Raw genomic sequence first — 72,089 nt, 5'->3', positions numbered from 1 at the left:
AGTGATTGATTTGATTTTTTCTTTTATGATTTGATATTTTACAGTTCAGCTTTGAATGATGTATTTTAAGTCCAGAAATAGCCCCCAGAATAAATATTCTTGGGTTTAATTTTGTTGTGTCTGTCTTCAGGAGGAATAGGCAGAAGTTAGATTCAGGGGGTGCCAGGCTGGTAATTTGGCTCAAAGTGCATGGGGAGAATAATCTCTCTCCTAAAATGAAGCACAAGGATAAGTAATAACTTTTTATGCATGATAAGCATCAAAAATATGAACCTGCTGGTCTTTGCTTTTCATTTTTCTTTACCTCTGTCTTTCAGTGAGAACCTCCTGCAGTGTGCACATGATGTGATCAATAACTCAATAACTTTTTTCATGCAGTAATTATCTCCATGTGATATCTGAACACTGTTTTTCTTTATTACTCAGAAGATGCAGGAGATATTTATATAACCAGCTGATCCCATTTTGGATAAAGGTGCTTTGTGACAGCAGGAAGAATAGTTTATTTTAAATAGCCGTTTTAAATAAATGCTCTATGAAAAGCTTTTCCAGTTAATTTTCACTTAGCATGAGAAGGTGATTACCAAACGATTTAGAACTTGTACTTTGAATATTTAACAGTATGATAGTCATTCTTTCTAACTTCTAATAATCACAATTTAAATTAAAATATCGAACTTTTTTTTTCAGATTTCATACATTCCTATTCGAACTTTTTTTTTTTTAATGAGGAATTCTTAATCTCAGGAAACAAACTGAGGGTTGCTGGAGTGGTGGGGGTTGGGAGGGATGGGGTGGCTGGGTGATATTCGAACTATTTTTAAAAAATATTGAACTACTTAACATACCTATAATTTTTTCCTGGTTCCTCTAACTCACTTCAGATATTTACAGAGGGGTGAGCTAAACACATTAAGTTCTACTATCTCTGCTTGTCTCACGGAGATTTTCATTATAGGCAGAGATCCTGCAAGAGTCCCGGATGATGATCCCAGATTGCCAGCGCAGGTTGGAAGCAGCGTATACCGATCTTCTGCAGTTATTAGTAAGTATATTCTTCTCTGTGTTCTGTTTAAATGTTCTTTCAGTCTAATACATGGAAGGCCAAAATCTTAAGTATTCAACGCTGTAAACTAGTTAGGGACATATTTTGTTCACTTGCCCTGTGTATCAGTATATTTTAAAATAATTAATAGAGATTAAATTGTGTTTTAATTAACCTCCAGTAGAAGTACTATAACCAGCATGTTTATTCTGTTTATTTAAACTTAGTTAATTAAATATATTTGAGTTATTATGGTAGATATTCAGAGCCCGGACATTGTCCAGCAGTATCTTGAAATATTTAGTATTTATACAGAAAGATCTTTTTTTGGCACATTAAAGATAAGTAGATTATTTAAAATGTTAAAAGATCCAAATGTTTCAAATGAATTTGGGCCCTTATGGAAAGGATCTGGAATTCTTTTAGAGTCAAACTTTACTCAGTTTGAGAGGGAAAAACACCTTGTAATATAGGCAGTCCTTTCATATTAACTTGGAGCTGGATCACACTGTTAACTGTACTTGCTAATAAAATGCCTTGTGATACAGTGGCAGAATCATTTTATAAAAGATTCTAAAAACAATTAAGTCCCCTTATTTCTTTCTTAATGGAGATAACTGCATAATACTATATTCAAGCCAGTTGTTTTTGCTGTTTGATGGTAATTTGATGGATTCCAACATTTCCTTTACTAATCTCATTTTATGTTTCTGTTTCTTGAGCTAATATTAACTAGCTACTAGCTGTCTCATGATTCATAGTTGTGCCTTCTATAACAAAAATCTTGTGAGGCTTTCTCAGGATGATTATATGTATTCTTTGAAAAAGAATGACATTTGTTTTCCCACCAAAATAATATTAGGACTGTATCTGTAGGAAAAAACAAATAGAGATATGTTCACATTTTACTTTAATTTTGACACAGAACTCCATATTTAGATATAGGAACCTTTTCAAGTCAGGATAACTCTCCTTAACAGCCAAAAATAAAGCTGTGGTTTTGAAATAAAAGATAGAAATAATTACTATATTAAAATACTGAGACAGAGCACCATTTTTATTTACTGACAGCTTAAACGCTTTTTTCTCTCATGAATCTAGTAGCTGAAAAGGTAATAGAAATTGCTTGAAAAAAGTAATACTGTCTTTGGATGATATATTTGTGTGTATGGATGTATTCAACAATATTTCTACCCTCAAAGAGCTTACACTTAGTAACAGAGAACAGAGACATGTTTAGGTAGAAATTTTTGCCTATAATCTGAGGTAAGCAAATTCTCACTCCTTTTGCTTTAAATTTTCATATTAAAGAAACAAACATACTTTATTCCCTCTGCTCTGTAACAGTATATCTCCAGCTTTTATTGACCTGACACGAATAACTGATCATAGCTTTATTATTTAAGTAAAGATCAAACAAAAGTTCATATGCAGAATAACTTAGATGATATTATTTCATTTATCTCTTAGCATAGTAGTATATTAGTAAGAGCTTTATGTATAAAGTATCAAGGAAAAACTCAGCCTTTAAATATAAAAAAATAAAAGATGTTAGCATTTTGTTTCCTTGTAGTATGATACATAATAATAAGCAGACAGTTCAGTTTTCTAATTCAGAGATTATACTTACCTCTGGTGTGATACCACTAGCCTTTTTTGTCATTGTGGGTAGTTGTAGGATCATTGTCGTCTGAATGTTATATATGTAACATTTTAGTAAAGCATCATTTTTAATTTTTAGTCCATTAATAATAGTCCTTTTTGTATGGTGACATGTTGACAAAATGAGAATAAATTTTTTTTCATTTTTCTGAGGTTTTAATTTAGTTACTTAATGCTAATAGCTTTAGATAACCCTGTTTTTCACTTATTCCATGAGAATGTTATACAGTGAAACAACAAAACCTGTTATTTCTTCTCTTACCTATAAGGAAAGAACAAAACTGTGTGAAATTATACACTGTTTAGATGAGGTTTAGAATCCTTTTTAATTTTTTGAGCTCTTTATATTGATGGTTTGTAATATTTGAGTAAGTAACAGCACTGAAGTTTGAGAAGGATAAATCTAATTTTTATTATATTTCATTTCAGGAGAGTGAAAAAGACTTGGAAGAAACTGAGGAATATAAGGAAGCACGTTTAGTATTGGATTCAGTAAAGTTAGAAGCCTGAAGTTTTTCTGTACAGGGTGTTTTTTGCATTAAATCTTGGCATCCATTCCACAATTCATTATTTTGACCACTGCTGTATGTTCAACTAGTATGAGAATGCGATTCTTTTTATGCAGTTGCATATACTTTTCTTTGCCTCATTTAATGTGTCAAATAAATAAGTTCATCTAATAAGATTGTTTATTTCATACTTTATAAAATATTTTTAATTAACCTCTTACCATTAAATCATAGACATTTTTGATAATTAAAATCTGTTAGGTTCTCTTTGAAGTCTAGGTATTTTGCTTTATAAGTCTGGATTGAGTTAAAAATAGGATACCTTTTATTTTTAGATAAAAATCCAAATTTTGAACAGTTTATTCTGAATAGGGTACAACTCCCTCAAAAGAAAGGAAGAACTTCTCTGTGAATAAGGCCTCACATATTTATCCCTTCACAGTGAAAGTCTAACATTTCCATTACTGTTAACCAATGGAAACATTTAAATCTTTTTCCAGAAAGATAGATTTATACAAAAAACATCAAGGATTTAGATCTTCAAATAAGATTCTTATGAACAAAGAATTGAACTGTATTTTAAAGGAATAATAATGGTGTACTGGGAAGTGTTTAACAGATCTTCAAAATGGAAAGGGAGCATCTTACTTCTGTGGTATAAATACTCCTGCTGTGACTAATTTCAAGCTACTAACATGACATCACTGAGCCCAAGGTTGGGAAGATATGAGCCAGCTCCAGCATACACTGTCCATAGCCAGACCTGGATAATCTTGATTGATTGGAAAAGATTATCATTTTATCACAAAGTATTTTTCCAGTACAGTTGTAAACCAATTAATTACCTAATCATTTGAGCTTATTTTCTTAAAAATACATGACGGCTCATTTAGTTTTCTTCTTTCTTGAAAATGTGTATAAGCCTTGTATCATCAGCCTACCATGAGCAGTGATCTAATGAACTAAAATACTAATAATAGCATTTAAACTTTAAAACTCATAATTGAAAAAATAACAAAATCTGAATTTTTGCTGCTATGAGATACATACTCGTAATTCATCTGATTTTGGAAGTCGCTAATGATCACTAGAAACCATAACATTTATTGAATCTGTCAAAAAGAGCAGAGAAGAGAAAAATAATACTATTCTTTCCTGCTGTTATTTCTAAAGGATACTCTGTTGTTTTAAAGCACAGAATCCATCATTTTTAAAATCTTTATACATGCAGAAAATTACTTCATCATAGCCTAACATACACCAGAAGCACTTCTAAGTTGAAATGTCATCATCTTAAAACATATTACATGCCTTTTTTAAAGTATATGAGGTGGGGGGGGCAGAGTGAGAAAATAAGACCATAATTACAATGTAAAACTTTTACTAAGGCTTGCTTAATTAGAGATTTGAGTAGCAGGAGAATTAAAACTCTATAGATTATTTTGTGGTTGGTATTAAGCACCAGAATAGGTTGGCTTCTTGGGGTGGGAGTGGCATATTTAGTTTTCCAAGTAAGATACCATTTAAAGAAAGTATTTAACCATTTTTTTAATGTAAAAAATCTCATTTCAGCCTTCTGCCAAATACATAAATATCATATATATTCAAAGCAAAAAATATTGGTCCCTCCAGAAAAAATTCTGAAAGGGAATTTTTATAGCCAGGACCCAAATCTTGGTTGCTAAAAAAAAAATTATTTTCTTGCCAAAAAGCCTAGGAAAGAAAAAATTAACAAGGTAGATGAAAATAAATGTACCTTCAGAGAATTGCTATCTCAATTTTAGATTTCATACTGGATATCTCTCCAGACATTGATGAGAAGCAGCAAGAAGCTTCACAGGCTTATTCCTGGAAGTTTTTGACATATTCCACTTCTGTTTTCATGGCCAGCAAGAGGCACAGGAAGTTAAGAACAGTTGTAATTCATTCAGTGTTAGCTTGTTTTTAAGCTTTTAGTTAAAACCTTACATCTGTAGGATAATAAGTAGAATTTTCCAAAAGTAACGTTGCCTTTTTCCCTCTCCAGTATCTGACCCCCAACCAACATGTAGCAGTTGCTCAGTAAATATTTGTAGAATAAGTGAAAAGCAAGAGGTAAAAACCTCTGGAGTCAGAGAAAGAATGCTGTGAAGGACACCATCACATCACAAACACACTTAATAATATTTTTACTGCAAACCTCAATAAGAAACATGTTTTCCGTTGTGACCCAGTACCTACTTTTGGAGGTCTCTGTATACATAAAACAGTAAGTATCTTTAATATGTACAATTCTCAGTTGTTTTTTATTCTGTTTTTTTTAACAATGATTATGACCACCTGCTATTGGATTGTGAATAACACTACCCTAATACAATTATATAAAGTGCTTCTACTTAAAAGAATCGTCTCTTTGTGTCTCTCTCTATTTATGATAAGCAGTAATTGTTTATCCTATATATAAATAATAGTTTATAATACATATAAACTTGGGTCTCAGAGCAGTTGTCTCTGAATGTGTGCAGTTATACACGTAGCAGGTATAAAGTGTCATTGTAACATGTAATCATTTAATATTTGTTTGTTAGGTGCCCTTAGTCCTTGCACAGACTAATAATGGCTTTCATCGAGTAAATAGGCAAAACAAAGACAAGTGACAGAATCAAGCTGTAAACCTAACTTTTCTGTATTTTTCTGCATAGCAAAGGGCACATAATTTCTAAGGAAGTAAGAATGTGCATAGGATAAAGAAGTAGAAACATAACCTGTGGAATGAATTAAAGTAACCAAATCCAATGAATGTCATTGAGAGCATTTCCAAGTTCTAGCATTTTCCCTTGGACATTCTTGGCTAGTGAAGATTCAGTCCTAGTAAATGAAAGTACTCCACCAAAGTCCTGGACAGGAGCTTTGTGGCTGGGCTTCTGAGACATTTACATTTTGGGTGAGTGTTAACATTTCAAGAACGAGGCTGTCCTGTACCATAAGTTATGTAAACAGTTCCTTGGGAAGGAATGGAACTTGTATCAAGTTTAAAAAAAAGTGCTAAAAGTGCACTTATGAGAAATGAAAGCTAGTTAAAACAATATATTTTAACGTTCACTTAACATTTCTTGATTTTCTGGTCAGAAACATTCAAAGCCCAATATTTAAAAGTCGTCTCTATGCCTACACCTGTGCACTGAATCACCTCCAAATTGAGCAGTCAAACCTGGTTAATCTAAATTACTTTGCAAACTTCATTACATTACTTGGCTTTTTAAAAATCCTATCAAATTTAATAAGGACATATCCTACAGCTGGTTATCACTTAAATCTTACTATTTGGTCATTTAGATAAACCAAGGACAGATTAATCCTTTCTCTGCAAGTTAGGGCCTTTAAATGTCAGTGTAAACTTGACATGTATATGAGCAAGAGCTGTAGAGCATTTGGCATTAAAGGGTTAATCAGATCATTTAGTCCTTGAGACTCTTGAGTGCTTTTAGCTGGAAAGAAATTGAATGGTTGAGAAATGGTGCACTATGAAACAAGTTATAAGTATTAGTGTACTTGAAATTTTGAAGAGTGCTTCATAAAAATCTATATTGCACTCCACTGTCCATCTTACTGCTCTTATAATACGAGAGGCCTTTGTTCATGTATTGGACTGTTGCGCTGAAGGTATAATTAATTTACAAGACAGTAGATCAAAACTTTATATTTTGTTTCTTGCTTTGTGTTGACTGCTGGATAGTTGACAAGGTTCTTTTAAAGTCTTGGGAATATATGTCATAAGAGGTTAATATTTTTAATACACAAAGAGCCCTTTCAAATTAATAAAAAATCCCTACTATGAGAAATAAAGGATAGAAACACAAGTCATAAAAGAAGAAATACAAATGGATAGGTTTTTCAAAAATGTTTCACTTCAGTAATAATCAAATTCCGATCTTAAAAATAATGAATCAAATTTTAAAAAAATGAATACCTGTTGGCTTGATGTGATAAAATATTGGCCAATGAGACTAGATAAAAAGATGAAATGAGAAAGAGTGAAAAAGATGCATCATTCTCACTGTATGCAGTTGATAAGATAGGTACCAGGTAAATGCAAGAGTCACCTGTAAGATAACTAGAAAGAATGAGGTAATTAAAGTGGACAGCTGCAAAATTAATATATAGAATTGTTATGGATTGAATTATGTCTCCCCAAAAGGTATGTTGAAATCCTAACCCCCAGTACTCAGGATGTGACCTTATTTAGAAATAGGGTCCTCACTGATGTAATTAGTTAAGGTGAGGTCATACTAGAATAAGGTAGGCCCTTAATCTATGACTGGTGTCCTAAAACAGTGTGAAGACACAGAGAGAGATCGGAATGAATTATGCAAGCCAAGAAACCCAAAGTGACACTAGAAGCTACAAGACAGGCATGAAACAGATTTTCTTAGATCCGATTTCAGACTTAAAGCTTCCAGAACTGTGAGACAATAAATTCCTGTTGTTTTAAGTCACCCAGATTGTGACACTTTGTTACAGCAGTCCTAAAAGACTAATACACAGAACCCCAGCTTTTCTATATGCCAGCAATAACCAAATATAATGGAAAAATAAATCCCTGAGTCATAGAAGACAACATTTTAAAAAATGACTTGTATATATAATGGAAAGTTAGTGTCAAAACATGGTTTATTTTTATGTCAATTTGTAAAATCAGTGAAATAAACTACAACAGGGTTGGGTGGAGGAGAATCTTAGGAAATGACTATAAAATCCAATTAAACTGGGGTGGGGATATGAAAAGGAATAGTAATGAGGGAAAATTGGTTTTGCTCACTATTAAAACTTTGTCAAGTTGCAGTAATTAAATGTATGGTAAAAGAATAGAAGACCAAAGAGAATAGAACTCAGGAGTGAACTCAAATATATACTTATGGGAATTTAGTATATGATAAAGGATATTTTAGACCCTTGGGTGAAAGAGATTATTCAATAAATCATATTGGGATAACTGGCTAATCATTGGGGGGGGAATAAAGCTGGATCTCTTTCACCTCTCACACCAAAATAAATTTTAACTGAGTCAAAGATATCAATATAAAAAAAAAAACATTGAAAGGTAGAAGAAAACTGGTGAAACTAATAGATAAATGAATTTTAAATTGATAATATGCAGTGAGTGTATAGGGAAATAGAAACAATACACTTAGTGAAAATATTTTAAAGATAGAAATTCTCCACAAATTACATAAATGTAATACCACAATTATCAAAATTGTATATATAGGAAAAAATTATTCAAGAAAATCTTGAAAATGGGGAATTAGGAAGAGAGGATAAATGTAGGAGATAATGCAGTTGGATATTGAAACTTAAAATGCATTTAAAACAGTAAAACTGGCTAAGATTAAACTCAGTGGAGTAGACTAGAAAACCCAAACAAGCCCCAAGTATATATAAATACGTAAGTACCTGATAGATGTAAAGGATGGATAATAAATAAATGGAATTAGGAAAAGTCCATTATCGATTTTTTAAAAAAATTTTATTTACTCATTAGCACTAGCGAAGGGGCAGAGGGAAAAGCAGGCTCTCCGCTGAGCAGGGAGCCCAATGTGGGGCTCAATCCCAGGACTCTGAGATCATGACCTGAGTTGAAGGCAGATGCTTAACCAAGTGAGCCCCCCAGGCACCCAGAAAGTCTGTTACCTATTGAGAAAAATAGATTTCTATCTCATCCCACACAACACAAAACTTAAATGGATTAAAGAATTATAATTGACCCTTGAACAATATGGGCTTAAACAGTGTGGATCCACTTATACACAAATTTTTTTTTATAAATATAGTACAGTACTAGAATTGTATTTTTCTTACAATTTTCATATTTTCTCTAGCTTACACTGTTGTAAGGATATAGCATGTAATACATAAAACACAAAATAACTGTTAATCAACTCTTTATGTTCTGGGTAAGCCTTCCAGTCAACAGTCAGTTATTAGTAGTTAACTTTTGGAGGAATCAAAAGTTATATGCAGAATTTTTTACTGCGTGGGGGGATGGCCAGCACCCCTAACCCCCCCATATTGTTCAAGGGTCAACTGTAAATTTAAGCACCAAGTATTTCTTGAGCCTCTACTGTTATATTAGCCAGGCACTATAATGGAGCTGGGATGCAATAGTAAGCAAGACAAGCGAAGATCTCTACTCTTGAGGAGTATACAACTCGTGGAGACTGACAATAAATATTAGCTATGCAGCTAAGAGCAATCCCCGAATTATGTTGCAGAACAGATCCCGTAAGGACAATAAAGCCATTATATGGCTATCCCTGGACACTGCACACAGCCAGTTCCCTCTCTGCTATGGTTGTCCTAGGACCTCTGGCGACCACCAACACCATTACCACCAGAGAAAGTGCTACATCATCATCCTTGCTCTACAACACCAGTTCCCATTGCAAAGTCTACGGTGAGTGTTTCCGATTGGTGGAGCCAAGGTTTAGGCTCATACCCTCCCTTTGGCAAACAGGGCAAAGAAAACAAGCATTTGACCTTTTTCAGCATCTATCATGCAAGGTTCTGTCCCTGAAACACTTGTGGGTAGATGGAGGTGGTATTCAGATGCTGAAAATCAATAAAAGACATAGGTGATAAGAATTTTAAGGCCAGAGTAATTACCTGGGACACTTCACGGACGAGATGGAGGGTGAGACTTGAATGATGGTGGGATGCAAGGAGGGAAGAAAGGTGAGCAGTTGTAACTGTACTTCTTACTGCTGTGTATCTAAGAAGGAAGTTACCGGCCTCTGTGGAATGGAGTGGTGGGCTTGCTGGACTGAAGAGTCGTGGAGAAAGCTGAAGTGGACAGGTAGTCAGGCTAGGTTTTGAATGCTCTTGGAAGCCAAGCGGGAAGCTTGGGCTTTAATGACCCAAGCCATGTGGAGACTCGGAGGTTCTAGACCAGCAGAGTGACACGTTGTCCCTCATGTCTTAAGAGTGTTTCATTCATTTATGTATAAAATCTTTGTTGTGCAAGATAATAGGAATAGAATGGTGAACAAGAAGAGGTACACTCCCTACCCTCAGGTGACCTCCAGTGTGGCAGGAAGGACAAACAGAGGACAAGCAAATACAATATAGCAGAAGAGACAGAATAAGGAAGACAGAATAAGAAAGCTCTAGTGGCTGTAGGTACACAGGGGTGGGGGCACTCAGTGTAGCTATGAGTGATGGAGGAGGCTTCCTCTGGAAAGTGAGATTTAAATTGAGACCTGAAATATTCCAGCCAGAAGAAACAGCAAACCATGTAGATCCTCACACTTTTAAAGCTCGCCCCAAAAGTTCCATAAATGAGACACAAATTATTAGTGTCGTGTTTAAGAATATGCACCATGTAGAGAGAGACACCGCATGGGTTCTACAGAGCCCAACTCTATCCCTTGTGAGCTACACGAGCTCGGGAGCATCAGCTTAATCTGAACTGTAATTTCCACAGGTGTAGACACAGGGTGATGGCAGCACCAGCCTCAGAAGATGATGCATATTGGCACCTTCTCTAGATCCTCACACACAGGAAGTGCTTCCATCGGTCAGGAACCTACCAGGGAAACAGAAACCAAGTAATTCAAAGGGATTTTAAGAGAAATTCCAAAAAGAATTGAATGTAGGAATTGCTTTGTAAATGATGGAAGAGCTGAAAATCAAATAGGAAATGGTAACAAAAAAGAAAGAAAGAAAGAAAGAAATGGTAAAGCAACCAGAGATCAACAACTGCAGGAAGGGGCTACCACCCCAGGCTGGAAGAATAAAGGGAAGAATAGTGGTGCTGAGCCGCAGGGCCTGGGGCTGCCTGCAGGGCACCTGCACGGTGGGGCCGGCCCGCGAGAACTAGAGCTAGCGCCCTCGCGCGGGGCCTGTTCCATGTGCGCTGGGAAAAGGGATGAGGGTCTGTCATGAAAGTGATCCGGCTGAGCTAGAGGACTTGACACTGCAGAATCGACATTTGTTAGGTTATCTCAGGGAGAAAGACAGCACTTGACATCCCTTCTGCTCCTTTTAAAGGCACATGATTTTCTGATGAGTTATCCAAGTCTCGAAGGTACAGTGGACACACAAGACAGAATTGAGGAAAGTAATCTATCATTGTCTTTGCCTGCTCCAAACATTCGCCCGGGAGAGCTTTTCCTGCTGTGGCATCTACTCCCCAACTTCCCAAGCATATAGATCCCCAAGCAGGTTGCTGACGGCACCCACCGCTGAGCAGACTCCCAGGAAGAAGAATGAAGCTCATGGTAGTGTTTGCGGCAACCCCCTGAGAAATACAGTTGTCAGTGCCACAGTCCCCCTTCCTGATCAGAAAGCCCCAAGGAGACGTAAAGCTGAGCCTTCTCTAAGTACTCTGATGGGCAACCTCCTTTTTAAAGATTTAGAGTGTAAGGATCCCAGTCATTGGCACTTAGCCTTGGCTTGGCTCTCGGATGTCTGTAGCCTACTTACCAGAGACTTTGCTCAGCCTTGCAGGACAGCTAACACCACTGTCCTGATTCTTCTAGTCTCCACTCCCTTCAACTCATTCCAGACCCTCCACTCCCTCCAGACCCCTGGCAGAACATAGTTTAGTTTGCAGGTTGATTCCGGTTGGGAGTTGTTCTATTCTGAACATCCACTTTTCACATCCACTTCCACAAAGACAGAGATATGGTCATCCCACTGGTGGTAGGAAAACTATGTTACAGAGGGAACGCTGTATGTTTCTGTTAGCAGAAAGGCTACATTGAAATGAAACTATTACATTGTTTATAAATATACAGGAAAGTTAGCAAACCCTTGGGTAAGGAAACAGCTGGGCCTAAAAACAAAAGAAGAGCAGTAGCCATACTGATTTGTAACAAGAACAGAGTTGGAGCCCATTCTTCATCCATTCATGACGGTACCTACTGTATGTCAGGCACTCTGCTAGGCTCTGGGAATCCACAGTTGAGAAGCTCACGATCCCATAACTTATACTGCAGTGGACCAAGTGCTGTGATAAAGGTCATCGTGATATTGTGATTTATAATAAGAAATAGAAATTTGGTCTTTGTCCTGTTTCTGGCACAGAGTTCCTGAAACCCTTGGACTCTCCTAAGTGATAAGAGTGATAAATGTGTCAGGGAAATACATATCAAAACCTCAATGAGATACCGCCTCATACCAGTCAGCATGGCTAAAATTAACAAGTTAGGAAAAGACAGATGTTGGCGAGGATGCGGAGAAAGGGGAACCCTCTTACACTGCTGCAGCCACTCTGGAAAACAGTATGGAGCTTCTTCAAAAAGTTAAAAATAGGGACACCTGGGTGGCTCAGTCGGTCAAGCATCTGCCTTCGGCTCAGGTCATGATCCCAGGGTCCTGGGATCGAGCCCTGCATCAGGCTCCCTGCTCAGGGGGGAGTCTGCTTTTCCCTCTGCCTCCCACACACTCTCTCTCTCTCTCTCTCTCTCTCTCTCTCCAAATAAATTAAATCTTAAAAAAAAGTTAAAAATAGAGCTATCCTACGACCCAGCAATGGCACTACTAGGTATTTATCCAAAGGATACAAACATTGTGATTCAAAGGGGCACATGCGCCCTAATGTTTATAGTAGCCTATCCACAATAGCCAAACTATGAATAGAGCCCTGATGTCCATCGACTGATGAATGAATAAAGAAGATGTGGTAGAAGATGTGGATAAAGATGTGGGGGGTGTGTGTGTGTATAATGGAATATTACTCAGCCATCCAAAAGAATGAAATCTTGCCATTTGCAATAACATGGATGGAACTAGAGTATATTATGCTAAGCAAAATAACTCAGTCAGAGAAAGACAAATACCATATGACTTTACTCATATGTGGAATTTAAGCAGTATGGCTACTGCTCTTAAATTCCACATATGAGTAAATTTATGAATTTAAATTCATAAGCCAGATGAATATAGGAGAAGGGAAGGAAAAATAAAATAAGATGAAAAGAGAGAGGAAGACAAACCATAAAGAGACTCTTAACTCTAGGGAAAAAACCGAAGGTTGCCAGAGGGGAGTTGGGTGGGGGGATGGGGTAACTGGGGGATGGGCATTAAGGAGGGCAGTTGATAAAATGAGCACTGGGTGTTACATATAACTGATGAATCATTAAATTCTACCCCTGGAGGTGGGGAAGAATTCTTTGGGGGAAAAAAAAGAGTGATGGAGGTGTCTTAATATTCATAACAAACCGCTTTCAACCACATCTGAGCTTATGCCAATTCAGTGGCTTTTTTTGGAAGCACTGAAGGATGAGGGCAGATCGCAGGAATCAACCCTGTGATTGGAGTCTTGGAAGTTTTAGTCCCACTCCCCGAATTCTGGGGAAGGGAGAGAGGCTGGAGGTTGAATCGATCACCAGCGTCCAGTGATTTAATCAATTATGCCAGTGAAATGAAGCCTCCATAAAAACTGAAAAGGAGGTGAATCAGAGAGCTTCTGTTTTGGTTGGTAAACCATGGAGTCTGTGGAGAGGGGCACTCCTGGAGAACCACGGAAGCTATGCTTCTCTTCCCCATGTCTTGACCTATGCATCTCTTCCACCTGGCTGCTCCTGAGTTAACCCCTTTTATAATGGACTAGTAATCCAGTAAGTAAATTGTTTCTCTGAGTTCTGTGAGCTGCTCTAGCAAATTAATCAAACCCAAGAAGGGGGCTCTTGGAACCTCCAATCTATAGCTGATCTGTCAGAAGCATAAGTGATAATCTGGGCCTGGTTGTGGTTGGGGGCAGTCTTGTAGGACTGAACCCTTGACTGAGGAATCCGATGCAATCTTCAGGTGTTTAGTTCTTATTGAGCCCAGAGGAAGGGACCAACAGAAACTTTCAGTTTGGATTTCATATAATATGCCAAAGCTGTCTAAGTCATCTCAGGTAGGAGATAAAGTGAAAAACTGCAGAGAGTTTTCAGAAGACCTCTGGATCACACAGAATGTGTTCAACTGTCGGTAGTACAAAACCTGACCAATGCTGATTTAAACAACGAAGATGATCAAGGGTCCCACACAACTGAAATCTGGGAGTAGATGGTTCTGAGTTCAGAACAGTGGTGCAGCGATGTGATTTAGGGCTCAGGCTGTCTCAACTTTTTTGGCTTTAGCATTTTCAACTTGTCGACACTGTCTTCCTTCTGGTACCAAGATGCTAATGCCGCTCTGGTGGGTGAGTCATTTAAATTTTCTGGTACTCCATTTCTCCTCTATAAAATGAGATGTGATTGGATGATGAGCTTTCTATTACACCAGCTGCAACCCTGATGTGATAGTTTAACCCATTATAGTTCTTTAACTTGAGTGTACATCAGAGTCACCTAAAGGGTTTATTAAAACAGTTTGTGATTCAATTGGTCTGGAATGGGGTCTGAAAATTCACAAGTTCTAACTTCTAACAAGTTCCCAGATATTGCAGCAAGTGCTGGTCCGGGGACCATGCTTTGAGAAACACCAGTTTAAGTTATCAGTATGTCAGTTTCCCTGACCTGTAAAATGAAGGAGTGGCTCTTAAAGAGGGTTCATATTACTCCTAGATAATTTCCAAATCCACTGGGGAGTTTTTTTAAAATACAGATAATGGAGGGGCGCCTGGGTGCCTCAGCTGGGTGAGCGTCTGCCTTCGACTCAGGTCATGATCTTGGGATCCCGGGATTGAGCCCCAAGTCGGGCTCCCTGCTCAGCAGGGAGTCTGCTCCTCACCCTCTCCCTCTGTCCTTCCTCCTTGCTTGTGCTCTCTCTCTCTCAAATAAATAAAATCTTTAAAAAAAAATAGCCTCTATCACCCTCCGTAAATAGATAAATAAATAAATAAACAAACAAACAGATAATTGAGCCTCACCCCTGAAGATTCCGGTACAGTGGATCTGAGGCTGGGCCCATGAATAGGTCTTTTACTAACAACCCGTTAGGTGATTATGACATTAGAGACTTAGATAATCTTTTAGATCTTTCTAGCTCCATATCTGAAAATCAAGATTGCTGGTTACAAGCAACCTGAGTATTCACAAAGGAAAAAAAACTACAAATGAATCAGCATTTTTACCATCTTTCCTTTCAAATTCATAGATATCTAGGAGTCTGGTTTTTTTTTTATTTAAAATAAACCTCTCTACCCGTGGGGGAGAAAAAGATATATTACTAGACTCTTTACTTTCTAGCTCCTCTAAGAAACTTTCCCCACTCTCCTTCTGGAGGTTTATCATTTCACTCTTAACTGTCTTAGCGTTTATCTATGTTAATATTATTACATTTTTGGTATGTATTTGTAATTATTTGGTTTTAATAATACATGGGTAGAGTTCTTAAAATCAGATAATATAAAATGTTCTAAGATGCAGCAAACTCCCACCACCCTCCCAGCCCCACTCTCCAGAAACAGTTTTAACTCTTTCATCTGCTCCTTCTGGTGTTTACCACCATCTTTCTAAGTCATCAACATATACCGCTTATTTCTTGATTTCCCAATTTCCAGCATCATTTACTGACTTCCCACCATGATAGCTGAGGGTTTAGTTCTCTTAGGCCAATTAATGTACTCTGATTATATGTTTGATTTCCCCTCAATTATTTATTTTTCTTGTAATTAAAAATGACCTCAATACTTTTGTTTGTTTAATTTTTATAAATCCATCCTTAATTTTTCCCAGATGCTTTGACACATCTGTCAAACAGCTGACAAATGAGTTTTCCCAAACTTTTAAACATACATTGGTTCTTTTTTACATGGAGCGTCTCCCTTCTGGAGCCTCCATCCTCCAGCCCCTCTAGGAACTGGTAGTTCTCAGCCACACACCTGTCCTCCTGGTGGTCCTCCTTTAGCCTCTGTCTTGTGTTGAGACATCTGTTGCCAGAATCCTATGTCTTCCTCCTTTTTGTTCTTTCTGGAACTCTCATTATTCAGATATCGGATCTTCTGAACTGATCCTCTGTATCTGTGCTTTCCAATATGGTAGCTTCTAGCCGCTTCTGGCTTTTGAGCACTTGAAGTGTGGACTGTCCAAACTGAGGTATGTCATAAGACTCAGGATGAAGAAAGATTATAAAATATTTCATTAATAATTTTATTTTGATTACATACTGAAATGACAGTATCTTGAATATATTAGGTTAAATAGAATATATTACTAAAATTAATTTTGGCTGTTCTTTTTTGATGTGACTAGTAAAAAAATCAAAATTAAAAATGTGGCTTGTATAATATATTCCTATTGGACAGTACTGCTTAGTATATATTATCTGCTCTGTTACATTTTCCATCTTTTTATTCGGTCTGTTTTCTGGGAAATGTCCTCAATTCCACCTTCTAATTTTTCTACTGAATTTTTTATTCCTTTTTTAAAAAAGATTTTATTTATATATTCATGAGAGAGAGAGATGCAGATGCAGGCTCCCTGCAGGGCAGGGAGCCCGGGGCAGGACTTGATCCCAGGACCCTGGGATCATGACCCAAGCCAAAGGCAGATGCTCAACCGACTGAGCCACCCAGCCATCCCTGAATTTTTTTATTTCAATTTTTTATTTCAACTGTCATTTTTAAAATTTCCAAAAGCATTTTGTTGACCTTTTAGTCTTTCTTTTACAAAGCATATTTCATTTGTTTTGTGAATGCACTAGTTTCTCATCTCTGATTTTGTAATTCTGGCTCTCTTGACATTTTATTCTGCTGTCTTCACTGTTCCATTTTCCTACAAGCTTTTTCATTCTCTTTGGTCTCCATTCATATTCAAGAGGTACTAAGAAAGCTGACTAGACATACTGTGTGCGTTGGCTTTTTGGCTTGTGGTCTTTACTGGGGACTGATGATGGGAAAGCCGAACTTTCTTTGAGAGACATCCCACACCACACCTACCACCAAGTGTTAGTTTGTGGAGGTTTTTCCTCTGGTACTTTTTTATTTCTCCAGAGAAGAATCTTCCAGGCTGCTGTCTTGATAAGGAGTTGGGGGAAGGGAGAGAGATATTGGAAGCGAAGCATTCACGTCTCAGTTAATTTCACTATTTTCAGTGCCTAGTCATCCCTGGCCTCTTGGATAGGTTTCCAAATCCAGATCTTCTCAGGTTCAATATCTCTAGAGAACAAACCCTCTGTTACTTAAGAAAGTAGAGGTAGTTACCTGGCCAGAGGTTGGAAAGGGAAAGAAGATGTGATTCATCCAACCTTCAGTTCCTTCATTACACTGTAGGGCCAAGGGCCTCACTTTTTTTTTAGTGCCTTTTGTGAATACTTAATGTTGTTTAACTTTCTCTCTTCTGTTAAGTCAGTTACCTTTGCTCTTGCTGCTTCTCATTTTTAGAAGCTATGTATAGGGGCACCTGGCTGGCTGTCTCTCTGGGCTACGGGAGATCTGAGTTAGAGCCTGGTCTCTAGATGATTTCTAAAGGCCCTATTTACCTTTAACATTCTAAGAATGCATGTACCCAGTTTCTCCAGTAGTTTTCACTATTTGCTAATGTATATCATATCATCACTAGGCAGCTAACATTGTAGAGACCTTTTACAAAGGAAAAAATTTAAATCCATCAAGAGAGGCAGTAATTACTCCTAGTTGAAGGGCTTATAATCCATGATCAACAACAGTGACCAAGTATAGTATTGAAGGTGGAATGGGCATAGCAAGTGCGGTAAAACCAGTACCTTCTTCCTGTCCTGCCTGCATAGATCTTGGAAGGACAAAAAAGGAAGGTTAAAGCTACTGGAAGTTATTTATTTTATTTCATTTTAAAGATTTTATTTTTAAGTAATCTCAGCACCCAACATGGGGTTTGAACTTACAACCCCAAACTCAAGAGTTGCATGCTCTACCAACTGAGCCAGCTAGGCGCCCCAGGAAGTTGTTTTAAAATGTACCTGGATGGGGAGTGGGGGGGCGGTGGCTCAGTAGGTTAAGCATCTGCCTTTGGCTCAGATCATGCTCCTAGGGTCCTGGGATTGAGCTCCATGGGCTTCCTGCTCAGCGGGGAGCCTGCTTCTCCCTCTCCCTCTGCCCCTCCCCACTGCTTGTGCACACGCTCTCTCTCTCTCTCTCTCTCTCTCTCTCTCAAATAAATAAGTAAAATCTTTGGTCTGGTGAGGTCAACAGATCAGGAGACAATGGTCACTTTTGAAAAGATAGTTTATTACTTAAAATTCCCAAGAAGGGACATGGTGTGATGTGTGACCATATAGGGAAGCACCAGGGTGAGTCAGGAAGCAGAAGGAATGTGAGGAAAGCATGGGCAAAAGACTTTATTGCAGTTTTTGCGGGAGGAAATGGGCAAAGGTAACAAGCAGCTGAGCAGACTTAGGATTGGACAGTTTGATAGTTTGAATAATTGATAACTGGCTCAGCTGAATAACTGACGGCTGCATACCCTAAGGACAACTTCCTAGTTTTCCCTTACCTGGGCCTGGGATGATTAGGGCAGAGGAATATTGCCTCCTGGAGTGTTAAAACCAGATACAGGAGGTGGTTCAGAGTAAGGGCTCTGGATTGGTTAGTTTGCATTTGAAAGGTACTCTTGCTGGTAAGTTGTCTGCTGTGCCTAAGAATTGAACTAAGAAAGAACTAAGCCCTTGGAGGGTCAGACTCTCCCTAGTCAGGGAGGCCCCAGGTACCAGAAGATCAAAAATACAGAAAATGAGAAAATATAGTTAATACAGAAGTGGTGAAACAAAGGCTGAGCTACAAAGGTAGAAAGTCATGATGAAGCAGGCAATGAGTCAGGAATATGAGTTGGAGTATGACTTTTGGTAGAAGGCGTGTGAGGAGACCAGAACTTATAAAAACAAAGGTCAGGAATGTTCCATGTTTAGGAAAACTAAGTAATGGTAGTATCATCATGGATGGAGTGTGGGCAAGGTAGAATACCTTAGGAGATTCAACTTTCTCACCTAACCAGAAGTATGGAGGTGTAGTGTTGGGCTGATGCAGCCACTCAAGAAATGCACCAAAGATCCAGGCTCCATATAACTTTTTGTTCTGCCAACCTTTATACTGTTGCTTTTGTTCACATGTTAACAAGATCCGTCCCAGGCAGGAAGTAAGAGCAGGTGGAATAATCAAAGCCAAATTCCTGCTGATATTTCTCCCCTTTCTCTCTGGGAGATAATAGCTTTCCTGGAAGTCCTGCCCAGTAGATTTCTTCTTACGTCTCACTGGCCAAAACTGAGCCACAGGGTTGGCCCTCAGAAGCAGGGATATCTGGGGGAGGTAACTGTTTCTAACATTTACATTGCAGCCTCCAGCAAAATTGAGGTTCTCCTGGTTGGGATGAATCCCAGCTATTTAGTAGGGTCTGCCACAGAAGGAAAAAGGAAATATGAGCTATGAGCTTGTCTCCCTCAACTAAATGAGACAAACTATATAAGGGAATTTAGCACAATGCCTAGCTTACAGTATGTGCTCAAAAAAAAAAAAAGTTTGCTGCTTCTGCTACGAAAAACACATTCCATCATTGTCTTGATGTTTAGTCCCATTAGTTCAACAAATGTTTATTGCACTTTTACAGTATTCAGTCCTAGGTGCTGGGGGTCAGAAAAGGGAATAAAATGTGATTCCTTCCTTCTAAGAGCTTACCCTTGTGCAGATAATTACACCATAACTTGAATGTGATAAAAACTTCAGCAGAGACAGTCTTGGAAGTTAGTAGAAGTAGATAGAACTTGAGAGCACCCAGTACAAACGATTCCCTCATCTTACAGATGAGGTAAGTGGGGGCCACCAGGGAAGTGAAGGGGCTGACTGCAGTCACCCAGTTCTCTGAGTATGGGGCCTGGATCCCCAGCCTCCTGATGCCCCCATCTGATGCTCCTTCTCTTAAATTGCCCTGTTGAAAGTGGTTTGAAAAATAAAAAGCTGGATGAGAAGACCAGAATGGCACCAGAAATATACCCTTGCCTTTTAGGGGAGGTGGGCGGGCCATCCCACAGAAGCATGAGGCTTGGCCCAGGAGGAAACATGACCAGTAATAGATCAACTGAACTCCCAATATTGGGTTGTGTTGAATTGTGTTGTAGGTGTGCCAGCATGAAAAGGAGGACCCCTCCATGTGGCGGGTAGAATTCCTCTGCGTCAAGACTTTTGTTCATGTTGTGTTTTTTAATTAGCAATCCTGATTTTTCCTTTTTTTTTTAAGATTTATTTATTTATTTGAGAGAGAGAGAGAGAGTGAACGCTGAGTGGGGGGAGGAGCAGAGGGAGAAGGAGACTCCCCACTGAGCAGGGAGCCCCATGCAGGGCTTGATCCCAAGACCCTGGGATCATGACTTGAGCCACCCAGGCTCCCCAGCAATCCTGATTTTTCTAAGGATTGCATTAAATCAGCAAATGCTTCTTGTATAATTCCCCACCCACTATTGGACAGCATGGGTCACTAAAATGTAGGAAGAGAATAGAAATTTGGGGTCCTGCTGCATGATGCAAGATTAGATGTCATTCAGGAATATTTTAAAGATATTAAATGCACTTTGTTCACTACAGTGACCACTATATTTCTTAAATTAAAGAATACTTTCTTTTGCTTGGCATAAAGTATAGCACTAGGTTTTATGGGCTTTTGTTGTTATTGTTTAAATGAGGAAGTTAATGAAAATCGAAGACTGGCTGGCTGGCAAAAACAAAATAAAGTCACATCTGGAAACAGCTGCTCTTGTAATTAAATGGCATTTAATGTGACTAATATCAAAAGGGTGGGTTTTTCCTCCCCCTAGCATTAGGGATGCAAAATTCAGGCTTCCTGGCTGCTCTATTATAATAGTTTTGAGTCAGTGGGTGTTTAGAAGTCATTCTGATATTTATAAAGGAAAACCCCCAGTGAGCTATAGAGGAGATTTGAGTCAAAAGAAAAAATGAACAAGAGCTGCGCAGTTTGAATTTTGAGAACTGACATAAATTTTAGTTTTTTTTCCCCGCCAAGCATTAACTGTTCAGTGTTTCAGTTCAATGAAATAAAGGCCTCTTGTTTCCCATACCAATCAAGTGACCTCCTGCCTTGCCGTAATTAGTGGTAAACTTCAATATGCAAGATAAAAGACCACCTAATTAAAAAGTGTAATTAATTTACATAGATCATTCAAAATGGCTAGATTAGATAGCTTATGGAGATAATGTAAAACTCTTTGAGCTGCTTTTATTGGCTTCTTTCCCTGCTGTTCCTCAGGTTCTGAGTATTTTCATGGGAATGAGTTTATCAAAGTGGGAAGGGCTTTGAGGTGATGGTTTTAGCTAATCACTGCTAAACATTTAAAGCTTTGCAATTATTTTTTTTATCAATTACTCAAGTATAAAACAAAAAAAAAATGGCCTTATCTTCCTGCTTGGTGCTGAGTGGCCTAATGTTATTAGTGAATATTTATGAAGTGCCTGTTGAGTGCTAGATGCCACTCAAAACACACAGTTATTTTAGAGCCTGCCATGTGAGCAGTGACTCCTCCCTCTGGGCCAGACAGCACTCTGGTTCTTCAGATCACTAGGAGATAGAATGCTGCTGGATTCAAAAGCAAGATAACAGTCAAAGGCTTTCTCGTTCCCTTTACTCATAATTCACAATGCCAAGCAATGTCCTGTATTATCTACTCTTCAGTATGAACAGTATTGGACTGCAGAGCTTGGCCAAGCCCCTGGGTGACAAGCAGGAGGATGTTCCAATGGTGAGGGAAGAGAGTTCTGATTTCTTGCCTGCCTCGGTGTAGAAATCGAGGCCTCACGGTTGATATTCGATTCCAAATTTCCTCCCCTTTATCTGAGTTACAAACGGAGAAATTTCCCCCCTCTTTATGTGTGGAGGAAATATATCGGGAGAGAGATCTCTCAAGCAGGGATTCTAAAGAAAGTAGCTTCAGACAAGAGATTTGTTAATACAAGCTGTCTTTGGGAGAGAATCCCAGGGACCTTGGCAACGCCTTGCCAAAGAACAATAGATAAATCATCACCCTCTTTAGTTTCATCTGCTTCTCCTAAGAAGGAAAAATTGTCACAGCATTAGATGATCTTGGTCTAACTGTAACAGGGTTGGCCTGGGAGTATCTCGTTGTAACAGCACATGCCAGTTTCCTCTCTTTGTATTGGACAATATATATCATTGTGACATGAACTTTCTGTAAGTCCTCAATAATTTGGGGCTCTGAATCATTTGATAAGGAATCCTCCCCTCTCCATGTTGTGTTATAAGTGTTAGAACCTGAATCCTATGATTAAATTCCTATTAGCTCCTAAAATTCCACCTTTTTGTTCTCTGTAAACATAATCCAAGTTCTACTTCACTTTCTATATGCCTCAGTTCCCTCATTACTATGCTTCTGGTAATAGCATCATAATCGAGCAACTTGAAACTTTGATACAATCAGTTAGAATAATGGTAAATATCAACTAAATTTAAGGTGCTTGAATATGATGCACATAAGAATCTTCTGGGGAGTTCAGGAAAAAAAAAAAAAAATCCAGATGCCCAGGCTGCATCCCAGACCAATGAAATAACAATCTGTGAGGAAGGATCCAGGTATCAGGATTTATGTGACTGAGCAATAAAAGCTTTTTATTATATGCCTTTGAGTTTTGAGATGGTTTATTAGGAAGCACTGTTGTGATTGTAGCTCTCTGATACACTCACTCATTCATTCCTTTATTTTCTGAATAATGACTGAGTACCTACTATGTCCCAGGGACTTGCTAGGTATTAGGGATACAGTGAAAAACAGTGATGACCTTGGCCAGTTTATGATCTTGTGATGAGCAAAAAAAGTGAACACATAGCCATATCATATATTTTCAGGCATCATTTAGAGCTATGGAGACAAATAATTCCATAGTAATGTGAGGTAAAGAAAAACAAAGTTGTATCTATAACCCATATCTTATGATAAATTCCAAATAGACTGAAGACTTCAATTTTAAAAATGAAGAAAAATGGGAGACCCATGAGCCATAGACTACATAATACCATCCTCAAAATCAAAAGGCAAAGATTAAACCAAGAAAAAAATATTTATAATCCATACATCCAAAGGGGGACTTTTCCTAATGTATGTAGATTTCAGAAAATTAATAAGATCCACAATCAAATAGAAGAAATGAACAAATAGTTCATAGAAAAGGGAAATAATAATGGTTCTTAAATACAAGAGAAATTCAATCCACATATAATAATAGAAATGCCATGCTAAAACTACACTGAGGGGTGCCTGGGTGGCTCAGTCAGTTAAGGGTCTGACTGGTGGTTTCAGCTCAGGTTATGATCTCAAAGTCTTAAGATCAAGCCCTGCGTGGGGCTCCCGCTCAGCTTGGAATCTGCTTGAGATTCTTTCCCCCCCTCCCCTTTTGCTCCCCTCTGCTCCTCCCCATATGTTCTACCTAAAATAAATAAAATCTTAAAAAAAAAAAACAAAAACTACACTGAGGTACTATACTCAGTAGATTGGCAAAGATCCAGGAACTCGATAATGCGCTGAGTTGGCCAGAGTGCAGGGAGACAGGCATTCTCGTATATTGCTGGTCCAAGTATTAATTGGCGCAACTTCTATGGATGGCAATTTGCTATAAACCTTTTGTCCAGTGCTTTGTTCCACTTCTCTCTTACTCTATGCATGTGTTTGCATACGTGTGAAATGATGCAGCATTGTTTTAATGGCAAAATATTGGAAACAACTAAATGTTCATCAACAGGGGATGAGTTAAGCGAATTATGACACATCCATGAATACTAGGTAGCTGCAGAGAAGACCAAGAAAACTCTTCCTATGCTGACAGGGAAAGATACCTTAATTGTTCTCTTAAGTAAAGAACAAAAGCGAAGTGTGAGATGGGGTATGTGAGTATACCACCTTTTGATGGAAAAGCATATAAAAGGGTAGATTAGATACAGACAAACACACATAGATACATAAATACATACATAGGCAGTGTGAGTGTAAAAACTTTTGAAAAGAATACAGAGACACCTAAATATTTGTTTATATATAAGCATACACTGAGACCAGTCATTTTTATCTCCTGTGGGAAGGAGAATTGTGTGGCTTTGGGACACGAGCAAAAGGGAGATTTTCACCATTTGCCTTTCTCTAATTTTAGAATTCTGAGCCACATCATTATTTATTCACAAAATTAAAAAATGTCAAATCCTGAATATATAGTATGAATGTGTTATACGTAAACACATTTAAAATTAAAAAGAAAATTGTCAAGGGGTGGACTGTGGCAGAGCAGGCTGGATTCTGTATGAGATAGGCTCTTTGGGAAAGGGCTTTCTGCTGGGGTGGCATTTGATAAAGAGCTGAATGAAGTGAGAGCAGGAGCTATATAGGAAAGCTTGGGGGAAAGAAAGCATTTCTGGTAGAAGGAAAAGTCAATGCAAAGGCCCTGAGAGAGATGACTGGGATTTGGAGCAGCAGGAGAGTGTCTGGAGATGTGGTTCAAAATCCCTGGTCCCATGGGCCTTGTAAGTCATGGCAAGGGATTTTGAGTTGATTATGCCTGATAGGAAGATAGTAGAGGTTTTATGCAGAAGAGTTATGTAATGGGCCTTCCATTCTAACCTCTGTGCAGAGAGCAGCCTGACAAGGAGGCAAGGTCAGAGGAAGGAGGCTCTTCAGGGTGTCAGATGGTGGTGGCTTGGACCTGTGGCAGTGAGGGAAGGGGGTGAGAAATGGGCAGATTTGGGGATATATTTTGAAAGTAGAGCCAAGAAGATTTGCCACCACATCAGACATGGGGGTAATAACAAGGGTTGAATCAAGGATGACTTCAATTCTTTTGGCTTGAGCAAGTGGGAGAATATTTAACGAGCACATCTTGTATTCTGGACATAAAACAGACATGGCACTGCCCTCAGGAATCTCACTGTGTAATGGGAGAGCCAGACAATAAATAAGCATGCACTTGATAAACTCAATAATAGACCTGGGAGAGGGTCAGGGAGGCATGTGTGAAAGCTTCGAATTAGGGGGGAAAGATTTGTTTTACAAATGTTTACAAAGCCAAGATGGCTGGTCTGGAGTACAACAAAGCGGGGTAGGTAGATAGGCAAATGGTGCTTATAGGCTAGGGAAAGGAAGAATGTTATTGTGTGGGTGTATTTATTTCTGAAAGGCAATGAACAATTAAAGTTTTGTGACTTTATGACACCTGGCCTCAGAATTCTGGAAACAAAGGGGGCAGGCATGGTATTCTGCCAAGACTTGGCCTAAACAGGTTTGGTGCTGGTTACTCCATTATTCCATTACCACCCTCATTTTCTTCTTCTGAAGTTGGGCCCCCAATATTTTCTTGAGATGAACAACTTTTTTTTCTCCGGATCTTCTGGTTCCACAGGAAGACAGAGAATTTGGAATTCTTTGACAGCTCAGACCAACTAGTATTGGTGGGACCCCCTTTCCTGGCAACCTGTTCTGTTGCAGGTTAGGCCACTTTGCACCATCCCCTCATGAGAAGGAGCAAAATTCGGTGGCCATGAACAGGTGAGAAAGAGCAAGGACTACAAAATATTAGAATCAGGATTTCCCAAGCTCAAGTGACAGCAGGGTAACCTGGAACTGGTGTGAGAGCCTGTGTGCTGTCACTATGTGAGGCAGGCTTTCCTCCATCTACCACAAGCACTACACCAAATTTCAGAAGGGGAAAAAGAACAACCTAATGGTGAGCTGATGAGCTGATCAATATTCTTAATTTACCTCTTTAGCTACAGGGCCCAAATTGAAAACAGGACTGTGAGAATCTCAAAGGGCTGCCACCGTGGCACGTCCCTGCCCCCTGAGGAGCAGTGGCTTCTTGCCAAGTATTGCTGCAGAGGTTTGGGGGCACCTGCCTGGGAGAGCAGGGTGCTCCTGCTGCTTGGACCCTTACAGATCTGTGGGGGCTGCCTCCCTGGTTAGAACTTTAACCCTCATGAACACCTCCCACCTCCGCCCTGGATTAGAACGGGGCTCCAGGGGCCAATCCTGTTGTTTCCAGAATCACTGTGGTCCATAATACAACTTCTCAGCAAGAATATGGGAGATTTGTACATGAATGGATGGGAATTAAAAGGATAAATCATGAACAGAGTAATTGTTATCACTGACCTAGCATTTACTATGTATATGTGTTCTACACCAAGCCCTTTTAAGCCTCAACCTCATGAGGTACATACTGATTATTCCCATTTTACTGATCATCAGTAGGGGTTCTTTTAATAAGCTTTGCTACACTTAATTAATGTGTGATGGAAATTTCATCCAAATTCTGGAAGTTTTTTATGAAACTAATCAGGATTAATCCACGAGAGTGGAAAGAGACCTGGGGGATGGGAGACCTAAACTACAGCCCTAATTCTCCACTAGCTGTTATGAGCTCTTGGCTCTTCTGGGCCTCAGTTTCTCATCATTAAAAATAGACATGTTAGACATTAATCCCTAAGGATTCCTGGTTCTGATGGCAGACACTTCATGTCGGCATCCTCTATTTTGCCTACCTCGAATTTCAGTCCAGTCCTCTGTTCAAACACTAAGTCTCTCACCAGTAATGAATCACAAGGCAGTCTCTGCACTGGGCTCACTTTTCACGGCTCAAAGCTGAGCACAAAGCTGGAGAGGGAGAACCTGACTTCCTTGACAGAAGCCACACTTGACTTGTTGGCAACAAGGCCATTTCACCGTCGGTCTCCTGGATCACTCTGCACCAAGCTGACCAGGTTAGCCCCATCCTACATAGGAGGCATAAATCCAATAGTAATGACCTCTCCTTCATAATTCAGATTGCTTAATAAGTGTAATTTGAATTGGAGTATCTGATTCCTAACTGCTATTGAACAACTATGCTATTCATTCATTCTTCCTTTCATTAATTCACTCAACTAAAACTTTTTAAAAAAGATTTTATTTATTTATTTGACAGAGAGAGAGAGCACAAGCAGGGGGAGCAGCAGACTCCCCGCTGAGCAGGGAGCCTGATGCTGGGCTCGATCCCAGGACCCTGGGATCATGACCTGAGCCCAGAGCAGACGCTTAACCGACTGAGCCACCCAGGCGCCCCAAAACTTTTTTGAACATTATTATGTATCAGGCACTGTAAAGGCTCTAGGGAAACTAGGGGGAGGACATCAGAGTCTCAGCCCTCACAGTGCTGGTTTTCTCAGACAAAGAGGCAAGAAACACGCATGTAGCCCCCTTTCAGGTAGTGGTTAGTGCTGTGCTGAAAAAAATAAAGCAGGGTAAGGGAGAAATGATAAAGAATGATGGATATATTTGACTCTTGAGGGGGAGCTTTTTTTAGATTCAGGAAGGGGATACAGAGGAGGCCTCTGTATAGAAATAACATTTGAGCAGAGACCTGAAGAAAGAGAGAGCTAACCAGGTGAAGGTCCAGAGAAGTGAGTTTTGGGAAGAAGTGACAAACAGCAAGGTACCAGGGCTCTGAGGTGGGAATGAGGATGGCATATCTGAGGAACAAGATGTATGCATCTTGGTTGTGGCCTTCCATCTGAGAGATGAGGGCCTTCCTTCCTAACCTGACCTGTCACAGGTTGGCAATTAAAAGTATGAGCCGCAGGGAAGGATTCACACACAGTGTGACTTTAAAGATGACAAAATATGTGGCAAGACAGCCAGGCCTACCCCGTAACATTTACAGGACCTGGAGCAAGAGGTAAATTAGAAGATCAAATACCATATGTCTAAATATTTAAAAATTATAAAGCAAGCTAACAAGCTGCTACATGACATATGTTCATTCTCTTATCTTGACAAGTATGTCTTCATAACACCCTGGAAGTTCAGATTGAAATTTATAATTTTGGGAGTCCTAGCCCCAGGCTCTGGACTTTCCCCTTTTCCTCTTCCTACCTCCCAGCTGCATCCAGGGCTGCAACAGGCCTTCCCTATATGCACGTGGTCAGCCTAGCCTTTTTGTCCAAGCTCCAAAGACATCCCAATACAAACAGCTGCCCCTCAGGCCTAGAGGTATGTATACTGTAGGGGGACTGACATGGGAAGAAGCCCACACAAGTCCTAGAAGCAGGAGCAGGATGTTGGGCAAGGAATTCTGGAGCTCCAGGAGGGTGTCGAGGGGGGAGAACAGGCTCCGAGGGGGCTATAGTTGGTCCAAATGGGGCCATCTAAAGCCAGGGACCAAGGCAGGGAATACCTTATTGCTCAAATATAGGGTGACACCATAGGTAGTCTTTGAATAATTAAGGGTAAAACCAGCATCCTTTGTGTGGAAACAAGCTGGGGACCAAGAATGAGGGCTGTGGTCCAGGGGCCGTAGTTGGGCTAAACCTCTGGGACAAGAGTGAGGAAGTGTTGGTAGATATCTTGGACTTTTTAACCGGGGGATTTTTACAAGTTTCTTATATTTTCTGTGTTTATTTCTTCTTTGTTTCCTTGGCATTGACAGTCAACTCTGAAAACTCCATTCGGTCTTGGCTAAGGAAATCCAGGGAAAGGGTTGAATCTTTGCTCGAGCCAGAATATTTAAGAGGGCAACACACCTGGGGGGACAGCAGAAACTCAAGTGAGAGAAACCAAAAAAGAAGGTAAAATTTGTGGTTCAACCCCTCCCCCTCCACATACCCTCCTAAAAATTTTCTTTCCAGAGCCAACTTTGGAAGTTCTTTCCGAGTAAGAGAAGGAAACCTTTAGTGCGACAAAACTGTGTGAGACTCCCGGTGCCTGCTCTCTCTCTCAGTAACAGAACCCCTACTGTCACCTGGAACATGACTGCCCAGTACTTGTAGCTAACTGTGATTTTTTTGACCAAGTTCTAGTCAATGGGATTGCGTGGAAGTCCTGTGGACAACTTCTGGCTTGTTCCTTTAAAGCAAGAAGGGTCCTCTCCTCTTCCCCGTCTTCCGCCCTGCTGGCTAGAATCCAAGCCATCCTGAGCAACACGGACAAGGGGGACGCTCTAGTAGCTGCTGAATTCTCATCCCAACAAATACAGTACTTCAACCACCTCTCAGAGGGAATGATTTTCACGAGTTTAATTTCCCCCGTATAAAGAACTTCCTTTTATTTGCCTTGAAGATTGTGAGTTGTCTCCTAATCCGCGTTTACTTTCTTGTAACTGTCCGGAACTGTATGTCTTTCAGCACATGTCTTTCTAGGTTGAAATCCTCCAAGTTTTAGTCTGACCTCATGGAGAATGCCTCCGCATTTCCTCAAATTCAGTGACTTCAGTTTTATTCTCTGCTTTCAGTTAAATGATACCATAGGCTATTGTCTTCAGGCCGGTAACCTAGCCTGGAACCTACAAATGTTTATTGAATTAAATTAAGCTGAGTTGAACTTCAAAGAGCAGTTTCTCTTTAAAGAGAGCATGAACTAAGTTCAAGTTTCCAGACTTCATAGCCCCGGCTTTCAGGTTCCATCCCAAGTAGACAACATGAAGCTATGCAAGAAATGCAGTAACCTTTGCACAAACATTTGCAGGAACGCTCTTCCTCTTCTGTCCCCATCTCACCTCCATTTCTTGGCCAGTTCCCATGTACCCTTCCTGTCTCAGCTTACACATCACTTCCCAGACCCCAAGACCAAGTTGGTTTCTCCTCTGATATTATCTCATGGCTTATGGTACTTGGTTTTTATTATGATTATACACACTCATGTTTGTATTCACTTCTCTGCAGTCTTCCTTCATCAACTTTAAAGGCATGATATTCCCATTATATCCACAGGTCTCAGCCCAATGCTTGGCTCATAGCCAATGCTCAATAACAATTTGGTAAATGAATGAGTGAATGAATGGTCAATGAATAGATGAGCAATGAATACCATTGTTCTTGACGCTTCTCTCATCCCTATGCCTAGAAGCAAATCCTAGGCTCTCCCTAAGAAATATTTCTAGATTCCAACCACTTATCACTTCTTCCACTGACCTCATCATTTCTCCCTTGGATTATTGCATTAGGCTCCTAAGTGGCCTCTGTGTTTCCATTTCCCTTCTCCTCTCCTCCAACACACACCAATCTTGCAGCACAAATGTGAGGAAGTCCTAAGTGAGGGCCACGTTGAAGATAGCAGTTTAGTCCCGTCTAAAGCAGGAAAGCCATGGAGAGTCCTTTCTTGTGTTTTAACTAGTTCAGATAAAACAGTACAGTTCCCAGTCTCCACTGAAGTAGGTATGGCCGTATGACAAATTGTGGTCACTGCCCCGTGAGAAAAAGTGATAGATGTATTTTTGAGCCACGCCCTTAAAAGAGGCGGGGGGGGGGTGGGCAGGGGTGGAGCAGGGGGCGCGACGGTGAGCCCTCCTCTTCATCTCCCTTCCTTGCTGCCTCAAGCTCACAGGCAACTGCAGGAGCTGGAGCAGACATCTCAGACCACAAGACAGAAACCAAATGTTGAGGAAGGCACAACAACAATAAAGAAGCCTGGGTTCCTAACCTTCAGAGCTGCTATATCAGCCGTGGAATGTCAGAGAGAATAAAATTCCATGTTTTCGAAGCTACTTCAATTTGGGGTCTCTGTTACAGCAGCCTAATGTGTATCCTAATACCTACTCCCCTTCCTGTTGCAGTCCCCTCGTGGGAAATAAAACAAAGATTATGGCAGGAAAATGGATATGGAAAAGTCAATACCCCTCCTGATGGGTGATGTGGAAGACCTCATGAAAATTAAGGGAGAGGCAGAGAATAAACCCTTGTCTTAAAGCAGCCAGGAAAGAACGATGTCCTGCCTCAAAAGATTCCCTGGTTCCGTATGTTAGCATCTTGGGAAAGCTTGGGAGGGTGACAGAAGGCAGGTCTACCACTTGGTTTCAGTCCCTAATGTGAAAAGTTCCTTTGGGGAGTGAATAAGAGAATTAGCTTAAGCTCTGGATTTTGGGGCTCTAGTGGGCTTAAAAAGACTTTTAATCACCCTTCACTCCCTATGGTCCCGGGTTGTGAATTTTAATCACAGTCACTTGCATCTCCACCAGGGCAAGGTGTGAGTATTTATGATGCACCACGGTGTGAGGCCGCTGCCCTCCCCAGCCAGACGGCCTGCTGCCCAGGGCCTGCATTTGGGTGAGACCTGCCCACCAACAAAGTAGGTTTCCTGAGAAGTCTCTGCAATGTGGAAAAATTTTATATAGATTTGGACTAATATCAACCTGTATTTGGGTCAGATGGAAGATATGAATTTGTTACAAATTTGTTAGCCTGGGGGTGCCTGGGTGGCTCAGTTGGATAAGCAGCTGCCTTCAGCTCAGGTCAGGATCCCAGGGTCCTGGGATCGAGACCCGCATTGGGCTCCCTGCTCTGTGGGGAGTCTGCTTCTGCCTCCTTCTCTCTCTTCTCCTTATGTTCTCTCTCTCTTAAATAAATAAATAAATAAATAAATAAATAAATAAATAAATAAATAAATAAATAAATAAAATCAATCCTAAAAGAAGAGAAACCTTTAAAACAAAAACCAAAAAAAAAAAAAAAACCACCCCAAACAAATTTGTTAGACTACATGCCTCTTCTCACCAGTTGTTTTCTTGGAACTTACTGGTTGACAATTTATTTTTGGTTTTTGACTTACCTCTTCCCTAGATGCAGATTTATTGATAGAAGTCCTCTGGAGATTTACATGATTTCTTCTCTGAAAGTCTTAATCACAAATATTAAAGGCTCATCTAGATACTACTTTTTCATAAGCTGGGGCTTGTGGGGGGGGGGCCCCAGACCCCTGAAGTTGTTTGCAAATACATGCATTTTGGGGGGAGGAGGGACACAGCTTTCATCAGATTCTCAAAGGGATCTGTGACGCCCCAAGGGGACAAAAACTTTTAAGTGCAAGGGTTTCTACCAGAGCTAGTAATTTGGGATAGCAGTGATTTACCTCCAAATGGTCCTGTCCCAAGCCTCCTACTGCCACCAGAAAGATGTGGAAATCACTCTGCCAGGCAACTTGCCTCTCCTTGAATTCCTCTTTTTAAAATGGGAGCATTCTATGGAGGATATTTACATTAGCGCCTAACACCAAAGGAAGGTGGTTTGTCAAATTACTTTCTTCCTTAGGATCCCAGCTTCCTGGGTGGGGAGGGTGGCAGGCTCAGAGGACGTAAGATAGACTGACCTACTTCCCAGGTTTTCCTGTTTCTCAAAGGGTGCAATGCCTAGTGGCCACAGGCCACCCATGGCTGAATAATTTAATGCAGGGCACGCTGAACTCTAAGCTACACTAGGCCAAGGATCTGCCCCTCTGTTCATCTCTACCTCACCGGGGCCCAGCTCAACGTGTAGCACATAGTAAATGCTCGGTAAGTATTGGTTGGATGAATAAAGGTAAGTGTATCAGCTACCTCCTTGTCACGTTGTATGGATAAGCTGCGTTTCCTTGTCCAATTCAGAATGGTCCCAAATGATAAAACTGAATCAAGGAGAGGGTTAACAATCGAATTAGAAATAAAGACGGAGGCATCACCACGTCTGGATAATGGGAAGGTGCATGTGTACACACTTTGATGTAAAGAAGGAATTTATAGGTTCTCCTCAGCCTCACAAACCTGAAACGTCAGAGCTACCCATTTAGGAAATCTTTGGAATAATTTATTTAAGACTTTTTTCCTATGAGGTGGTTAGAACAGAGTTGTTGCCTTGTCAGTACTTTAATAAAGTTTGGGAAATGACATGGCGGGAATGAGAACCCCTAAGGCCGTTCCATGCCAGGTCGCTACGGCGGTGTGAAGACGCAGCGTCTGCCGCGTGCTGATGCCTCCCGCCGCGCTGCACTCCTTGCGTCTGAGCACCTGTTTGTTGTGACTCGCTCTTTCCCGGTCGAACTCACATGCCCCCCCCCCCCCCCCCCGCCAAGAGGACTTCCACCTGCGCCCAGAGATTCCCAGGCCTGCGCCTCAGCTGCCGCTCGGGGCAGGGGTTCCTCGCTCCGACCTGCTCCTGAGTCGGCCGGTGTCCTCGAAGTTTGTGCAAACCCGGCTCCGCATGCGGAGCGGACGCGCGCGGCCGGGGAGCAGCCGGTCGCCCCCACACCCCGTGTGGCCGCCCGGGTCCGCCCCGCCGGTCCCGACCGCGCCGCCCGCCCGAGGGAGGAGGCCGCGCGGCTGGCGCTGCGCCCCCTGGGGGCCGGGCGGGACCGGCCCGGGCGCCCCTCGGGGACCGGCGGGACGGCGCGACGGCGTGAAGGCTCGGCGGCGGCCACTTCGGGCGGGCGGGCCGGGCTTGCAGAGGAGTTAGGCTATTTTGTAACTGCACCATCCACCCAAGCCTCATTACCACCTCTTAATGAGACCCCTTTACTCCGTGACGTGCAACCGCTCCATCTCATTAAGGAAATCGCTCTTCAATGCTGATTATTTTATTTGCAGCCATAATTATATTTCTTTCGGCTAAATCACGGTTTAATCGAGCCCACATGGAGGGCAGCAGCACTAATTACGGCGGGGGATGCGGCGGCGGCGGCGGCGGGCGAGGGCCGGCTGGGTTGGGGGGCGGTAGGGGGTGCCCGGGCGGCGGGCGCGGCCTGGGGGCCTGCGGGCGGGGAGGGGCGCGGGCGGGGGGCGGGGGCCTGGGCTCAAACACAACAACTTATTACTTCTAATTCCCCAACTGTCACCAAATCACCTGCACGAAACAAGAATCTAATTTGTTAAGCTGGCATGTCTGCAGATGGAAGATCGATCTTCTCTGTAGATTTCTCTAATTGAGTGAATATAGACGCCTGGAATTAGCCGGACTTGGGCTGCGGGGAGGGGACAAGGGAAGGGGTGTAGAGAGAAAAGAAAGGGTGGGAGGAAGGGAGAAGAAAGCAGAGAGGAAGGAGAATAGAGAAAAGGGGAGAAAGAAAGAGAAATGGGGAGAAAAAGGAAATAAAGAGGGCACGAAGGACGGAGGCAAAGAGAGAGAGCGGAAAGAGAATGAGAGGAAGTGAGATGAAAAGGCAGAAAAGAGAAAGGAGGAAGAGAGAATAAAGGGAAGAGAAAAAAAGGAGTGAGGAAAGAGGAAAAAGGAAGAGCGAAGGCAGAATGATAACGAAAGAAGGAAAAGACAGGGAAAGAGAAAATTCTATTTGAGGAAGGCTCATTACCTTTAGAATTATATCTCCGTCCCCTACTCCACCCCCAAAGTGTAAAGTAGCCGGAGAAACCTAGCCCGGTGTCAGTCGTAAGCTGGGACTAACTGCATAGGAAAAGGAAAAGGGAAAGGTTGGGACCGGGAAGCCCGGCCGGGAGCGAGGGGGGAGGGGCGGACGCCGGCGGCTCCAAGAAATGGCTTACAGAATTACATTTGTTTTTCTTGTGATTTTATTAAAAGTCACTCCTCATCTCCAGAATGCGTGAAAATATCTACTTTCCACTCAGATACACCGCATTAACTTGTTGGAGGCGAATTTGTTTGTTTGTCTATTTTATTTATTTGCTAGATAAGATTGATGCAGTCTTATTAGCGCTATATCTAGTTATAGAAAGAGATAAGGATGAGATGTTTTTCTTTTTATTCCAATTACTAGCCTTGTCACCTAACTGAATAACTGATACATGATTATTTATCCTGAGTAAATAGAAATCAGAAAAGCAGCGAACTTAACACATACAAATAAAATCTCTATGTCGCTTATTGTATTCCGTGTGGCTAATTGGGGCCATTAAAATTACAGGGCTAAAGGCAAAAAAGGAGGAGATACGGAATCAGGGGGCAGGTTCTGATCCGTCATTGTTTTGTGTAGAGCTTTCTGCGTTGAGGGCTGCTGATGTTAATTGTCAGAAGGCAAGGATGGGGGGGAAAAAAAAGCAAGGCACAGGCCCCAGCGCCCACGAAGAGTCACGCAGGTGGGCTTCATGGTTATAGTTTGCAAACTCGAATGTATGGGAAACTGTTCATTGCAGGAGAAAAAAAATATTATGTGGTGCTCCTGTATCGCCACAGGCTTCCAGGAAGGGTAGGAAACCGGACCCTTTCCGGGCGAGTTTTCCGCTGCTCCGTCGCTCCCGGCATATGCCCGAGGTTCGGGTGAGCAGGCAGTGGACACACGCTGCTCACACAAGCGCTCGCAGAAGTACACGCATCACGAACACGCAGCCCCCGCTCCCAGCGCTTAAAAAAAAAGAAGCCTGGAGTGTGGGGCCTTGGCTTTTAGTTCACAGGCTGGGGAGCCCGGGTCCTGTTTGCAAAGAGTTTTTGCGGACCTGGGCTCCTGCAGCGACATCCAAGGGACAACCCTGGCTGAGAGCTGCCCAGAGTCTCCGCGCTCCCGGCCTAGGGAGAGCTGGAGCAGGCAAGTTTGGCGCTGGCCCCAGGCCAGGTTGGCTAGGGGTTAGAGGCGCTCACTTTGCGCTCGAGAGCCCCCGCCGGAAGGCGAGCCGAGGGGGCTTTCGCAGTGGCCAGGCAGGAGGACTCAGACAAAGCCTCTTTGGCTGTGGTCTCTTTTGCGGGGAACCTCAAGAGAGTTCTTTTATGTAGGGAAGTGTGGAAGTGCCTGTCACCCTTTCCCAGAGACTTGGCTGCCCTCCCAGATCTCCTTCCTTCTACTCATCCACCCTCAAATCGAGTCCCTTCAAACGAGCCATGCATCAAGCAGTCCCAAACTCTAGCGTGGCCCGATGTGGACCACTGACCCCTGTCCCCGACGGGGGCGGGGCGATGAGATTTGGGGCTGGGGGAGCTTCCATTCTGGCACCTGGGGTAAGATATAGGAGAAAGTGGTCACCTTTGTTTCAGACACAGTGGACTTGAGAGCTTTCTGTTTCTTTTTTTCTCGAGTATTTGCCCCCCACCCTTTATTCTTTTTGAAGTTCTAAGGTAGGCCTGAGGAACGCGAACTGATTTGCCACTGCGTTTGGGTTATTGCTTAGCTGGAAAAGTAAACAGGATTGTTCAAGTCACTTGATTTGTTTTCTGTAAGCAAATAATACCCAAAAGCATGGCTGTAATTTACCACGAATTAAAATTGATTCTTTTCATCAGGCAAGAAAATAGGAAAATGTGAGATCGTTAATTATTGAGGGAGGCGCTCCTCATTAAAGGGAACAATGTTACAATTCAGCATTTAATAGCAGGAATGTGAATAATAACGCGCCATATTTCAGCCCACTGTCTGCAAAGAAAAGAGAGCAGTTTACAAACAACCCAAGCAGCCGAAAGTTACATTTAATAAACACCCGAGGTTTCTGTAAGTGGAATAAACAATCAGGAAGCTGGGCACGCGACCCAATTCTTCAGGAGCACCTACTATAAATTTTTATGCTTTCTGTCTGTCTCTACAAAAGATTCACAATGAGCACAGAAATACAATTAGAGAGAAAATCAGAATTACAAACCTAATTAGCATAAATCCATCATTAGGGCACTTGCTGCCAGGATCTCCCACCCCAGTCACCTCCCCATCCGACTATACTGTATTTCTAAATCTTTCTCTGGACCAGGATGGCAAAGCAGGAGGAGAGACACCATTTGGTAGTCGCTGTGCTTGTAGTTTACATAATCAGCCATCAAGGTTTTGATTTAATATACATAAATATATCCCAGAAAGCCCATTCTCTCAAAACTGCAAAGGTCTCAGGCTCAGTCTGGACGCTCGGCTGGTCGGGAGCAGGAGCGGGTTCCCTGGCCTTTAAATGCTCTTTGTGCTTCGTTAAAGAGGAGAAGGGGAAAAGAGGAGAAAGAAAAAAAAAATGATTTCCCTGTGCATCGCCCCTTGGCAGGCTCTTGTACAAAATTCAATCTCTATTTTTTATGAGAAGTAAACTGTCTAAATAAATTTTATTAGGGGCAACCAATATATTTTCTGGTAGTTCCCTTTGTTCCACTTCTACGTGTGTGTAACAATCTAAAACCTATTTATTGAGGAAAAATCACTGGATCCGTCATAGAAAATCCTTTTACTTTGCTTTGAAGTGATTTCTGAAGGCATTCTTGTCATTCCGAAGATTTGGGGGCCATTGCGCTAAAGCCTTGCCTTGTTAGGGACTTCAGTTCCCATGATCATGTGGGAAATGCCTTAAATTATCAATAGCAATGGGCCTGACCGGCACTTTCCCGGCTGCCCCAGGAACGTGGGAAGATGACGGGGAATAAAACTGGTAAATACATCTCAGGCGCTGCCCAGGTGGATTCAGACATTGGCCAGAACGAGCTGCCGAGAGGGAACCGGGCGCGGGGACGAGCATTTTACATCCAGACGATTGTCATTTTCCTCGCCACGCCTGCTGGCAGCCGGCTCCTGACATCCGGCCCGAGCTCCAGCTTGCACGCTCCCCACCTCGACGCCCCCACACCACCCCCGTCACCCCTCCCACTCTCAGATTTCCCTTTCTTTCTTTTTTTTTTCCTTTCTTTTATCCACCCCCCCAAGATGCTTATGCTCTGAAGTCTTGGAAGAAATGATTTAGTTTGTTTATACTGCTATAAAAATCAAGACCAATAGAAAAGTCATAAAATGAAGCGGGCTATCAGTCACGCCGCAACATTGTTATTCAGTGGTTACTAACAGAGATGGATAATGCTTTGATTTCGTCCCATTGTTATTACTTTGATGTGTCTTCACATTAACTATTACACATTTATTTATCGACCTGAAGGATACAACAAAACAGAATAGACGAGCGAGTGCGTGTGGGAGGACGCTGCATGGCCTGCGGCTGTTCTGGGAGCGGCTGTGGGAGGAGGACAAGAGCGTCTGTGTGCACACGAGAGTGGACTCGGGGCCCCGCGCCCTTCTTCTCTCCCCACGTCGCGGCCTCTCCTCCCTCCCTCCAGACGCGGTGCACGGCCAAGGCAAAACGGGCCTCCACGGACTTGCCTGTTTGGAGGAGCAGGGTCAGCTCCCAGGCCCCCTCTCTCTTGCTCTGACACTTCTGCCCACCTCTGCCCCTGCGTTCCGGTCTTGGACCCCCTGCAAGTCCCTCCCAGGTGGACACAACCCCCTGCGAATCCCCGGGAACGTGCAGCCAGGTGCGCACTTGGGAGCCACGTCCAGGGCGCACGCCGCCCCGCCCTAGGCAGCCGTCTGGCCTCTCACTGCGAGAGCCTGGCGCCGTCGCTTCTGACTTGGGGTTTTGTTTGGGGAAGGGGAAGGTTTTACAGGAGGGACTGTATTTGATTTAGGTTAGGTATGCTCCTTTCAACCAAGCCTTTCTCGAAAGGACATTGGGCGTCTGCGGAACACCCTGGTGGCTTCCGAGCGTGCCGCTGCCACCCGGGCTCCGCCGAGCTGCTGCCCGCGTTCCCGGCGCCCCAGCCCCACACAGGCCGTGCTGGCAATAGTTGCGGCGGCGGCTGAAGCTCGGCCAGTCTCAGAGCTTCCGGGGAAGCGGTCTCCGCAGCTTGGGAGGAACCGTTGTTGCTGATGCCCGGCATTCACGCGTGTGTGCATGTGTGTGCGCGCGCACGTGTGTGTGCATGGGAGGAGGGGAGCAGGCTGCAGGAGAGAAGGAGGAGGAAGCAAAACTGCCCCAGAGTTCGCCTTGCTGCCTCCTTTGTCTCCTTGTTCGGTCCCTGTCACACATACAGCTAAGGACACACACACACACACACACACACACACACACACCCCCACACACCCATTCCTCTCGCATCTGCTCTCAGGCAGCATTTCCAATGTTTTGTGTAAGTCAATTGGACGGCGAACAAAAAAAGCCATTTGCTCGGTATTATTTAAAACAGACTTCATAGGACCACCCTTTTGTGGAAGCTTTATTTGCATTAAATGAATAATCTTAATTGCATCACTCTCGAATTAAAAATCAATGTTAATCAAGATGAGAGTGGTAAATATCAGTTTTCATTGTGCCTGGGTAGAGGGCATTCTTCTTGTGTTGCAAATAAAAATACAAGTCAAATAACTTTAAAAGGGCATTATGTTCTGCTACAAATACAATTGAAACGGATTGTTTAGGAGCAGATCAGAAATGGTACAGAATTTTGCACTTAATTTCCTCAGTTATCATTTACAATAAGAACCTCTGGGCTTGACAGCCAAGTCTAAACAGTAGTAAATTAGTACAAATTTATACTGATTTTACTCTAATAATCGTAATAAAAGCTTATAGATTTGGCACTAATTACATAAATGCCTAATGATCTTGAAAATTACTCTGGTTAGAAATATATTACTAATCTAAACTTTGTTGTTGGCTGGCTCTGAAAAATCAGAACATTAGAGATGGTTCGCTTCACTCGTGCAAAGCACTTTAAATTGTTCAAGTAGTTTAACATATTCAAGAAGAAAATAAAGAGCATTTAACTTTATTTACAGCCATAAGTGGAATTGGGAACCGAGCTGAACTTAGAAACTTTGACCAAAAGAGCAGGATGTGGGCCAGGATGCAAGCGTGGTGGGCCGGGCAGAGGATCGGGAGCCCGGCGGGAAGGGTGCAGAGGGCGCGAAACGACACTCTACGCGGGACCCTGAAGCTGACTGCGGGCCCTGAGTCGACTTCTTTTTTCCTCTCTAGGCCTGCTGAGGGGGTGGTACTCTTTAGGCCCGGGGTCCCAGCCGGGGCATCTGTACCCTCCGCTCAGGCCTGCTAGGCGGCGGCGAAGTCTAGGCGCAGTCTAGAGGCCGCGCTGGGCCCTGGTTGTGCTGCGTATTGGCAGGCCCGAGCCCGCAGCAGGTCAGTGTTGCCCAGAGCGCGCGGGCGGGAGCGACTCTCGGGTCACGCGGGGGTCAAGCCCTGCTCTGTCTTTTGCACTGCCTCGGGCCCGGGAAGATCCTAGTCGTCGGCGACTGAGCTGCACCTGGGAGGGACGAGGGGCAAGGAAAAGGAAAGGTGTGACTGGAGAAAATCGCGGGGAAGAACCAACGGAGGCCGGGCTGCGAAGCCCGGGGCGAGGCCGAGGCGGCCTCCGCTGCTTTAGCGGCTGCTCGAGGCTGGAGCTGCCAGGGCTGCCGCCACCGCCTCCTCCGGGCGGGCGCGGGCGGGCGGGCGGAGTGGGGGACTCTCCCGGCGCTGACATTTGCAGGCTGCCCTCCTGATTGGTCCCCTCGCCGAGCTGCTCACGGGTTCATTCAACTGTTAAGCACCTCCCCGTCTCTCTAAAGGACATTATAATGCAAGAAGCCCCCTTTTTAACCACAAACCGAATTTTCTTTCATTTAGGTGATCTATATATATCTATATCGTATAGCTTATAGCTTATATCTATTTTAAATAACTTAAAGCCGCTAAAATTTGGGGGGGAACAGCTTTCGCCCTGGAGCGGTGCGCGATGCTGTCTCACGCCGACCTCCTGGACGCCAGGCTAGGTGAGTGCGCGCCTCTCGCCCGGGCAGCCAGGAGAAGCCGGGGCAGGAAATTGTCAATTTGTTCCTTATTTTACCTTAATGCGCCCTAAATGGACTAATTTCTTTAAAAGTAATTGTGCTGCATTAAAGTTTAATTTGATTTAACATCGTCTTTAAAAAAAAAATCTATGGAATATGTAGATCCGAAAAAGGACTAGGGAAATGTTACTTTTTGTTTTTCATTTTTTCCCCCTTCCTCCCTCTCCCTTATTATTATTAATTTTTTTTTGAATGGCGATCTATCCTGAGATAATTTGTTAGGTGTTTTTCTTTCTCTCTTTTCCCCTCCTGTTTGCTTTGATTTGGGATTTTTTCTTCTCTTTTTTCCTTTCTCTCTCCCCACTACCTCCTTCTCTACCCCTCATTTAAGTATGGTTGAACTTGTAAAAATCTGGCATAAACGAGAAGCCGCTGCAATCGAGGCGGATTTTCTAAGTGTGTTGAGAAAGGAGAAAAGCCAAATTCATCCCCACAGGCATCCTCGCCTGCAAGGGACTCGGCATTGCCAATGTCTGAGAGGAACGCGCCTTTTATTTCTCCGGAAAGAAAAGTTGAATTCTCTAAAGTTTGATTCACTGTTCTCCGTATAGAGTTTACTTGAGTTTCCTTAAGGCGGTCTGGGTTGCTGGGCTCTGGGTTTCCGGTTTGGGAGTCTTTGGTGATGGATGTGACTCCATTTTCCAAACATTTTCTCTGATTCGAGGGAGAGGCGGAGCTGATTTGGGTTGATTTCAGAGGGAGGAAGGCTTGGAGAGAATTACTCATCTTCCAAAAGTGAGAGGGAATCGGCTGAGGGCCGGAGGTAGAGTTCGCTAAGCTGCCTAAGCGCAGGTGGGGCAGCAACCAAGGAATCGCTTAATTTTCTTTCTTTCTTTTCTCCCCCCTCCCCACCCCGCCCCGGTCCGAGGATATGCTTTCGCGTTCCTGGGGCTTCTGGGGTACGGTTCCTGAAGGGACTCGGAGGCACGTTTCTTTGCCGGGACTGGGAGTGTTTCGTTGCGGGAGATACGAAAGCATGTGCGGGGTACGACGGGAGCCTGGCTGCCAAGAGAGGGGAAAGGGCCGGGAGATGGTTTTCCAACCTGGCCGTCCAAATTCTGGGGAACCCGGCTGAGCATCCCGGGAGTCTCCCCCGTAGGGCGAACGTGGGCGCAGAGGGAGTCGAGGATGGGGCTGAAGGCGGACCGCGCCGTGAGGACAGTCCCTCCTGGCATCGCCAGGAAAGTAGTGACCGCGATCCCCTTGCCTCCTCAGGTATGAAAGATGCCGCCGAGCTTCTGGGCCACCGGGAGGCGGTGAAGTGTAGGCTGGGCGTGGGGGGCTCCGACCCTGGGGGCCATCCGGGGGACCTAGCGCCCAACTCCGACCCAGTCGAGGGAGCCACGTTGCTGCCCGGGGAGGACATCACTACAGTGGGCTCTACGCCGGCCTCCCTGGCGGTGAGCGCAAAGGACCCGGACAAACAGCCGGGGCCCCAAGGCGGCCCGAACCCCAGCCAAGCCGGCCAGCAGCAGGGCCAACAGAAGCAGAAGCGCCACCGGACGCGCTTCACGCCCGCGCAGCTCAACGAGTTGGAGAGGAGCTTCGCGAAGACTCACTACCCCGACATCTTTATGCGCGAGGAGCTGGCGCTGCGTATCGGGCTGACAGAGTCGCGAGTGCAGGTACGCCGGGCTTGGGCGCGGGGGCAGCAGACGAGGAGGGGCGGGAGGATTTGGGCAAAAGTGGGGTCTTTTCCTTGCCGGGATCCTGGGCTTGCGCTGCGGCTGCCTGTGAGTTCCATGGACAAGCAGGGCCCCCATCTCCCACCAGTATAGCCACATTCCCACAGAAATGCCTCAAAAGCGAAGCTGGCGTTGTTCGACTGTTAGGTGGTCTCATTCGTCTTGACTGAGAAGGGAAGCTCCGCATCTCCCGGCCTCCGCACCTCCCAGCCTCTGCGTCTCCCTGGCGGCTAAGCTGAGCGCGCACCTCCACTCCAGCTCGAGTTATTGACAAGTATTTCATTACCCCCTAATGAGTTTGTGGAAGGCGTCTGGATAAATGGGGGAATGCAACAATTATACAGAAAACTTGAAAAGGCGGAAAATAAGACATAATGGCACCTTAACAAAAAATCCACACCTGGGGTTCACAGAGTAGCTTTATATCTCCCTCCCGCCGCTCTCAGGCAAAATACCCCTAGCTTTCATGTTTGCAAGGGTTTTAAATTTTGATGGTCTCCCAGTGCGCTGGGGGCGGCTGAAGAGATCCCCTACAGTCTGGGAGCCCTGGTTTTCCCCTAAGGAAACAGGGGAGGGGAGATGAAGGCTTTCCGTTGTAGATATCCTATCTGAAGAAAGGACATTTAGGGCGGGAATGATTGACAGGTAGTAGACGAAATCATTACTGACCCCTTGTTCTCGTCCAAACACCCTCCAAGTTGTAAATTATATATAACTTATAAAATCACACCTATAACTTTTCCGAAAATTGGGGAATAGAAATATAAGTCCAGCGAATCTCAGATTTTTTTTCGCTTTTTAAAAGAATGAAAACAATATATCAGGTATTTTATGGACAAGTGCTGCAGGTGAAATTCCAAGGCGCGCAGTTAGTCTTGAGCTATCCAGGGTTCTGAAAACCTTCCTCTCCTGTTTCGGTCGTGGTATTTTCTCTCCGTCATGCTGGGTGTCAACTGTAGCTCTAGGTGCTTTAACAAATTAGGTTTAAAGATCTCAGTTCCTTTACATTTGATCTAAGAAGTAAGAGACAAGGGTGTCCGTAATCACAGGGTTGAATATTTCTGTCTTTGTGCGACATTTTAAAGACAGTTTAACCTGGAAAAATAGCATAGGCTTCTGTTCTAGTCAGCAAATGAATATCATCATTGGGGACTTAAAGCGGTCAGAGTAATACAGAAATAATCAAGGTATAATATAGATTAACATTTTAACTCTGTATAAGTCTGGGTGGTTTAATTAGGGAACTTTGGAAGCCCTGAACCATGGGCCATTGAAATTAAATACCCAGAGTGTTAATTGCATTGTGCAGATATATACTATTCATGCTTTAAAAAAATTTTTACCTACCTCCTCTTTTTAAATCTGAAGTTGAGTCCAAACCTTAACAGAAATATACGATTTCAATACTTCCATTACTGCTAACGATAATACTGGCTTGTTAAAATCTTGTAGGTTCAAAGTTCATAAATTTGCTTTTTGTCCCTCAAGAGAAATACTACCTAGTATTTTTTGTTTTAAAGAGTAAAATGCTGTTGCTTAACCTAGACATAGTGGTAATTAGCTTAAATTAAAATAGAACTTAGAATCACAAATAAAATATAATTGGACAACTGACTTTATGAAAAAAGAAAATGAGGTCTATTAAACTTTATTAGGTCTTCCAAAGGTTAATGGCAGTGATTCTTTTAATAGAAAAAGTTGTAAATGAAATAAAATACAAACTATGTAATAGAAAGTTATTTTCAAAAAGTACACAAAAGAATAATCAAGAAGAAAAAGACAAAGTACTTTAATTGTTCAAGCATAATGTTCAACAAAAGATAATAGCTTGAGGCTGCTGATAGGAACAATTTAATAGAATGGCAATTTCAATATTTTTAAAAATAATGTTTCATAGTTTAAAAAGTAATCAGATCAACATAACCTTCTTAATTAACACTTCAGAATGATTAACATTATGTAATGTAATGCAAAAATAATTTATGGAAAATGTATTTACTTCACAATTCACTGTACCATTGCTCCTTGACCAAATTCAAATTAAATAGTAATTGGTTTATGTTCTTATATGATGAGTCCTTCATAGTTTTCTTTATAGTTAACAGATTGCCACACATTCTTTTCAGTATGTGGGCCACTGCACTGATTAAAAATGATCTAAACATTTAATTTATTACAGTTGTATGTTTTTAAAGATGCTTTTTAATTCTAGACTAACTGATCCAACATACTTGTTTTTATCTATATCTGGTATATATCATACTTTTAAGTATTTATTAAAGCACCTCTACTTACATGGAGGCCAATTCCATGTCTGATATTGCTCCCTTTTTCTGGCTAGTGTAATAAAACCATTCCTTTTATAGCATGCCATTATTAGAAACCAATTTCAGAATTATTTATAACCTGGAATGGCTTATTAAGCAGCAATGCGAGAATCATGCAAATTATGCGATCAAATGCAATATAATAAGCATAATCATTAGTCTCTAGCACGGATTAATTAACTTTCAATATTTTATTTACATAAAAACCAAATCAGTGAAATAACTTCTGCACAGTCAGGCTTGCCTTTCAATATTTTATATGAACAAAAATAATGTGCTGTAATTCCATTGACCGTGTCCCCCAGAATGGCCCTGTCACCTGCCACATCTTAATAGGGGGACAAGCTGAGAGTATTTTCTAGTTTTCTAATGGAATGAGAAATTGCATTTTCTTCCTCTCCCAGCACTATTAAAGTGTAATGAATTCGGCCCAGAGTTCACGGCTGGCTGATCGAAATGAACCTGAGATCTCGGCTTTAATACAGCTCCCCAGATTTCCTCCCAAATCTTCACATTAATCATTTGCTGGATTCCAATGAGATCTTCATAAAGCGTTTGCTTCGAGGGGGGAAAAAGTAATATTCTCTCTTTCTCCCTCTCTTTCTCTATTTCTGAGCCATTTATAGTTGGGGAATTAAACGGGCTATATATTTTAAAATACATTTACAGTATGTCTATATTACTGTAACAGCAGATATCATGAAAGTGGATTTTTAAATTCCAACCTCCATTAGATTCTCACTGTTGTATTAAGCATTTTCTGAGAAGAGCTGCATTTCAGACTGAGTACAAAGTTGGCCCTTGGCTGCGGTTAATATATTTTCTGGAGTTGTCATCTGTGCATTCTCAAAATCTCCCTTAGGTTTTGCTTGCATTTTAATCTGTCATGCTCTAGTTTTCAAGTGGAAACGTTCACATTTTAAAAACATATGCATCATAGCTTGGAACGGAGGTGCTCAGACCCCATGCAGATTTTTTTCCCCAACGCCAGTAAGCCATGAAACATAAAAAATTTTGTAGCCATCATTTGACTACTAACCCTCAAACATAATTGAGCACGATTTTTCGATTATTCCTATAATATTTAGTTCTTTAACAGCTGTTCTTTTCCACCTGTGCCTGAGGTTCAGAAACCTTTCTAGCAGGTGTGTTTTCCACTGAAATTCTAGGGGGCAATCCCGCCCCCCCTTCTTTCTTTCTGCTGCTTCTCTTCCCACTCCCCCACAGATGTCCGCCATCCTCCTCCCCCACTGCCCGTTCCAAACATTCAAACATTTCGGGATTCACTGACACTTTGCAGGATGTTAGGAACCAGTCTTTATAGATACCTTTCAAAATATATCCTGGTGTGGAATGTGAGATGGGACCACTTGAATATAGACACCTTCCCTGTCCAGGGTTTCACCCAGCCCACTTCCCCTCATTCCAGCCTTGGATGGGGAATGCAAAGTGACCTGTGGCCGCAGGTCTCCTCGCCGTGCTTTCCTTGGCTCCTGCGGGTTACTCTCCACTCGAGGCCACTTAACAGCTCAATTCGTAGACGGCGGCATTGATCCCAGTTACTATCAAGGGCCCCACAGCCTCATTAATCCGTCGTGCCACCAACTCAAGGGGCTTTAGCAAGTAAGGGACCCGGCATCTTTATACATCCGGAACTTGGGGTTGGCAGAAACATGGCAAATGAGGCAGAAACCAGAGAAAGATAATAGGGTGGGCAATGGCACGAGTAGGGTAGCAGTGCCAGGCCCGACCCAAAGGCGGGCAATAATTCTAGATTGCAATGCCGTTCACACTGTTAAGCGTAGAGTGTCTCCACCTGCACGGGTGTAACACGCCTCTGTGAATAGCTGGCTCACTGACAACGGGTCAGGTACGTCCATACTCAGGATCCTTTATCTTGCAGAATAAACACTAAGTATTAGCTTGGATTAACGGATGAATAACATTTTGGTCATGAATATGGTCAAATTGCGTTTGCCAATGCTAAGAGGAAACTCCCATCAGTACCTGAGCGGTGTCTCGCATCATTTATATTTGTGCACAGTAAACCTCCAACTGACTAGATGTTAAAATGCAAGCCTGCCAAGTAGGCATGTTGCATATTATTATTATCATTTTTAAATATCAAATTCGAATATAGCGAGACAGGAGGCTACGTTGGTCAGGCAGCTTACTTGACATCTTTCAGAAGAAACTTTACTTCCCCTGTGGTAGTGAATATGACATGAATAGTCAAATTTGTCTGGTAAGTTCAGAAATTCAGGGTTACTGTGAATAAAGAACGAATAGGTTTATTTTTATTTGGAGTATATTTTATCAAACACATCTTTAAAAAGATATGTGGCTATTCGGTCTACGCAAAATTAAATTTGATTCATTGCTAGTGTGAGCTTTAAACTTGACCTTTAATCTGTAGTCAGAAAATTTGCTTTCAGTTCATAGATGAAACGGATGAAACGGGGTGGGGGAGGGGACTTGAGGAATCGGAGGTCTTGTAGTCTCGGGTCCTCAGTTAAGTTCCTGAAAATAGACTGGCAGGCCCCAGCGCTCAGGGTTCTGGCAGCAGGTTCCAGCGTATCTGCACAGCTCAGATAAAAGGGGCTCCTAGAGGGGTTTGAGAATGAGGCAAGAAGACTTGTGGCAGTAGCACCAGTCGCTACGAATCACAAGTCACGGTGGCGACCCAAACAACACCGCGGCTCAGTGCCGCTCGCTTTCCCACACGGATCACTATATTAACCTCTCCGCTCTGTCATCCGTGGCGTCAGGGGTTTTCCTTTGTCTTTCGATTTTGAAACTGGCTATGTCATCCACAACCTTTCATCAATTTCCAAATTTCCAGCGTTTCTGAAAATTCTATACCCCATCAGTGTTATAAGGCACGCTATTAAGCCACATGGGTACACATGTTTATCTTCATTTGTACACCTGTGGGTCCAATTTTGACACATGCCTGCCTGCAGACTTGTGCATCTAAGCTGTGCACAGAATGTGCCAGCGTGCAGGGGCGTGGTGAACACTGCACGCGGTTGGTATGTTTGCGCCGAGTGTACGCTCCGGGGCACTACCACGCAGGACCCCGGAAGTTGGCGCAAGGGTTGTCTCCAGCTGACGTAGAATCGCGGTCTCTAGCTGGCCGTGGGGCGCGTTGGGTCGAAGGCCCTTGTTCCACCCCGGGCAGTGCCTGACGCAGGTTTCTCAGGCTCCAGCCTCCGCCCCTCCGGGCCGGCGCGCTTGCTAATAGCGCTCTGTCTCCCGCCCCGCCCGCTCCAGGTCTGGTTCCAGAACCGGCGCGCTAAGTGGAAGAAGCGCAAGAAGACCACCAACGTGTTCCGCGCGCCCGGCACGCTGCTGCCCACGCCAGGCCTGCCTCAGTTTCCGTCAGCCGCCGCCGCAGCCGCCGCCGCCATGGGCGACAGCCTGTGCTCTTTCCACGCCAACGACACCCGCTGGGCGGCGGCCGCCATGCCGGGCGTGTCACAGCTACCGCTGCCGCCGGCTCTGGGCAGGCAGCAAGCCATGGCGCAGTCGCTGTCCCAGTGCAGCCTGGCGGCCGGGCCGCCGCCCAACTCCATGGGCCTGTCCAACAGCCTGGCGGGCTCCAACGGCGCGGGGCTGCAGTCGCATCTTTACCAGCCCGCCTTCCCCGGCATGGTGCCCGCCTCCCTCCCCGGCCCCAGCAACGTCTCCGGCTCGCCCCAGCTCTGCAGCTCCCCGGACAGCAGCGACGTGTGGCGGGGCACGAGCATCGCTTCCCTCCGCCGCAAGGCGCTAGAGCACACAGTCTCCATGAGCTTCACTTAATGCAGCCGCGCCCAGCCCGCTCCGCCCCCGGCGCCGCCCCCAGGGCCGCCCCGAGGTCCTTCGGCGCGCGCCCGGGCCCCCGCTCCCTGCCCGGGCCCCTGCCCCCGCGCCCTGCCCCGGCGCCCTGCCCCATCCCCTCCCGGCCTCCGCCACTTCTCGTTTTGTTCTCTCCTCTCTCGTTCGCTCTCTCGGGCTCACCCCAAGCCCCAGCGCGCGAGGCCTCCCCTCCGCCTGATTTCGCTGGCCCCGGTCCCCTCGCCCCCTCCTGCTCAGCTCCTCTTCCGGTCTCCCCTAATCTTCCCCGGCCCCCTTCTCCCGCGCCTCACCGCACCCTTTACAGCTACCCCCGGCCACCCGGCTCGCACGTAGCGTGCTCGCGCCCTCCTCCCAGCCTTCCGACTGGCGGCGTTCTCACCTACAACCTTCAACACGACGCCTACGACCCCCTCGCCCGCCGCCTCTCCTCGGGTCCCTTCTTTACCCGCACCTCACGCCCCTCCTCCCGCGCCCTGCAAAAAGCATCCTTCCCGCCATTTTACTTACCAGGGAGTCGACTCAGGATCTGAAATCAGACACCAATGGACTGGTTTGTGGGCAGAAACACACACACTCGCAACTCTCGCTCACTCTCAGACACTACATATACTCGCGCACACACACAAACACAGTGCACCTAGGTCACACACGGACGTGTTCAAGGGACAGCACAATGTTAGGGATTTTCGTCTGAAAGGAGGACAAGCATCTGCTACAACCGCCTCATCTGAGGGCCCAACTGATATAATTTGATTTATCCCTGTATTCTTTCTCCGAACTCCTCGTTTTCTTTCCTCTCCCACCACCCTACCCTTGGCCCATGCACCCAGTCACATCCATGCAGCCCTCCATTGGCTTGCAAAAGAACACTTTTATTTTATCTTACTTTTATTTTTTTAAGCACAACTGTGTGAGGTTATTGAAGGGAGGGCTTCTCAGGAGGAACATGCCAGTGGATTGGGTGGCTGGAGTAGACTAAAACAGTCATATGATGAAGAAGAGGCGATCTTACCCGTTTTGATAAGTCTTTATAATGAAGAATAAAGCAAACGTAAGAAAATTTTGCTTTTGTAAAAGTAAAAGCCACATCTCTTTTCTGGATCCTTCAGGACTGGGGTTTGTTTGCTTCCTTTTCCGTTTTCTCTCTCCTCGCTGCTCTGTGCCCTAGGTTGTTTTGTGGTCGTCCTGTCGTCCCTCGTGCCCCTCGGCCACCGCCCTGGCCCTTGCCGGCTGCCGATGGGTGCACTCGGACATCTACAACCCTGCAACTTTGTACAGAGAAACACAATCAGCTCTTTCTGCATGTGCTGGTCAAATCCAAACCCAGAGAACAGAAGCGCTTTCGAAGAATGAACAAACATGTGAAATAGGATGTTTTGTGTAGATAAAGCATTCTTGTTACATACTGGTCAATTTGTGATATGTTTTAACTTATTGTCTGTGCTTATTTATGGAATTTGGTTTTCTTAATAAATGTTTGAGCTAATATAAAGCATATTATTTGACTTTTCCGGACAAGTTTATATCAAGTCAAATGTAAATGGTTAAAATAAAATCATTTTCAGTATGTGATATGGAGAATGATGGGTTTTGTTGTGACTGAATTTCAGGAGAGGGTCTCATGAGGGAGGGGGAGAGAGCTCGTCCTGTAGGCTCTCAATTCGAGCTCAACCTGGCGGCGAGATCCCGGAGTTCGGGACCGTGAGCCCTCCAGCAGGCTGGGGTTCAGTTTCCGGGTTGCCCCGCAGCCTAGGCAGCGCTCTCCCACACTGCGTCTGGCCGAGGAGGCCAGGCCTCGAATCACGCAGTGCGCAGGCCGGAAGTGAGAAGGCCGGGCGGTGAGGGCCTCACGCGAGCTCGAGGCCTCGCGAGGCTTTGGGCCGGCCCCGGGCGTAGGGAGCCGGAGATGGGCGTAGGGAGCCGGAGATGGGCTCCAGGGCACAGCTGCTGGCTGGCAGAGCCGCCGGCACTAAACGCGGGGCCCGTGAGTTCATAAGCTTTTAGTGTGAACGGTTTCCCACGGGCAAAGGAGTGGAGGGCGACCCTGGGCTGGCTGCGGGCGTGTGATGGGAAGGCTGTAGGGGAGCGTAAGGACCGTAGTGAAGGAAGCGTGGGAACCGGGAACCTCTGCCCTCCGGCCTCACCGAAAGTCCCGTCTGGCCCCAGGTACATAATGGATGTGAAAGGGCCGGGGTGGAGGGAGGGGGGGGGGGAAGGTAGTGATTTCCTTTCCTAGGCCCTAGGCCTCCCGGCCTTCTGAAAGAGGCTACCGGGTCCCTTCGTGTCCTCAGGATCTAGGCTCGGCTTCCGGTACCCGGGACTCTGGGGCTCCCATGCGGAGGGAAACTGCACATCTGAAAAAGAGTGCCCTGGACGACCTGGCTTTGGGTTGTGCCTCTCAGGTTTTGCCTCATCTGGCCACTCTCATTTTCTCAGGGTCCTTACTTGGTGCGAGCTAAGCTCGAATATAGCCACGTGCTCGGGGGACATCCCCACACTAACTAGTAGTGAAAATTGCTGTTTCTTTGGTAGTCTGGGAGAGACGGTAGTGGGTGTGTTTTAAACTTGGAGGCAAATCAATATCACAGGCTTTCTTTGGAAGGCTAATCAAAATCGATCTTGTGGTTTAAAATTTAAGGGTCATTATAGGCATTGAGAGTGCACCCATTCCCATGGGAAGATTTCTCATTTGGTTGCCACTGAGTGTAAATCCTAAAAAGACCCTTGCCCTAGGATATAGTTTTGTACCACCGGGCTACATGTGAATTTTAGGAATTATTGTAATTGTTACTCAACTAAGAGCACAGTCGAATCTCCTCGAAGGCAAGGACAAAAAGGCATGATTTTCCTATGATAAAGAAAAATTATATCTTCATGTAAATTCCTAAGGTAAAGGAATTAGAGGTAAAATTGGTGGGTAGGATTCACAGAATATTTCAATTCTACATTTTCTAAAGGGTATTTTTAATATAAGGTTAAAATATTAAAGAAGATAAAAACATGCTCATTTGGGATTTCATATAAAAATGGAACATTTCTATATTTTAGAATTCTAGAATTTAGCATAATAACCACATTTCTGAAATGTCTGTAGATGAAAAATACGTTTTCTTGTTTTTACATTTCATCATATTCTCTCGTCTTAACGTAGTGCTGTGTTTTTTTTTTTTTTGAATTGAAATCGTAGCTACTGTAATCTCAAGTCACATTTAAGAGATCAGTACAAATTACAGATTGCTTTACCAGTGAGCATGGAAGGTTGTTTACAAGGATGCTAATTTTACAGCTTTTTTATGCTGCTATAAAGCATAACTTTATGATGTAGGAATGCAATAAAGGATGCTAAATGGAATCCTTAAAAATTGTATTTCTCAAAAGCAAGGGGGATCTTTCATTTGAAAAAAAAAATGGCCCAACTCAGAACACTGATGAGAAGTTACAAATCAACTGAAGTGATAGGTGCTTTCAGAGATACTTATATTTCATAATATAGTGGTTATTTATCAATATTATAATGAAAGTGTACGGACTTTTTTCACCTGATCTGACTTTAGAGTAGTATTTGTTTCTATAGCAATAGATTTTTGTGTTAAGAATCCTGAATATTTTAATGTCATATATGCTGTTAGGATAAGGGAAGGCAACCTGGTCTAAATTGTTAAAGTTGACAGTTTAGAAAACGGTCATAAAAATGAGAGAATGAAAACCTTAATCATAAGCCTGAAAGATTTCTGCATTTTGAGGGAGGAAAAAGAGCCTAAAAGCAAAATAATGCTGCTTCTTATTTTTCACTCTTTATCAGCAGCAATTGTGTCTCAAAACTGTTAAAGTTATAATAGTAGTTACATTCAAAAGGGAATAAAGACAATAATGGTGACTAATATTAGAACACAAGGTAGGTAAGTACAACATGCTGGATGTCCTGCCTCTAATGAATTGTACTTTTTGCTGAGTTGCCTGTTGGTATGGTATTCAATGCCAGGCATTGAATACCATAACCACATGCTGGCTAGAAAAAGTCAAAGTTTATCATGATGTTACTATGTGATTGATTTATTTGAATATACATATTCATCCTTGTGTATTTTTTTCCTCCAGATTGGTACTCAATATATGTGGCATAAGATGATGGCCTAATAATGATGTTGCACTTAGTTTACCTTTTGCTGATGGTGGAAGAAATAGCGTGTAGGAATTCAACCTACTAAAGATGATGTTAGGTATTAAATACAAAATAGGATGTGGAGCAACTTGGGTAAATCAAGGTAGATGTAAATGGAGAATACAGACAAACTCCTAACATTGGAGCAATTTATGTTTGATGTCCTCAATGACTGCTTCTTGTAAAAATGAAAATGTTTCTAATTTGTATTGTGGACTTTATATTTTAATTTTTAGGATAAAGAAAAAACTTAGCCCACAAAGATGTGTCTTCTAGTAATGGCAGTAGTTAACCTGTCAGTTGAAAGAATGTAACCTTCCTTTTCTCCTTTTCATGACATAAAGGTAATCTCATCTGAGGGCATTTATGTGAAGAAGCAACAGCATGGCATGGTGAAACTACTGGCTCATTAATCGTGGCATCTACTTCCTACAGGGTTCCTTGATTAGTTAGATTCATTCATTGGGCATTTCGGAGTTTTTGATTTGTCACCATTGACTAGGCTCACTTTGTTCAAGCTAAATTGAGCCAGAAGCAATGTTTATTAGTAATTTTGTAGTACAGGCTACCCTAATAATTCAGCCCAAATATCTCGTCTGAAAAATATCCATTCACCCTCACTTCTAATGTGGATTGCAGCTGTGTTCATAGGGAATTGAAAGAACACAAGTGATTGGGCATGTATTTTCTAAATTATTAATATGATGGCTAATAGCTGTAAACCCATCCTCGTATCCAATGCAGAAATTATGATTCATTTTAAAAATGAAAGCAGCAACAAAGGGGGGCACCCCCTGCCTGGCTCTCGGCTCTGATCAGTGCAGAGCTTTTGGTACAGGAACCATGGCCTATTTAGCATGTGGTCATTACGGAGGGAAACAGAACAATGCCTTTCGCTTTTCTTCTTGTGTGCTCTTTCAAAATAAGGCATGCATTTATAAGACTTACTAGAAAATGCTTTTAAAGAATTTTAGGCATGAGCTACAAAGAGGCCCTCTCTTGATTTTGACAAAGTTGTAATCAGTCTTTAAGCAGGCATAATTAGTTGTTTGTGCAATTAAAGTGCATCTTCTAGTCACATGATCAAATATTGCATATATCCAAGTTTCCATCTTTAAAGCCGAGTTGGATTTGAGATAGACTTGTTGCAGTTGCTCATGCTGCCACAATCCCTTTTAGTTCTGAGTTGAAGTAAATTCACAAGTACCAGGAATAGATAATTAACCCACATGACATATATAGTATATGTTTTTTATATCTTTCATTGAAATGTCACAGGGCTTTACATGCTTCTGCTCACAGTCATTATTGAATCTATTTAAGATAAACAAGGTCAGATTAAGAACTCTAGAAACCCTTACTGAAAAGATTATATGTGATACTTAAGAAATTAAAAAGTAAAAATAGTAAAACACAAAACATAGGTATACTGACAGTAAAGCAGGTTCTTTCTAGATTTTATAATTGCAAAATTCTGAAGGGGTTCAATGAGGCTGAACTGGTTTCTCTTCTAGCTGTCCTTATATTATTATCACATGCTTAGTCTGCCATTGGTACTCCAACAGAGTATTTCAGAAATAATATTTTCAGATCGTGTTTATTATCTTTCCTCTAGTACCCTACATTTGAACCCTGTTTTTCAGTTTACAGAGCACACCATCTCTTTTTAATCATCATGTCACCTTCATGAAGTAGATATTATAATCTTTATTTTGCAGATGAAGAAATTGAAACTCATAGAGGCTAAATAACTTGCCCAAGGTCACATACCTAATAAGTGGCAGAGATCATTTTTTAAGTCAGGTCTTCAGATCTTTCAGCAATACCATTGTATATGTGACATGTAGATATTGTTTTTATTCTTAAAATATTTTCAAGGAAGAAACTAAATCACTTTCTTTACTTAGAGGTTTAACAATCCAGCTCTGTTATTTAAACAGGACAGATGATTTTTGATGGGATATGATAGCTGCATTAAAATTAAACATGGTTTCAAGAGTCTAGAAAGCACCTTTCCTCTTGAACTTCACCGTCTTTCTAGAAGTGAATTCAAGGTGGTTCTACCATGCCACTGAGAAGACTCTTTACTGTGTGAGGTCTTTACTGTGTGAGGAGTGTTTGTCAATGGAGTTGTCTTTTTGTGACATGAGCTTTGGGCTGTTGTAACAAGAAACCTGGGAACCGGCTCTGAGAGTACTTTGCGGGGGGGGGGGGGGGGTGTTGGCATTGTAAAGGGGAGGGGTTGGTTTGACTGTCCACAAGGGAGAGCATCCTTGAATCCCTTGGTGCTACAGATATGTTTCTTGTCTTTCCCTGTAAGATTTTATAGGGAGATCTTTTGATGTTGCTTACCATATTAAATAGTCACAACTCAGGATAATCTGTTTCTCATTTTTCTGTCCTTCACATATTAGAAACCCACCGTCAAACATAGAGTCCTAAAATCTTAGCATTTGAAGGGGTATTTGAAATTACCTAGTTCACAGTCCCTGACCACAGTCGTTCTTTTTCATTTATCACCAAGTGGACTTGCAGATTCTGGTTGATCACAAGACAGATCTCCAGTATTGGCTCAATAGCCAGCGAATCCTTCATTTTATTGACCTAGTCTGCTTTCTGTTCTTGCTGCTACAGTCTTGCCTTATTATGACTTTATATCAGGTGTCTTAGTACATAGATGATTTTTACTTTTAGCCTTCTGTTAATATTTCCATCAGTATAACACCAGGTTATGGTATGGTACCACATAATCCTATCTCTTGCTTTACACAACCTGTGTTTATTTCTTACTCACAGAAATTCCACTGTAAATGAAGTGATTCTCAAGGACAGCTCCCCTTCATGTAGTGACTCAGTGATCCAAACTGTTTTCACATTTTGTGGTTTGACCACCTCATTATGGAGTTTCCATCGTCTTTTGGGAAGGAAAAGAAAAAGCTGCAAGGCTGTGAATTGGCTCCAATGCTTTGGCCTGGAAGTTTCTGCTTATGGTCTAATAAGCAGGAACGAGTTACATGGCTTCCTGTAATTGCAAGAGGGCTGGCCAGTGTAGGGGAGCACATGGATATTCAGTGAGTAGAAAATATCTCCACAGTCTTACTTTCTCTGTCATAAATACCCTTAGTTCCCTTATTTAACATGCTTTTCGTACTTAGAAGTCAACAACTACTTTTTTTGTGCTTATTGTAAAGGCAGCAGAGATGGGGGTGCCAGAGAAATAGTTGCTGTCCAAGCTCTTTTTTTTTTTTTTAAGATTTATTTATTTATTTTAGAGAAAGAGCATGGGGGAAGATGCAGAGGGAGAGGAAGAGAGAGAATCCCAAGCAGACTCCCTGCTTAGTGCGGAGCCTGATATGGGGCTCCATCTCACAATCCTGAGATCCTGACCTGAGCTGAAACCGAGTCAGATGCTTAACGGACTGAGCCACCCAGGCGCCCCAATGTCCAAGCTCTTGAGGATCCTACGTATAGATTATGAGACAAGACAAATACATTTTTAAAATAAAACTACACACGGCCGTTTTTTTTTTTAAGATTTTGTGTATTTATGTGACAGAGACGCAGCGAGAGAGGGAGCACGAGCAGGGGGAGCGGGAGAGGGAGAAGCAGGCTTCCCGCGGAGCAGGGAGCCCGACGCGGGGCTGGATCCCAGGACCCTGAGATCACGACCTGAGCCGAAGGCAGACGCTCAACGACGGAGCCGCCCGGGCGCCCCGCACACGGCCATTTATCATGGTTGTTCAAGTGCTGAGTACTCTGATCCATAGGATAAATGCGGTGGAAATTCAAAGAAGTAGGACCCCCTGGGGCTAGACCGCTGGGCAGGGCTTCCTGGAGGAGCTGGGCCGAAGAGGACAGCGATGTCTCCCTTTAGGAATGTCTCTTCCACTTTGCTGGAATTCTTTGACTTCTCCTTCCGGGCTTTGTTTTCAGATCAGTGAATTAGGTGTGGTATATTTCTCTCTATTATTACTAAGTTCTCTATTATCGTCTTAAATTTGGAGCCATTGATCAGATTTAGGTCTCTAATGACCAGGACAAGCTATGGTGGACCATCTGCCATACCCACATTATTAGCCATTTCTCATCTCATGTAGTGCTGTTAGGGTAGCACTGGTGGATAGTATGTAGCGTTGGTACAATATCACCACATGGATGAATTGTAGCAATGTAATTCCCCAACTTCTAGCATTGACTCTGGCACATAGTAGGTGCTCAAAGATGTTTATTAAGTTGAATTTAGGTTAGATGTGTTAGTGCAATAAGCTCTCAGCTTATTATTCTTGTTACTTGTCTGTTACATCTAGGGGAGTAGTTAACAATTAAAAAAATGTCATATATTAAAGGGCTTATATGATTGTTAAGATGAAAAATAAATCACTCCTGACTACAAGCAAAATTATATTTTCATTCCCATAAAAAGAGACCATTCTCATCCTATGGTGAGCTCAGTGCTCACTTGGAGTGAACTAGTTACCCATGGGAGGATAATTACCTTCTCCAAAGAGCCGGGCTACCAAGTAGTGTCTTCACAAAGATAATTTAGTAAATGATGCCCTGGTATCTTGGAAGAGTTAATATGCCACTCTTAGAAACTCCAGTGACAGGATTGTTTCCCACAATAGAGGGAGGAGCACACGCTTGCCAGGAAACCTGCTATCTTAGATTTCCCCGTTGGAAGACTTAAGAGCTTCATTTTCATTTTAAGCCTAGTGGCTTCTCCGAGAACTGGTTGTATGCCATGAGACATTACAGATTTGAAGAATTATGATGAGAATTTTCTTAGGCATACTAACTCCATAGCAGGACCTCAAGGGTTGCTTCGGGTACCCTGGATTAGGAGATTGCTCCTTCTCCAGGAGATGGGTTTTGTTTTTGTTTCCCTTTCAGTTGTAGAAGAACAATCCTTGCCCCTATTCTACTGCAGTTGAGGACCATGAAGATAGGCAACATCGTTTGGAAATCATAGTTGTAGTCCATGATCAGCTATCATTGAACTATGATCTCAGTTGTTTCTTAGCAGCTATAAGCTTCTGTTTCCTCATCTATTACCTGAGGTCCTTTCCCATTGCTAACCATATCTAATAATGCTGTTAAGTCTGTATGGGTGACCAGTGTGGGGATGTCAGTTTAAAAATACTTGTTAATCAGAGGCCTGGGCAGGTCTTTGTCTAGTCTTTCTTTTAAAGGTATTGTTCTTTTATTTGGGAGGAAGGATCTGATTTTGAGTCAAGTCAGCATTGTGATAAGGGGGTGAAAAGGGGAGCACATGACATCAGTGCCTGCTGAGAGTTGCTGCCACTGGTAACATCCCTAACCTCCTTGTAATAGGACCCAGGCAAGGGGTTGGGACTGCACTGGGATTATTTTCCAGGATAGGAAAGGAAGATTGGAATATGCCAGAATTTAACTCTCCATAGAAACATGGCTGTGCTAAGAAATCCTCATCCCTGTCCTTAAATGATTAGTGCCATTAGGTTTTTATATCATTCAGTAAAGTATGGTTAGTCCATGGATTCAACTGAAAAGGAGAAATTAGAAAGAAAATAGACAACCTAGTCACATTCTCCTATAAGAAGCACTCAGTAAATTTTGGTTGGATTGACTGGGTTTGTATAGTACTAGTTCCTTGTATAAAGTTCTCAACGCACCTGGACAACTACTTAGAAGCTAGTATGTGGCAGTGGCACTGTATTTATTCACTTGCCAAGGCAGTGCTAGGTGTTTCTGACCACACGGGAGAATGAAAAGAATGGGCAGCCTAGTGGCTGTTCAGGTGAGTGCATGGACGTAGGCCAGGAAGTATCTCTGCTCATACCTCTTTTTATGTATGGATGAAGGCAGATAGTTCAAGTCCAGGGGAAACTAGTGAAGTGTGTGAAGTTTTTTAGGAGGCTTCGGCTTTCTTCTCTCCCCTGACATTTTTAGTCAGGACCTTCTCTTTCAAATCTTTTTCCCCATTCAAAACAGGAAATTAACAGTTATCATTTGCATTTTGACTGAATAAATTTAAAGCAGTATGCTAACTCATCCATTTCAAACCCTTTTAGTGTAGAAGGAATGTCTTTATCTTAATTAAAAAATTAACCATTAGGAAGCAAATAAGAATGATGTTGGAGATAGAGTGTTTGCACAGGGGCATTCTTCAGTTTAAGGAAATTATACCACACCTGAGATACCCCCAGATAAATCTACTTTAGTTGTTTAGGGGTGCTCCAGAAGTTGGAGAAAAAGGAGTGAAGAAAAATATTCTTGGTGTGGAAGGTAGAACATGGGTGTACTTTATTATTCTTCAAATGGTATATATATTCTTTTGTTTGTTGGACATTTTCACAATAAGAAAAAACAACAAAGTATCAGTTGAAATTTCCTCCCTGCCACAGTGTCCTATCTTCAGACATCAGCTTTTCTAGAGTAATCAAGATTTTACAGATTTCCTTAGAGACTGATTGTCTAAAAACTTCTGAGGCTACAGAGGCACCTTCTACATTGTTGGCTTCTCCTAGGTGACACCCTGGGCTCCACAGTTACTTGGGCCTTTTATCTGTCTCCTAGCTTTAAAGTAGTCTTCCCCACACACTGCTCCCCTAACAAACAAACAAACAAACAAACAAAAAACAAACAAAACCCCAAACACCTCTTTTTCTTCCCTATCTTTTTTCCTCTGCTTTGAAATTCCCAGAGTCCATTTTTATTATGTAATATACTGCTCTGAGCTTCCTTCTTCCTTCCCTGTGGTGATCCTGTTCTTCCTGCTAGGCAGGCAGTCCTCATCCTCCTGGCCCCAAACTTCTGCTGCCTCAGGGACACCTGGAGCTGGGGTCAGGGCTGAGGACAATGAAGACCTGGGGCCTGTTGTCCATGCATCCCTCAGTAATTGTGGTGAGGGGGAGAGGGAAAATGGAGGCTTAATTGGGTATAACACAGGAAAGTCTGACCTGGAGCATAGGGAGAGGTTGAGACAATGAAATCTGAATTTTGGGAGAATGACATCTGGGACTTTGTCTCTTGTGTGTATTGATGATTAGTTTAACTGTTTCCTGGCCTGAATGCATGGCATCTGACACTTCCTGAATGGTAAAAAATAATCGTTGAATAAATGATACTGAGGTGGTAATAAGGTGAAAATACAAAATTGACTTTGATTTTAGGTACTGGAAAAGCAAAAGAGGAGTCAAATGATTTGCAGTGTAAAAGTAAAAAAAAAAAATTATTTTGATGTGAGTTGCTTATCTAATTATCATGAACCACTGAAGCAATTATATATAAAATCAAATACTTTAAAATGAAATTTGAGGGTTTTTTTGGTAATGGTAGTAAGTTCTACTAGACGTTATGTCAGTTAAAGGGCTGATATACAAAATCTATAAAGAGCTTACCAAACTCAACACCCACAAAACAAAAAAGCCAGTCAAGAAATGCGCAGAAGACATGAACAGACATTTCTCCAAAGAAGGCATACAGATGGCTAATAGGCACATGAAAAGATGCTCAGCATCACTCATCATCAGGGAAATACAAATGAAAACCACAATGAGATACTCACACCAGTTGGCATGGCTAAAATGAACAACCTAGGAAACAACAGATGTTGACAAGCATGCACAGAAATGGGAACCCTATTGTACTGTTGGTGGGAATGCAAACTGGTGTAGCCACTCTGGAGAACAGTATGGAGGTTCCTCAAAGAGTTGAAAATAGAACTACCTTATGACCCAGCAATTGCACTACTAGGTATTTATCCAAAGGATACAAACATAGTGAATCGAAGGGGCAATGCACCCCAATGTTTATAACAGCAATGTCCACAGTAGTCAAACTATGGAAAGAGCCCAGATGTCCATCGACTGGTGAATGGATAAAGAAGATGTGGTATGTAGATATACAGTGGAATATAAGCCATCAAAAAGAATGAAATCTTGCCATCTGCAATGACATGGATGGAACTAGAGTGTATTATGCTAAGCAAGCTAAGTCTGTCAGAGAAAGATAAATACCCTATGATTTCACTCATATGTGGAATTTAAGAAACAAAACAGATGAACATAGGGGAAGGGAAAGAAAAATAAGGTGAAAAAGAGAGAGAGGCAAACCATAAGAGCCTCTTAATTCTAGGGAACAAACTGAGGGTTGCTGGAGGGGCGGTGGGTAGGGGATGGGATAATTGGGTGATGGGTATTAAGGAGGGCACTTGATATAATGAGCACTGGGTGTTATATGCAACTGATGAATCACAAAATTCTTCCCCTGAAACTAATACTACAGTACATGTTAACTAATTTGAATTTAAATTAAAAAAAAACTTATTGAAACAAAATTCTACTAGATCTTAGGTAGGGTGTATTAAGGTAGGAAGGAAGGTCACTGGTCATCTAATCTTATTGCTGGTCAAATCCTTCACACAAATTCTAGACCAGATGGTTATTTAGCATCAGTTTAGACATCTTCAAGAGATAGGAAACCCAGTATCTGATAAGGTATTTCGTTTCTTCAAATACATTCTTATATTACACTGAAACCATCCCTCCTCTGTCTTATCCTTGATGTCCCAGAAAACAAGTCTGCAACCATTATTATTACTTGACAGGTCTTCCCATGTGTAAAGACAGCTTTCCTATTCTCCTTCCTTTCCTAAAATCTTTGAAAAGATAGGGGGCTAGGGTCAGAGGTGCCCAAGTTATCAAAAAACACGTTTACTGGGGCGCCTGGGTGGTGTAGTTAGTTGAGCCTCCACCTCTTGATTTCAGCTCAGGTCGTGATTTGGGGGTCGTGAGATAGAGCCCTGCGTCAGGGTCCAAGCTCAGTGCGGAGTCTGCTTAAGATTCTGTCTCTCCCTTTGCCCCTACCACTCGTTCTTTCTCTCTCTCTCTCTCTGAAATAAATCTTAAAAAAAAAAAACATGTTTAGGGGTGCCTGTGCGGCTTAGTTGGTTGAGTGTCTGCCTTTGGCTCAGGTCATGATCCCAGGGTCCTGGGATCGAGCCCCACACTGGGCTCCTTGCTCAGTAAGGAGCCTGCTTCTCCCTCTCCCACTCCCCCTGCTTGTGTTCCTGCTCTCGCTGTGTCTCTCTCTGTCAAATAAATAAAATCTTTAAACAAAACAAAAAACATGTTTAGTTGTCTTTATTAAATAGAAGACAGATTTTATCTGTAAGGAGAATGGGGGGCCTTTTTTTTTTTTTTTTTTACTATCCCAGACATTTTTTGGGTGTCAATTTTTTTTAAATCTGTATTTCTCAGTCTTAAGGGATGGGCTTTAAGAATCTCATTTTGAAGTTTGAGAACCACTGTTTCATTCATTGAAGCTGTCCAGATGAATTAAGTGTAATAGATGCTAATCTCAGGAATGGGTCTCCCCTAAAAAGCATGTTGAGCCTTTCTGACCTCTCTGCTAACAGACTTGGAACAGTCTTAAGTCTTTTATTGACTGAATATTAGCATCAACTCCCATTAGCTCTCATTTACAAGCTTTCTTTCCCCATTTTCTTAGTCATAGATTTCTCAATTTTAGTTACACTTTCCCCCCATAGCACACGAGTTGAGTTCCTTTTCAGTCTCCTTATCCTCAGCCCTCTAGGTTACTGCTGATGGAGGATGGTCATCTGCTCTCAACATTCAAGTTTTCTGAGATTATTTCTATGCTCTTCAACCTTACATTATATTTCTAACTTTTCTAACTTGTGTACAAACAATGCAACTCAACATGAATGAAATCCACTTTTAATTCCTTCCTCCATGTGATGATTTTTCTTTGGTTTATCATCCCTTCTAATCCTCATACATGTACCTATTTAAATTTTTAATATTTGTGACATATATATGCATATATAGTTTATATATATAGTTATGTGTGTGTGTGTGTGTGTGTGTGTGTGTGTATGTATATTTGTTTTTTAGAGAGAGAGAGCTCCTGAGCTGGGGAGGGGGGCAGAGGGAGGGAGAATCTCAAGCGGGCTCCATGCCCCGTATAGAGCCCAATGCGGAGCGTGATCTCACAACTCTGAGATCATGACCTGGGCTGAAATCAAGAGTTGGACACTTAACCAACAGCCACCCAGGTGCTCCCCAAAAATAGCTGATATTTTGTATTGTTTCTGTATATTTTCCATATTGGGGTATGTCTTCATATGTATAGTTTTAATGACTATAGCATATATAGTTTATATCCTTTTCTGATAATAGTGTTAACTGTTGTAAATATTGTTAAATATAAACATATTTATTTATTCATTCAAAATATATTTTGATTCCATAGCTCCATCATTCAGTTAAGTATTAAGATTTGATGTATGAGCATGTGTGTGTGTAGGTGAAAGAGAGAGAGACAGAGAGAATGAGATCTCTGTGAAAACAAAACGAAGTCACTTACAGCTACACCATCCAGTATGGCAACCATTAGCTACATGTGGCTCTTTAAGTTAAATAAAATTAAAAGGTCAGTTCCTCAGTCACAGTAGCCACATTTTTTTAAAAGATTTTATTTATTTATTTGACAGAGAGATAGCAAGAGCAGGAACACAAGCAGGGGAAGTGGGAGAGGGAGAAGCAGGCTTCCCGCTGAGCAGGGGGCCCGATGTGGGGCTCGATCCCAGGACCCCGGGATCATGATCCGAGCCGAAGGCAGCTGCCTAACCGACTGAGCCATCCAGGCGCCCCCAGTAGCCACATTTTAAGTGCTCAAAACCCACATGTGATTAATGGCTACTATGTTGGTTGTTAATATAGAAAGTTTTATTGGGCGGTGCTAACTTGTAGCATTCTAGGCTAGGGAGATAGAGAATCTGGTTGCTCCGCTTCTTGCTGAATTCCATGGGACTGTGCTCTGTGCTGTAGCTGTGGAATTGAACAATAGAAGTGGATAAGGGGTACCCCCGCCAGGGTCTTTGCAGAAATGCATGTAAGAACTTACCTAGCCATGGGGTTTGAGTCTAGGTTCCAAAGTAAAATTTTAAAAAATGAGGTTAAGCGGAAATGAGGAAGGTGATTTTAACTACCAAGGGTATGAAATGGGAGGGATGTGCAGTTTGGGTCTACTCTTTCTGTTCTTGCTATATTTCACTACTTGAATCCACCATTTCAATGATTATCTTTGTCAGTGGTAACTGAAGAATGCTTTTTTATATAAGGTTTTAGATTGGCTCTGTAGGTAAATTTGGGGCTGTACCTTGGCCGTTTAGAGTGGGTATATGAGAGATGTGGTGAGGAGTAAAGGAGAGCAACTATGATTTGAGACAGATGCATGTGTGTACACACACATACACATTAAGCTTCTCCTCCAGCCATGTCATCGTTGTTTCAGAAAAACAACTGTCTTACCACTTATAGCTTGTCTGGTGGCTGATCTGAAATTAGCCTTACTTTCTCCCCAGAGCATCTTCAGTTCCCTGAAGATCTCAAAAATGGTTATGCATCAAAACCCTGTGGACCTGGTCAGATGTGCTGTTACATTAATTATAATGCAGATCAGGGTTGTGAATTCTGTATGCAGATGTGTATAGAAAGCCTGCAGATGTGCATAAAGGAAAAGCTGTCGAAAAGGCTTGAATACATTACACTGGTGCCAGGCATATTTAGCACAGGCTAGTTACTGAGAATGCTGATGGATTTATTTCATGATGTAGGCAGTGTCAAGTATATTAAGAGAGAGATTCAACTGAGCTAGTAGGGGAAAAATATGTATGTATTATTTCCTCCTGATACCCCTCCCCCTCCAAAGCCCCCAAACAAATACAGTGGGCTTATAAAAAATTTTGAAGTTTCAAATTGTGACTTAAAAGTAACCAATGAATGTTTTTATGGGGACTTAAAATAATTCTAGAAATGGAAACTTACTTAAAAATGATAACCTGGTATCTTTGTTGTTGGCAATATTGGGGAATCACAAACTCATCATAGATTTGGTTTGTAACAGTGACTGTGAGAGGGTATTATTGTAGCCATTAATTTTTAAGATTATAAAAAATTCCAAACATCTACAAATACAGAGAAAATAGTACGATGAACTCTTCTGTATAAATTACCCATATCTAATAGTTTTTAAGATTTTGATTCATTCTTTTTTCCATCTTTTTTCTCTGTTTTAGTCTATAAAAGCATATCTCAGACATTGTACATATTTCAATATGCATCTCTAGAAGCATGAATAAACATTCTCTTCATAGCCCCCAACAATCAGATTTTTTTTTGTTGGTATCATCTAGTCCAAAAATCAAATTTCTTTGACTATTTCAAAATGTCTTTTTAGAGTTCGTTAGAATCAGGTCCAAACAAGTGCCATACATTAAATTTGTCTCTTAAGACTTTTTAAGAACAATTCAGTAATATTTAGTAAACTTAAAGAGTTGGGTAATCATCATCATCATCATCATCCAGTTTTTTAGCATTTCCACACTCCCCAGAATTTTTTCAAGCCCATTTGCAGTCAATCCTTGCTCCCACCTGTGGCCCGTGGAAACCACTCATCTGCTTTCTTTTTGTATAAATTTTCCTTTCCTGGACATTTCATATCTTAAGTCTTTTAAAATCTGTGGTAGTGTCCTCCTCCCTTCCTTCTTCCCTCCACCATCCTCTTACTGTTCTGTAGAACGCCTTGCGTTCTGGATCTGTCTGCTTGCTTCTTTCTGGAGTCACCTTCTTTGTTCCTTTATTCCTTTTGTCTTCCATATTTCTTGTAAATAGAATTTAACTCCAGAGCAGCGTTATCCAGTAGAACTTCTGCAAGTGATGGAAATGGTCTGTATCTGCACTGTTGTTCTGTATATGCACTGTCTAATGGTTACATGTGGCTTTTGAGTACTTGTGATTAAGAAACTGAATTTTTAGGGGCACCTGGGTGGCTCAGTTGGTTAAGCGTCTGCCTTCGGCTCAGGTCATGATCCCGGGGTCCTGGGATCGAGCCCCTCGTCGGGCTCCCTGCTCAGCTCACTCATGATCTCTGTCACTATCTCTGTCTGTCTCTCTCAAATAAATAAAATCTTTAAAAAAAAACTGAATTTTTAGTTTTTAACTTTACTTTAAAAATTTTTTTTAAAGATTTTATTTATTTATCTGAGAGAGAGAGTGAGAGAGAGCGAGCCTGAGAGGGGGGAGGGTCCGAGGGAGAAGCAGACTCCCTGCTGAGCAGGGAGCCCAACGCGGGGTCCCGGGACTCCAGGATCATGACCTGAGCCGAAGGCAGTCGCTCAACCAACTGAGCCACCCAGGCGTCCCTTTACTTTTTAAATTTAAGTAGCTAACTACATGTGGCTAGTGGTTATCGTATTAGTGCAGCTCTGGAGGCTTAATCAGATTTAGGTCTGACATTTTCAGGCATGAATATTTCATAGGTTGTGCTATATGCTTCATATTGGATCATATCAGGACAAACACAATGTTTGCTTGTCTTAATTTCAGTGATGCTGTGATTGGCCACAGCGTTCAAGTTGTGACAGCCTGGTCTCCATTGTATAGTTTCCTATCACCATTTTAGTTAATGGTTTCATAAATTTGTGAATATTGTGTGAAGCATTTGTTTCACTAGGGCTTGCAAAATGGTGATTTTCTCATTCTGTCATTCCTTCCACATTTTTTAGCTAGAATTCTTTAGTAAAGAACTTTCCTTCACCAACTAGAGCTATTTGATTAACCTAAAATACATTTTGTACACAAAAGGCAAGATAAATGCTTAATTTTTTTACATTTTAAGTGTCAATCTTCAGAATAAGTAATGTATGCCCTAATTTCCAGTAGTGTTTAATGAAGAGATTTTTTTTAAAGTATCATTATGAACTTGGGTTTATATATTTGGTGTACTTTAATCAATTATGTTTGTATATTCTTCATGCTCAAAGTATCCCATCTTTGGCCATTTGGAGCTCTTTCTGTTGGCTCGTATATCCTTTTGATTAAAACCATAGAAATACTAATCATTAGGGAAATGCAAATCATAATCAGCTCATACCCATACTATCAAAAACCAAACCAAAACAGAAAAATAGCAAGTGTTGGCATGGATGTGGAAAAATTGGAACCCTTGTGCACTATTGGTGGTAAAGTAAAATGTTACAGTTGTTTTGGAAGACAGTAGAGTGGTTATTCAAAAAATAAAAATAGTATTGCTGTATGATCCAGCAATTCCTCTTCTGAATATATACCAAAAGGAATTGAAACAGGGACTTGAAGAGGTATTTGTATAACCATGTTCATAGTAACATTAGTTGTAATAGCCAGAATGTGGAAGCAGTCTAAATGTCCATAGATGGTTGAATAGATAAACAAAATGCTTTAAAAATGGAAGGAAATTCTGACACATGCTACCACCTGGATGAACCTTAAAGACATTATGTTAAGTGAAATAAGCCAGTCACAAAAGGACAAGTACTGTATGAATTTACTTATATGAGGTGCCTAAAGTAGTCAATTTCATAGACAGAAAGTAGTAGGGTGGTTTTCCAGGGCTTTGGGGAGAATGGGAGTTATTGTTCAATGGGTATTGAGTTTCAGTTTTACAAGATGAAAAGAGTTCTGTGGGGAGCCGGGGTTGATGGTTGTGCCACAATGTGAATGTAATTATAATCACTGAATTGTACACTTAAAAATGGTTAATATGGTAAATTTGTTATGTGAATTTTACCACAATTTTCTTTAAAAGTAGTTTCTTAAAGTTCCATATGGGCAAAAGCCTAATTGGTTATGCATTTAAGTGAGAATGAAAAGGAGTGGAATTGGAGATTGTAGATATAGGTAATTATTTGAAAACTTAATATATATATAAAACCAACAAAAAGTGTTTATATACTTGTTTGTTTATTTTTTACTAAGCTCTACACCCAACATGGGGCTTGAACTCACGACCCCAAGATCAAGAGTAACATACTCCACCAACTGAGCTAGCCAGATGCCCCCCTTTCTTTTTAGTAAGAACAAAAAGTATTTAATAACCTATTTATATGGCACTTAAAAACCAACCATTGTTATTTTTGTATATATGTGTATATTATTAAAGAAATTTTATACGTATGTATATTATTAAATAAATTTTCATCATTAAACCTATAGGGCAAATCCTTCCTCCCCTCCCCCCCCCCAGTACCCTGTGACACTTTAAACACATTTAGACCAAACTTACCTTGGGATATCAGATCTGGAAGAGTCATATAGAGCATCTAGTTTAATCTCATTTCTAAGAAAAGGACATGGGGCCACAAAGTTGTGTTTGTTCAAGATTGTGTAGTGGAGGGATGATATAGCTGGCAGAATACCTATTAAGTCTGATATTCTTAACACTGCACCATAGCTGCTTCTATTACTCCCCTTGAGAACTGGTTTTACCTCTTTGTTTCCTTATATCTTTCTGTGTTATCATCATTGCTCCAGCTACCAGGGGGTATATGGAGATAATAATCATTAATTCCTATTCTCTTTTCTTTTGTCTCATATCTAATAAATAAAGTCCTGTGGAAATTTTCTTTGTAGCATTTATCACACTCCCATTTTCTCACTTTTAGTAATGCTGTAATCAGCGGGATTAAGTGGTGACAGCCTTACCTTCATTGTTTGATTCACTATTAACTTTATAAAACATCCTTCCCTTGATGAATATTATCTACTCTTAATTCAGAGCCTTATTTCTTCTTGCTTGTCTTCTTGTGCTTTTTGGTTTTCTCTCCATGTGTATACTGCTTGGTTTTTCTTTGTATATATCTTTCTGATCCTTCTCCGGTTTTACTCAAAACGTTTTTCATAGCCTAGCAGATGTCTGTGACCTTACATTGTGTTATCAGCAAAGTATTTTTTCTTTAATTTGAATGCTTTTTTTTAAATTTATAGATATATTTATTTATTTGAGAGAGAGAGCACACATGTACACAGGAGGGGCAGAAGGAGAGAGGGTCTTAAGCAGACTCCATGCTGAGTGCGGAGCCCGCACCCCTTTGGGGCTCCATCTCACGACCCCGAGATCACGACCTGAGCCAAAACAAAGAGTTGGATGCTTAAGGGACTGCACCACCCAGGTGTCCCAGTTTGAATGCTTTTAGATATGGCATAGCTTCACCCCAACTTGCATGATTTTCTTTTGCTTTTATTTAGCTCACTTCACTCATTTGTACTTCTACTTGTCGTGTAGCCATTTTGAGTTTGCCATGCTTCTTGATATTTAGCATGGTCTTCAGTGCCCTGAATAATGTTAGCACTCTGTTTTCCCTGACGTTATTTCTTACTACTCCTCTGTAGGAAACCTTTATCCATTTTCTTATCTTTTTGTTCCTTTTCTTCTCTCTTACCCTTAACCAAATGCTTTGAAAATGGACTCATCTCACACTTATGACCTGTTTCTGGCATTCTGTGTGGAATTAATAGATGAATGACTTTTTCTGGCAGTCATTGGGCTCATAAAATCTTTGTCTTCAAGGAACTCAGACTGTGGGAGACTGGGAGAGACTGGTATGTAACAAGGTAATTTTAATAGCAAATTTAAGGGACGCCTGGGTGGCTTAGTGGGTTAAACATCTGCCTTCCGCTCAGGTCATGATCCCAGGGTCCTAAGATCGAGCCTCGTGTCAGGCTCCCTGCTCGGTGGGGAGTCTGCTTCTCCCTCCCACTCTCCCTCTGGGCCCTTGTCTCTCTCTCTGTCTCAAATAAATAAAACCTTAAAAAAACCAGTAAATTTAAAAAGGCAGTTGTAAAGAGTGATGAATTCTACTTAGGAGGGTAGGAATGGTAAATTTTGCCTGCGAGAGCCATATCTTCTAGCTTTCCCTGACTACTCCAAATCATTGACTTCTTTCCTTGTACTCTGACCATACCATTCCTTACCATGTATTTTTTAGTTGTCTATAGCTCTAGATTATGATCTCCTTGAGAACAGTGATCGTATTTGAATTTTATACTTTCGTATCCTCCCCTGCTCATAATTGGTAGTCAGATTTTTTTTGGAAAGTATATCAGTCCAGGTTTTGATGGCAAGAAAAGAGAACTGTCTTGATGTTGTAAGCAAAAAGGGTGTATTGTAAGGATAATGGGGGAATCACAGGAATGACAGGAAGCCAGAGGAGCAGGCTTAGAAAGTGGACAGGAACAAGAAGGGCCCCAGAGTGTAGGCAGCCATAACATCTGGCCAACTAGTTGCTTTCATCTCTGGATACTGCCTTCCTTACTGCATTCCTCCATAAATCAATCCTAATTGCACCTTTGACTTTGGGTCATTCTTCTAAACCTCAGAGTTCTAAGCAGCTCTGCCCTTTAGAGAGTAGAGAAAGGAATAACCTGTCTGTCCCCTTTCCCCCTCAGAATAGAGCATCTCACAAGACTGTATACAAAATAGATTCCCCCAAATAGGAAAAGGATTTGATGCTGGACAACTCCCATGCCAACATCTTCCCAGTCCCAGGGAAGTGAAAAACCAACAACAAATATCCATTACTAATAGATGTAAAATGTATGTAATCTTTGCCTTGGGCAATGTGGGGAGAAAGTGTGGTCGAGAAAGTTATGGTGAAGATCCTTGGGCATGTAGGGTAGGAAGACAGGGTCAGAGATGAAGGCTTTGAGAATAGACAATGGTAAGGAACAGACAGAGTGTGTGCTAACATCGGGAAAGCAGCAAAGTAGGGTGAGGATCCCAAGGACAGTCTCCATCGTTTGACTTTGGGCTGGTTCTAGTCCGCATATCTTTGGTGGCTCATCCAGGAAATGAAAGTTGGCTCATCCAGTTGGAGAGGCTAGATTTTTCAGCACATAATATAGGCAGATGCTTAAGAATTAAAACATAAAATGGTTAAAAAAAAAACAAAACATAAAAGGGTTTAGAGTAAAAAGCCTTCCTCCCACCTACCCCTGACCCCATACATCAAAATTCTCCTTCTTAACAGGTAGTCATTAGTTTCCTGAATGTGCTGGAGATTTTTAAAGTGTATCATAAATAAATGTGATTATATATTCCCCCCTGCTTTTGTAAACAAATGGTAACATTTTGTTTCACTGTTCTACGCAGTGCTTTTTTTCATATATTTTGAAGAACTTTCTTATTCTTTTCTTCATAGTATTTCATTGTATGGATATAAGTCATTTAAATCTCCTATCAGTGGACATTTAGGTCTTCTCTTATTACAATGAACCCTATAGTGAATAATCTTGAACATTTATCATTTCATGTGTCTGAGTATTTCCTTGGGGTAATTCCTCGAAGTAGAATTGCTGTGTCAAAGAGTTTTGCACTTTTAGTTTTATACATAATGCCATATTGTCCCCCACAAAAGTTTAACAACTTTCTGTTACAACAACAATTTATGAGAATTCTGGTCTCCCCATGACTGAGGATGATTTTTAAAGATTTAGCCTTGAGGTTTATGATTAGGAAAAGAGGCTGAAGAGGAGTTATTTTTTACTTTATTTCCTCTTTGAATCTTTGAAAGGAGACATCAGAGGAGAGATGAGCAATTGGGCAGTGAACTTGAGATGTGGGTAACAGCGAATATCTCCTTATTGGAGCAGCAGACACTTTCCCTCCTGAGTCCTCAAGTGCCAAACCCTTAGTTACATTGTATTAAAGGCTTTATAGATGTGTCTTCAGGCTACTTTTTTCCACTCTCCTAAACTGGCAATGTAAATGTTTCATTGATGAATATCATACACAGTTTCTCTGCTTTATTGATGTCCTTGCAATTCCTTCTGATGCGGTTTCAGTAAGATACTATAGCATTATTCCTCCCCTCCCCAGAACTCGGCAATTGGCTGATTCCCAGCAGTTGGAAAATAAAATGATTTCCAACTCTCAGACCCACTTTAGTTTAGTTTGCATCTCAGGTGATATGTCTTGGCAAAATTAAAATTCATTGAAGGATCAAGTTTTTACCCTAAAATTTTCTTTCTGATAATTTAAAAAAGTAGTCCGTAATACCATCCTATTCTTTGACCAGTTCCACACCTTCATTTTGTCCTTCAGGTTGAATTCTTTTGGTTTCAAAGGGAACATTTCCCCTAGCCAGCCTTATGAATTTCCAGAACTCCAGTGTTTTTAAGTTTCGCTTGAACCCCTTTTCTGACTCTGTCCTTCTTGAATTCACTCTTGCCTTGGATGGTGACTAGACACATACTAAGTCACCTCTTTTTTTCATAGGTGGTTAGATATACAGCTAGAGGAAAATTTATGTAGTAAAATTCACCCTGTTTAGAGATGTACAGTTAAGAGTTTTGACAAACATATGCAGTCATGTAACTCACACCACAATCAAAATATAGAATATTTACATCACCTCCAAAGTCCCCTCAAAGCCCCTTTGTGGTCATTCCACTTCCCCTACTCTCAATCGCTGATTTGTTTTTTATCCTAACGGGCTTTGTCTTTTTCAGAATTCCAAATAAATGGAATCATGTAGTATATAGCCTTTGCATTTGCATTCTTTCACTTAACATAAAGGTTTTGAGATTGAGCCATATTTGGCGTGTATCAGTGTTCTGTTTTTATTGCTAGGTAGTATTCCATTTGTATGGCTGTACCGAGGGCCATAATTTTAGTGTGTTATTGTCAAGAGTGATTTGAGTATATTGGTCTGGTTTGAGTACATAGATCAGTGATTTTGGTTCATTCATGGTCAAGCCCAGGTTACACTATGAAAGTTCAGTAGTGCACGCTGGCATAGGATTCTTAAATTTTTTTTAGGATTAGGCTATGTAGAAGATAGCATTT

General features: G+C 42.0%; 2 protein-coding genes across 2 annotated transcripts in view; both read left to right on the top strand.

Annotated features, from left to right (window-relative positions):
- TBCA (tubulin folding cofactor A) overlaps positions 1-5,600 on the top strand; it is a 99,333-nt gene extending 93,733 nt beyond the window's left edge. Inside the window, exons 3-4 of the mRNA XM_028114587.2 lie at positions 959-1,045; positions 3,137-5,600. Coding sequence (XP_027970388.1) covers positions 959-1,045; positions 3,137-3,217 — 168 coding nt within the window. The 3' untranslated portion in view covers positions 3,218-5,600. The remainder of the gene's footprint in view (positions 1-958; positions 1,046-3,136) is intronic.
- Positions 5,601-40,295: 34,695 nt separating this feature from the next.
- Positions 40,296-48,226, top strand: OTP (orthopedia homeobox). Its single transcript, XM_028114434.2, has 3 exons — positions 40,296-40,332; positions 41,626-42,035; positions 47,696-48,226. Exons 1-3 carry the CDS (start codon positions 40,296-40,298, stop codon positions 48,224-48,226), a joined length of 978 nt encoding a protein of 325 aa, XP_027970235.1.
- The last annotated feature ends 23,863 nt before the right edge of the window (positions 48,227-72,089 follow it).

The sequence above is a fragment of the Eumetopias jubatus genome, unplaced genomic scaffold, assembly GCF_037043125.1.
Source record: "Eumetopias jubatus isolate StellerSeaLion01/CBP00866 unplaced genomic scaffold, mEumJub1_p1.0 scaffold_5, whole genome shotgun sequence".
Lineage (NCBI taxonomy): Eukaryota > Metazoa > Chordata > Mammalia > Carnivora > Otariidae > Eumetopias > Eumetopias jubatus.
This window is presented reverse-complemented; position numbering and strand designations above follow the sequence as displayed.

Bases quoted from the DNA above. Each gene is read 5' to 3' on its own strand.
- OTP (XM_028114434.2), top strand. From the start codon at position 40,296: ATGCTGTCTCACGCCGACCTCCTGGACGCCAGGCTAG. The intron at 40,333-41,625 runs GTGAGTGCGCGC...TTGCCTCCTCAG, and splicing joins CCTCCTGGACGCCAGGCTAG to GTATGAAAGATGCCGCCGAG. The intron at 42,036-47,695 runs GTACGCCGGGCT...CGCCCGCTCCAG, and splicing joins TGACAGAGTCGCGAGTGCAG to GTCTGGTTCCAGAACCGGCG.